The following is a 72,089-nucleotide window of genomic DNA, read 5'->3' on the forward strand; positions in this document are numbered from 1 at the left end:
AGTGCAAAGCCAGAAGTAATCCCTGAGCACCAACAGTGTGGGCTCCCCAAAAGAGACTCTATGAGGAGCCAAAAAGCTCTCTCAACACTATGTGCATTCATTGTGTGCAGGAAGTTTGGATTCAATTCCAGGGCACTGCAACCTCCTCCCAAGCACAAACAAAACATGTTTGTGGGCAAAAAAACAAACAAACAAACAAACAAAAAAACATTATTCTATGACCTGTGAAGTACGTGAGAGACTAAGGCCTCTATAAATTGTGAGGAACGAAACTCGGACCCCATGTGAAGAGATTTGCCTCCAGAAAAGAAAGGACTTAGTCTCAGCAATAACTAGAGGAAAGATAATAAAGGAGAAAAAGCAGGCAGTTAAGTTTGGCAAAAATTGGAGGTATTTCTGATCTGGTGATTTTTATTTTGCCAGTGAAACAGAAGACCACCTGTGAGGTGGGAATCAGAAAGCAAATATTTGAAAAAAATGAGGGTGATTAAATACAAACACAGAAAATCCAACAATGAGTTCTCTTAGAATGTTGATAGGGTTGTGAGGTGGTATTTCAAGCCCTCCCTGAGATTGAAGATTATATTAATTAGGATTGAATTCAGAGGCCAAGAAAGAAATGATAATAATAATACAGTAAAAAATAATAGTGGCTTAAATCAGTCAAAGCATATTTTTCTTTCACATGAAGGAATTATGGAAGTCTAGGGCTGGTTTATGATGTCATCATAGATCAAAACCACTACTTTTTTTTTGTGGTTCCATGGATCAAACTGAGGTCTTTGTATGTACAAGACAAGTGCTTAACCATTTAGCCACCGAGCTGCATTCCTTGTCCCCAAACTACTACTTTAGTACCTTGACTCAAGATTTTTTTCTAAAGGTCACCTCATAGTTCAAGATGGCCATGGGAGTTGTACCAAAAATCAGAAAAGGGGGAGGCTCATCTGAATGAATCAGTTCTCTTTAAGTCTTTCTGTAATAGCATTCTCCCTCATTTTTTGGAATTTGAGAAATGTGGCCTTTTATTCTGAGGTACACTCTACTCGGTTCTCCAGAGGGATCCATAAGCTCTAATCATAATCATTATAATAAACATAATAAAATTAAGTTACTCTTTTCTCAATATTACAGTGACATTCAATGCTTTATTTATGTGACCCAGAACATTTTCATCATACCCTAACCTCTAAAGTCATGAAATTATGCTTCTCATCCCTTCTAACCCAAACTCTGGCAGCCTCTCTAGACTATTTTCTGTCTCTGAATTTATCTATTCTGGATATGTCACATAAATGGAACCCTATAGCAATATGTCCTTGGGTCGATGCATTCTTTACTTTGTGTGGGGCTGAGTTTGGGGACCCTATTGGCACTCAGGGCTTATTCTTGAATCTCTGCTCAGCAGTCCTTTCTGGCAGTGCTAAGGGAACTGTGTGGTACCTAGGACTGAACCATGGTTGACTGCCTGCAAGGCAAGTGCCCTAATCCCTGATCTATCTTTATGGTCCCTGAGTTCTTTTACTTTAAATAAACTTTTGAGGTTGATCCATGTTGAAATGATTTCATATTTTTGTTTTGTTTTTGTTTGGGTGATGCCAGGGATCAAACTTAGGGCCTAAGTCACATCCCTGACTCACATGTCAAAAATTTTATCTTTATTTTAGTTTTAAAACTCATTTTTAGTTTTTCCTCCACTCCTAATAGCATGGGACCTACACCCGGAGCCTTAAAACAATGAGGCAACAGAAATGATGTACTATAGTTTTGCTGCAGACATCTTTTACACAAATATTTTGACTTAGAATTAATTGGGCATTGGGCCCGGAGAGATAGCACAGCGGTGCTTACCTTGCAAGCAGCCGATCCAGAACCTAAGGTGGTTGGTTCGAATCCCGGTGTCCCATATGGTCCCCCATGCCTACCAGGAGCTATTTCTGAGCAGGCAGACAGGAGTAACCCCTGAGCACCGCCCGGTGTAACCCAAAAACAAACAAACAAAAAGAATTAATTGGGCACAAGATAATTTTGTCATAAAAGAATAAAAGAGGAAGAGTAAAATGGTTGGCTTCACTTCTCTATGGACAAAAAGAAAGAAAGAAAGAAAGACAAACAAAGAAAGACAAAAAGAAAGAGAAAGAAAGAAAGAAATAAAGAAAAAAGAAAGAAAGAAAGAAAGAAAGAAAGAAAGAAAGAAGAAAGAAAGAATAAGGAAAGAAAGAAAAAGACAAGAAAGAAAGAAAGAAAGAAAGAAAGAAAAAACGAAAGAAAGAAAGAAGAAAGAAAGAAAGGAAGAGAAAGAAGAAAGAAATAAAGAAAGAAAAAAAAGAAAGAAAAGAAAGAAAGAAAGAAGAAGAAAGAAAGAAAGAAGAAAGAAAGAAAGAAAGAAAGAAAAAACGAAAGAAAGAAAGAAGAAAGAAAGAAAGGAAGAGAAAGAAAAGGAAAAAAGAAAGAGAAAAAGAAAGAAAAAAGAAAGAGAAGAAAGAAGAAAGAGAAAAAAGAAAGAACAAAAGAAGGAAGGAAAGATGAAAGAAAGAAAGAATGAAAGAAAGAAAGAAAGAAAAGAAAGAAAGAAAGAAAGAAAGAAAGAAAAAGAAAGAAAAGAAAGAAAGAAAGAAAGAAAGAAGAAAAAAGAAAGAAAGAAAGAAAGAAAGGAAGGAAGCAAGTAAGGAAGAAAGAAAGAAAGAAAGAAAAAGAAAAAGAAAGAAAGAAAGAAAGAAAGGAAGGAAGCAAGTAAGGAAGAAAGAAAGAAAGAAAAAAAGAGAAAGAAAGAGAAAGAAAGAAGAAAGAAAGAAAGAAAGAAAGAAAGAAAGAAAGAAAGAAGGAAAGAAGGAAGGAAGGAAGGAAGGAAGGAAGAAAAGAAGAGAGAAAAAAAGAAAAAAAGAGAGAGAAAGAAAAAAGAGAAAAAAGGAAGAAAGAAAGAAGAAAGAACTCTTTGCAAGTGCAATATTGTCATTTTCTAATATAGCAGTATGTGATATGGTTTCACACTTTGATTTCACACTTACAGTAGTTGAATCTCAAAAAATTATTTTTTTCGTTTTGGGTCATACCCGGCAGCGCTCATTTTAAACCCGTTTTAAACATGAGAAAACAGAGAGATGATGTGACTTCCCTCAGGTAACTCAGAGGGGAATCCAGGCTCTTAAATGTGCTTCTTTTCTATACCCTACATGACTGCCATGAAGGGTTTTATCCTTTGCCATATCAGTCAAATGATCAGGTACTTTTTCTCCATAAGGAGTACAGCACTCTGGTCTTTGATCCCTAGACTTTCTTTGAGTACATTCCACACCAAGTTTATGTGACTAGCTCTGGCCTAATAGTCCCTCTGATTTTATTTTATTTTATTTTTTTGCCAAGTAAACAGAACCCTCACATCCTTCCATCACTTGCTCTCAGTGATTCCATCTCTTACTTAAAGTGTGTCTCAGTCTTCAAGACTCCACCTGTGCCTGACAATTCCCAGTTTGTCAATTTGAGATGGTTCAGCTAATCTGTGGAATGAACTTGAGCAACTCCCTGCATAACTTCTCAAGCACAACTTCATCAGGCTAGGTGATGGAAAGTTTATTTAAACTTGACAAGAAATTAGATTACAGTCATTGTGTGTCAGTCTGTGGTGATGTTAATGATTATTCTGGCTTGGAGTCTCATTGGTTGGGACAAACTTTGGGTTAAAATCATTAGGGAGAGGTGTGTTTATTTTGACTTAGACTGATGAAACTCTGGTTCTAAGCAAGGGACTGGGCCAGAATGTAAGGCTAGTTATTGGTTAAGTCGTTGTTTCAACACTTTCACAGAAAACCTGAATGAGAGATGGCTTCATCTTCACATCATAAGAGGTATAGGTTTGGAGTCAATAGGGGTTTCAAGACTTCCATGCTCCTTGAGCCCCAGGTCCCTTGCCTCATCCCATTATTTATCTATCAATAATTAAAACTAAAGCTGTAAGATGGATTTCCTATGAGGGCAGAAACTCAGAGTTTTCATTAGAGGAGGGGAATAGGAAGTCATTTTCTTTAAAACACAGTATCTGGAAAGAAAATCTGGACACTGTTTAAGATTGTGATGAGATGTTCTGGGATGTTTCATGGTTTCAGTAACACTGAAGTGAAGAGTAGAACCAGTAATCAAAGTTCCAATGTTCAAAACAGCAGCTGTTTCCATTCAGCCTTAGGTGAGAGAATTACAGTCCTTCCAAAAGCCTGTGGCCTCAAGAAATAGGTCAAGAGGGCCAGAGAGATAGTACAGTGGGTACTTGTACCTTATACTTATATCGTGGGTACTAGTACCATGCTTTACACACAGCTGACCTGGGTTCAATCTCCATCAGTCCATATGGTCCCCTGAGTACATCAGGAGTAATTCTTAAATATAGAGTCAGGAACACCTCTGAGGACCATCAGTATGGTTCAAAATTAAAAAAAAAAAGCCAATAAATCTTCTCTTAAATTTTGACCTAAAACAAATGATATTATAGATATGAAATGAGGTATACAAAGAAGACTGGTTTCAAAGGCACTTGATAGAACAATAGTAATATATCTTGATACAAGGATGACTTCAGATTTATTTACTTTTTAGCACTAGTCCACAAGTATGGCCATCGGTGAGTTTTCAAGTGACAATATCTTTTTTTTTTTTTTTTGGTTTTTGGGTCACACCTGGCAATGCTCAGGGGTTACTCCTGACTCTATTGCTCAGAAATCGCCCCTGGCAGGCACTGGGGACCATATGGGATGCCGGGATTAGAACCACCATCCTTCTGCATGGAAGGCAAATGCCTTACCTCCATGCTATCTTGCCGGTCCCTCAAGTGACAATATCTTGACTGGGGGCACTTGCATGACATCTGAACCAGAAAATATTACACATATCCATCATAGTTTTATACTTAGGTAATTAGTCTGAAGCAAAGGACAATGGTTCCCCGCATGACTTGTGTTCAGAAATGCCACACAAACTATTATCCTGGTTGTTTGTCTTTAGTGTGGCGTGAAGTCACAGAACTATGAAAGGAGTAGAATCAGTAAAGAATTATGCAAGCCTTTGGTCAAAGTCAATAAAAATTGGTTACAAATTGCTTTGTTAACAGTGCAGGGGAGGAAGTTTGGGCATCTTAGAGGCAGGGTCCATGATACCTGCCTGGTCAATCTGACAAGTAGCACATCCTCAATAAGCTTTCAGTACTGACCCCACAATGTCAGTTTGGGTATATAACAAGTCAAGGCATTTTGTTCTGGTAGTTGTTCTTACCAATTGGTGCAGTATTGTTTGACTTGTTTGGATTTTTTGTTGCTGTTGCAACTGGCGGTGGTTTTTGGGTCACACGCAGAAATACCAGGATTTATTCTTGGTTCTGCACTGGATTACACCAGGTAGAGTTTGAAGGACGAGACAGGGTCCCAAGGATTAAACCTTGGTTGGCCATGTGCAACCTAGTAGATCAACCTAGTGGATTATCCACTAGTTTATTATTTTTAGCTCCTTGTGCAGTACTTTTTTGTTTGTAATTTAATCCAAGCTTTGGTTCTACTTTTGGGTGTTACTACAGAATTTTCACACCCAAATATGATTCCTATTTCTACCATTAGCTCATGAGCAAATTTCATACTTCTCTAAGTTTCAGTTTCCTCATCTTCAAAGGGATATGATCATCATACTTCTTTACAGGGTTGTGTGTGAGGATTATAAAAGATAATGCTTGAAAGCATTTGGCCCAGTTCTAGCTTGGAGTCAGCTTGCATTAAATAGAAGTAATTATAACTATTGTTAAAAATATATTTCTGATCAGTAGTTCCCTTTCTTCTTTTGGGTTTCCTTATTTTTGCTGAGGTTGCCCCTGGCTAGGTCTACAGGCATTGACCAGTTAGCTCTACACTTTATTACTATTCTCTCTTTCCAAGTTTGGGAATCACCCATTCTTCTTAGGTGGATACATATGATAATAATTATTGCCTCAGCAAATGACTCAGGTATTTTTGGTAATGAAGAAAGCAGGACCAGGGGGTGTTGACAGCTTGTTTAATGTAATAAATAAGGAAGGGTGAAGGTATTTATTGAGTAACCATAAGGTTGTCCCAGAATCAGGAAATAGATGAGTCTGGTAAAGGATTAGAGATATCAGAAATATTTTGTTAACTGCAGAACATTGTTGATTACTTATGTTCTCTAGACTTTTACATTCACCTCTCATTGACTAGGTGAATGTCTCCAATACCTAGGATAGAAAATATATTATGTTAAAAATTGTTATTTCAGGGGCTGAAGTGATAACACAGCAGTAGAGCATTTGCCTTGCATGCGACTGACCTAGGACAGACCTCGGTTCGGTCCCTGGTATACCATATGCCCCCCCAAAACCAGGGGCAATTACTGAGCACATAGCCAGGAGCACATAACCCCTGAGTATCACTAGGTGTGGCCCAAAAGATAAAAAATATTAAAAATTATTTCGTTGTCTATAATATTACAAGTGATAATGTAAACACACAGAATGGATTCAAGTTAACAAAGATGTGTCTAATTGGGCCAGAGGTGTGGTGCAAGTGGTAAGGTGTCTGCCTTGCATGCGCTAGCCTAGGATGGATGGTGGTTCGATCTCCCAGCATCTCTTATGGTCCCCTAACGATTTCTGAGCTCATAACCTGAGCATCACTGGGTGTGGCCCAAAAATTAAAAAAAAAGATGTATCTAATTTTAAAGATTGATTTCACTATCTCCTCTACATTAACCAAAAGCCAAAATGTACTGATTACAACTTAAAAACTCAAATATATCCCATTGACCCCATCCTCACTTTTGGGAAATTAATTTGTGTCTACTCTATTGATACCATCCACATATCTCAAATTAAGTTCATTTCCCCCTTAAAAGGTCTCTTTCCTAATTCCCCATTTCTGTTGGTTGATGTGGCCACTTTCCACACAGTGATAGCACATAGCATTTGATAAAGTTCTGCTATTAGTTGTATTACAAATAGTAATACAACTTTTAGTTGAGCTTTTAGTTTTGACCTAGCTTAAGATACTACTCCAGATTCTGCTTCCAGATGTCCCTCTTTTCACCCTGCCCTACAGAACTCTACCATATTGGTCTTAGTATCACTTCAACTCTTCTGCTTAAATTTCACCATGGCTTTCTATCCACACTTCTCTGAACAGCTACTGAAGCACTCAGGAATTTATTTGCCTCAGTGTCTGTCCAAGTGCAATGTATGAATTGAATCTCAAGCTCTGGGGCTTCACCATTTGTCAGCAATGTAACTTCAGCTAATTGTGTGCCTTTCCTCATTTCAAAATGTAAACTCTCTTCTCAGACAGTTTCTCTGATCTCTACTTCCTAAAATGACTTCAGAGAGTAAAGGAGCTTATATAACCTTATAAGTGCATATATCTCTGCTATTCTCTCATCTTGAATGACTGATTTCTGGTCTTACTTTGTCCTCAGCTGAGATTGAGATGGCTCTGCCATGTTCTCTAAATATTGATGGGAACCATCTTGTTTTTCTTGCAGCTTCCCTTAATTTGACCCCAAACTTCTACTGGTCTGCTGGGTCTATTAGTACCTGTGTCTTGTTGGTTATAAAGCAACTTTTGGTTCTATTAAATTTTGTTCACAGATTGAGAAGCTATGGCACTCTTTCAGATCCTCCTGTTCCATGTTGCTTTGGAACTGTGTTTCCTGGGGAATGAGGGTGTTAAAATTTTCTTAAAGTTTGCTCTAAGAATTGAGAATAAAACCTTATGTTTTTAGACTTGCCCAAATTCATCTGGATGTTTCCATCAACTTTATTATTCCCTTTATCCTCAGTTTAATCTTCAGGTTGACATGGGAGGATGGGAAGGTATTATGTGACCAGAGTGTTTTCCATTTTCTTTCCAGCCAGAAAGCCCTTCTCAGGTTCTCTCTCTCTCTCTCTCTCTCTCTCTCTCTCTCTCTCTCTCTCTCTCTCTCTCTCTCTCTCTCTCTCTCTCTCTCTCTCTCTCTCTCTCTCTCTCCCCCTCTCTCTCTCCCCCCCTCTCTCTTCCTTCTCTCCCCCCCTCTCTCTTGCCCCTCTCTCACTCTCTCACCACACCCGGCAGCGCTCAGGAGTTACCCCTGATTCTGCACTCAGAAATCACTCCTGGCAGGCTCAAAGGACCATATGGAATACTGGGGATCAAACCCGAGTTGGCAGTGTGTAAGGCAAACGCTCGACCACTGTGCTCTGGGCCCCTTTTCTTTGCTATGTGCTCCAGCCTTTTAGTTTAAATTTAAAGGCTAAAATTAATTCAGAGAGCCAAGTAGGAATCATCAAGAGAAAAAATATGTTGGGAAGCATTCCCAAGTATTATCTCCATCTTTACCAAGAAACTCTTTACTGGGCCGAAGAGATAGCATGGAGGTTTACCTTTCGTGCAGAAGGTTATCGGTTCGAATCCCGGCGTTCCATATGATCCTCCGTGCCTGCCAGGAGCAATTTCTGAGCACGGAGCCAGAAAAAAACCCTGAGCACTGCTGGGTGTGACCCAAAAACCACACACACACACACACACACACACACACACACACACACACACACACACACAAAGAAACTCTTTACTGTTGCATCTGTTTCTTTCTCATCTGTTCAATCCTACTATGTCAAGAATCGTCTGTTTAACCGAGAAAATTTCCTTAAACTCTTTCTTTGATTTTTTTAAGGTATTTCAAATCTTTAAACATTACTCTTCAAGGACCAAGAGGTGATAAGATGATAAGGCACTTGCCTTACATGTGGTTGAACCGTTCAAATCCCTGGTACTATATATGGCCCCCTGAACACCACCAAGGGTTACTGCTGAGTGTACAGCCAAAAAATTATCTCTGAATATTATCAGATATGATTCCCAAACCAAATAATTATACAAATAAATGTTACTATTCAAACCAATTTTCTCCCAATTTTATATTTGTTTAGGTTATTAAATTTCTTGGGGAGATGACATTCCCATTATATGACCAAACAAGTGCAACTGTTCATTAAATATGGGACTGACTGAGTAAAACTCTGGTGATAAACTACTCAAGAGAAGCCTTAGAGTATTTCTTCCTCCCTTTGGGTCACATCCTGGGCTAGTATTTATTGGGCTCTAACCACATACCTCCTACTGTATTAAATATCCTACTTATACTGTCATATAAAATCAATGTCTCTTCAACAAATAGTACTAGAAAATGAAAAAAAAAAACACATGCCAGGAAAAAAAGAAAGAAGAAAAAGAGAGCAAAGAAAGAGAAAAAGAGAGAAAGAGAAAAAGGAAAGAACAAAAGGAAATGCGCTAGCCAAGGAAGGACCGCAGTTCAATCCCCTGGCTGTAAGGCCCCTGGCTTCCCTGCCTTGCCTGATTAATCCCAGTGTCCAAAACAACTTTGTCTTGTCGGGGTCATGCCTTTGGCCCTGAAAGGTAGGGTGACTGTCTTGCATGTGTCTGATCTGGATTCAATCCCCAGAATTCTATAAGATTCCCTGAGCCCCATTAGGAGCAATTCCCGAACAAAGAGCCAGGAATAACACTTGAGCATTCCAGGTGTGGTCCCAAAATTTTTTTTAATGGTCTAAAGACCTTAATGTCAAACTTGTTTCTATAAATTAGATAAAGAAAACATAGAACTCTCTAAATTCTTGATCTCAGAGGAGTCTACATTGGTATGACCCCACTGTTTTTATTGTTTGTGTTTGTTTTTGTTGTGTTTTGTTGTTTTGGGGCCACACCCAGCTGCGCTCAGGGCTTACTCCTGGTTCTGTGCTCAGAAATTGCCCCTGGCAGGCTCGGGGGACCATATGGGATGCCGGGTCAGCTGTGTGCAAGGCAAACGCCCTCTCACGGTGCTATAGCTCTGGCCCTATATGACCCCATTGTTAAATAAAACAAAAAAATGATAGAAATAAACAAATGGAATACTTCAAAATAAAAAAAAAAATGGGGGGGCCACACCTGGCAAATCTCAGGGGGTTACTCCTGACTCTGGCTCAGACATTGCTCCTGGCAGGCTTGGGGGAACCATCTAAGATTATGAGATGCCGGGTTGGCCTCATGTAAGGCAAACGCCCTACCCGATGTGCTATTGCTCCCGCCCCTTACCAAGGTTTTTGGTTTTGGTTTGGTTTTGGTTTTGAACCACATCCAGCAGCACTCAAAGGTTACTCCTGCCTCTGGGTTCAGAAATCACTTCTGGCAGGTTCCAGAGATCATATGGGATGCCGGGGATCAAATCTGCATTGGCTGCCTGCAAGGCAAACCTTCTGCCCACTGTGCTATCGCTCCAGCCCCCTAAAAATCCTGTAGTGGCTAGAGAGATAGTATAATGGATAGGGCACTTGTGTTGCACATGCTCGACGTGGGTTGAATCCCATGCATCCTATATGATCCCAAAGCCTTGAGGGCAGTCGAGAGTAAAACCTGAGCACAGCAGGTGTGGCACCAAAACAGAAAAGCAAGCAAAATGATAGGCAGAAGGTATGAACAGACATTTTATTTCAAAATAGCATAAAGATAGCCTAAAACATGTGAAAAAAATGTTATCACCGATTTTCTGGGAAATACAAATCAAAGTGGCCTCATACCTGCAAGAATGCTTTGTATCAAAATGTCTGGAAACAAAAAGTGCTGGCAGGGATGTGGCTAATAATAATAATAATAACAACTATTTTATTATATAAAATAATACATTAACAATGATGAACAATTAATATTATTTAAAATAATGATATAGGGGCCGGGAAGGTGGCACTAGAGGTAAGGTGTCTGCTTTGCAAGTGCTAGCTAGGACGGACCACGGTTCGATCCCCCGGTGTCCCATACGGTCCCCCCAAGCCAGGAGCGACTTCTGAGTGCATAGCCAGGAGTAACCCCTGAGCGTCAAATGGGTGTGGCCCAAAATCCAAAAAATAAATAAATAAAATAAAATAATGATATGAATTGATGATATTATTAAAATTAATATAATGTGTAATTATAACAGTATGAAATTATACTATAAAATTACAATATGGTTGATAATTAAAATAAATAATATTAATAATATAGTTATAATATAATATATAATAACTTATTGCTGTTGATATTCACTGCTGGCGGGACTGATACTTGGTTAAGCCTCTTTGGAAAACAATTTGAAAACTTCTGCATAAATTAAGAATAAAATTTCCACTGTGATAGCATAGTGGTAGGGCGTTTGCCTTGCATGCAGCCAACCTGGGCAGGACCTGGTTCGATTCCTGGCATCACATATGGGCCCCCAGCCGGCAGGGGTGATTTCTGAGTGCAGAGCCAGAAGTAACCCCTGAGCACTGCTGGGAGTGGTCCAAAAATAAAAAGTTTTGGGGGCTGGAGAGATAGCATAGAGGTAAGGCATTTGCCTTGCATGCAGAGGACGGTGGTTCGAATCCTGGCATCCCCTATGGTCCCCCAAGCCTGCCAGGAGTGATTTCTGAGCATAGAGCCAAGAGTAACCCCTGAGCTGCTGCAGGGTGTGACCCAAAAACCAAAAAAAAAAAAAAAGTTTTGAATAAGAATTTCTTTCACAACCACAAGAGTTAACTTCAAGAATCAAGTGACTGATGGTTTTGTACATGACTCTTCTTAGCCAGTATCTGTATAACTTCTTAGTTGATGATTTTCTTCATTAATGAGTGATCACTTCCTCTTGCTTACATCAATAAAAATAACTTTATGTCCCCAAAGTTACTAAAATGATAAAATTAATATGGTAGTATTCACAACATTTTCTTTTTATAAGATGAAAAGATGTTTGGGGCCACACCCTGTGGCTCACAGTAGTTACTACTGACTCTATTCAAAAATTACTCCTGGCAGACCTTGGGAATCTTATGGGATGCCAGAGATCGAACCCAACTCTGGTGCAAGGCAAACACCCTACCCGCCATGCTATTGTTCCAGCTGTCTCACTATGAACTCTGTGTGTGTGTGTTGATGTTTATTTATGCAGAAGATTCCAAACATATCAGGGGTTATGCCTGGCTCTGTGCTCAAATTATTCCTGGCAGGCTCAGGGGACCTTATTGAATGCCAGTCATCGAACCCAGGTCAGCTGCATGCAAGGCAAATGCCCTATCTGCAGTGCTATTGCTCTGGCCCTACAATAAAAATTTTTACTTTTATTTATTTATTGTTTGTTGGGGCCACACCTGGTGACGCTCAGGGGTTACTCCTGCTATGCACTCAGAAATTGCTCCTGGCTTGGGGGACCATATGGGATACCAGGGATTGAACCCAGGTTCATCCTGGGCAGCTGCGTGCAAGGCAAATGCCATACCACTGTGCTATCACTCCAGCCCCTACAATGAACACTTTTAAATGAACTGTTGGCTAACATACTGCTGGATAAAGAGCCCTTGAGTTTCTGTATCTCTGGCTAAATCAACACAGATGTAGTTCAGCTCAAATAAAAAAGATGAAAGATTAATTTTATTTAATTTGAAAAACTCAAAGGAAATTGGGGTAGTAGATAAATGCAGGTTCAAGTCATCATGATTAGGTTGATCTCTTTCTTTCTTTCTTTCTTTCTTTCTTTCTTTCTTTCTTTCTTTCTTTCTTTCTTTCTTTCTTTCTTTCTTTCTTTCTTTCTTTCTTTCTTTCTTTCTTTCTTTCTTTCTTCTTTCTTTCTTTCTTTCTTTCTTTCTTTCTTTCTTTCTTTCTTTCTTTCTTTGTTTGTTTGTTTCTTTGTTTGTTTCTGTCTGTCTGTCTTTCTTGGTTTCTTTCTTTCTTTCTTTCTTTCTTTCTTTCTTTCGTGGTTTTTGGGTCACACCCGGCAGTGCTCAGGGGTTATTCCTGGCTCCAGGCTGAGAAATTGCTCTTGGCAGGCACGGGGGACCATATGGAATGCCAGGATTCAAACCGATGACCTCCTGCATGAAAGGCAAACGCCTTACCTCCATGCTATCTCTCTGGCCCCAGGTTGATCTCTTTCTTTCTCTCTCTTTGCCCCTCTTTCTTTTGGGTTTTTGGGCCACATATGACTGTGTTCAGGGCTTACTCCTGGCTCTGTACTCAGAGATCTCTTCTGACAGTACACAGAATGCCTGGATTCAATCTAGTCAGAGAATGTGCAAGGCAAGAGTCTTAACTCCTGTGCTATCTTTTAAAAAAGATACAGGTCCAGAAAGGTAGTACAGTAGGTAATAGCTGTGTTCTAAAATCTCTAGTTGTTTCTCTCTGAGACCAAGGACACAGATTCGCATGTCAGAAGCTTGTGTTTTGGGAGTTGTGTCACGAATTATTTTTATTCTGCTACTTCTCCAAAGCCAGTGGCACAGTACTTATTATATTGAAAGGATTTTTAAAAAAATATCTGACTCCAATTATTTAACATACTCACAATGGGAGATCTTTATTCAGTTCAAGTGTTCATAGACTGACAGTTACCAGAAATACAAAGGCAAATAAAGTACCTTAAGGAGCTTCAGTCTGGAGTGAGAAGACAGACTGGAAAATAGATAATAACACACTATGGTAAGTGCCATATAAATAGATATTTAAAGGTGCTATGTCAATATAGAAAAGCAACTCCTCCCATACTGACAGGTAGTGGGGATTAAAACCAGGCAAGTTTTCCAAAGATAAGCTTTGAAAGTCAAATTGGAGTTGTACAAACAAGGTTGAGATGGCGTGAGAGTGATGCAAGAAGAGCAGTATTAAAGAGAATTCAACTGGGAGATCACAAAGTAAAGGAATGGAAGCATGAAACAGTATTGTTTACTTGGGGACTAGGCATAGTTCCATATAACTGGGGTATCGAGTAAGAGTAGGCATGGTAGGAAAAGGCTTGTGAAATAAGAAATGTCAGATTCTGGTTTTATAAAAGAGCTTCAAATCAAAAATTAAAGTGTTTATTAAAATATTAGCACATAGAGGCCAGCGCTATAGCACAGCAGGTAATGTCCCTGATCTGGGTTCAATCCCCAGCATCCCATATGGTCCCTGAACCTGCCAGGAGTAATGCCTGAGCACCTCCGGGTGTGTCCCAAAAACCTAAAATATATATTGGCATATAATTTGGTTTATTGATTAAAAACTGTTAAGACACTTAAGTGTTGAGTGGATTAATGAATAAATGAATGCATCTGGTCAATAGAAAAATTCACTTTACATTATTTTTCTTTTTACCAAATCTCAGAAACTGGTATTGAGAAATAGGAATGAATCACAAAATTTTATGGTCTGAATTAAAAAGGGAAAAACACTCTGGGAAGATGAGAGATGACACTAATCTTTTGGCTTTATTCTTTCCTCTCTCTCTCTCTCTCTCTTTCTCTCTCTCTCTCTCTCTCTCTCTCGCCATGTGAGCAATTTTCAGGGCTTACTCCTTGCTCTGAGTTCAGGACTCACTCCTAGTGGGCTTAGGGACACCAGGGACCAAACCCCAGAAATCTGTATGCAAAGCAAGTTCCCTACCCACTGTACTATGGCTCCAGACCCTCTTTTTTCTTTTTGTAGTGCTAGAAACTGAATCCAGAACATATGTAAGGCATATTCTCTACTACTGAGCCATATTCTTTTTGTTTTGTTTTGGTTTGGTTTGGTTTTGGTTTTTTGGGTCACACCTGGCAGCACTCAGGGGTTACTCCTGGCTCTTTGCTCAGAAATTGCTCCTGGCAGGCTCGGGGGACCATATGGGATGCTGAGATTCGAACCACCATCATTCTGCATGCAAGGCAAATGCACTACCTTCATGCTATCTCTCTGGCCCCAGAGCCATATTCTTGCCCCCAATAATTTAATATTTTAATGTATTTTATCAAACCTTTTTTGTTTGTTTGTTTGGTTTTTTTTGGGCCACACCCGGCAGTGCTCAGGGGTTTCTCCTGGCTGTCTGCTCAGAAATAGCTCCTGGCAGGCACGGGGGACCATATGGGACACCGGGATTCGAACCAACCAAAACCTTTAAGTGAATAGTAACAGTCATTTTTAAATTAACAATTAACCAGGTGAAACCAAACTATACACTGAACATTTTCTCACCAATTTAAAATGATACCTTAGTCTTCTTTGTTCTGTTTTGTTTTTATTGTCTTTTTTGTCCAAACCTAGTGATGCTCAGGAATGACTCCTGGCTCTGCATTTGGGAATTACTCCTGGTACTTAGAGGATCACAAGTTATGCTAGGGATCAATCACGAGTCAACTGCACACAAAGCAAGTACCTTACCCACTGTACTGTCTCTCTAGCCCCTAAATGCTACCTTGTTGTTTTTAAAATGTGTTTTTAAGCAGTGCTGGCAGGGATGTGGAAAGGAACTCTTTTTCACTGCTGGTGGGAATGCCATCTAGTACAACCTTTATGGAAAGCGATATGGAGATTCCTTCACAAACTGGAAATTGAGCTTCCATACGATCCAGCTATACCACTCCTAGAAATATACCTGAGGAACACAAAAATACAATACAAAAATCCCTTCCTTACTCCTATATTCATTGCAGCACTATTTACAATAGCCAGACTCTGGAAACAACCAAGATGCCCTTCAACAGATGAGTGGCTAAAGAAACTGTGGTACATATACACAATGGAATACTATGAAGCCGTCAGGAGAGATGAAGTCATGAAATTTTCCTATACATGAATGTACATGGAATCTATTATGCTGAGTGAAGTAAGTCAGAGGGAGAGAGAAAGATGCAGAATGGTTTCACTCATCTATGGGCTTTAAGAAAACTGAAAGACATTTTTTTTTTTTGGTTTTTGGGCCACACCCGTTTGACGCTCAGGGGTTACTCCTGGCTATGTGCTCAGAAATCGCCCCTGGCTTGGGGGGACCATATGGGACGCCGGGGGATCGAACCGTGGTTCGTTCCTTGGTAGCGCTTACAAGGCAGACACCTTATCTCCAGCGCCACCTTCCCGGCCCTGAAAGACATTTTTAACAGCATCTCAGAGACAAGAGACATGAGGGCTGGTAGGTACAGCTCATGACATGAAGCTCATCACATAGAGTGATGAGTGCAGTTGGAGAGATGACTACACTGAAAACTATCATAACAATGTGAATGAATGAGGGAAGTAGAAAACCTGTCTCGAGTACAGGTGTGGGGAGCTGGAGAGGAGGGACACCTGGGAAATTAGTGGTGGGAATGTTGAACTTGTGAAGGGGGGTGTTCTTTACATGACTGTAATCATACAACTATAATCATGTTTGTAATCACAGTGTTTAAATAAAGATAATTATAAAAATAAAAATAAAATAAAATAAAATGTTTGTTTTTAGGCCAAACCTGGTGGTGCTCAGGACTTACTCCTGGCTCTGCAGTCAGAAATCTCCCTTGAGTGTGTGAAGAACCATATGGGATGTCAAAGATCAAACTCAAATCAGTCGCATGCAAGCACCCTACCTACTATAGTGTCTCTCTAGCCCAGAGACAGATTCACTTTTTTTTTTTTTTTGGTCCACTTGTAAGTGCATACGGATTTCTGGTTTTTTGGTTGTTGGTTTTTTTTTTTTGGGGGGGGGTGTCACACCCAGCAGTGCTCAGGGGATACTCCTGGTTCTATGCTCAGAAATCGCTCCTGGCAAGCTCGGGGACCATATGGGATGCCGGGATTCGAACCACTGTCCTTCTGCATGCAAGGCAAATGCCCTACCTCTATGCTATCTCTCCGGCCCCGAATTTCTGGTTCTTAACTCAAGAATCAATTCTGCTCGGCTCAGAAGACAATATGAAATGCAGATTTCATTCTGGCCTCTAAGGTTATTCTTTTTATTTAATTTATTTCTTGGTTGGTTAGTTTTGTTTTGGGGCCACACACAGTGGTGCTCAGGGGTTACTCCTGACTCTGTACTGAGGTGTCATTCTCTGGTGATGCACAAGGGACCATATGGGATGCTGGGAATCCAACCTGGGTTGGCTGCATGTAAAACAAATGCCCTTCCTATTGTACTATTGCTCCAGCCCTGTCACCTTATTCTTACCAGACAATCTGTTCCTGAATTCTTTGCTCTTTTGAGTCATTATCTATTTTGGTACCAAAATAAAACAATTTTTTTTTATTTTTGGGCCACACCCGGTAATGCTCAGGGGTTACTTCTGGCTATGTGCTCAGAAGTTGCTCCTGGCTTGGGGGACCATATGGGACACCGGGGGATCGAACCGCGGTTCGTCCAAGGCTAGCGCAGGCAAGGCAGGCACCTTACCTTTAGCGCCACCACCTGGCCCCCAAAATAAAACAATTTTTAAATTGCTATGCTTTGTGTTTTTTTTTTTGTTTTTTGTTTTTTGTTTTGTTTTGGGGCCACACCCGTTTGACACTCAGGGGTTACTCCTGGCTATGCGCTCAGAAATCGCTCCTGGCTTGGGGGACCATATGGGACGCCGGGGGATTGAACCTTGATCCATCCTATGCTAGCGCTTGCAAGGCAGACACCTTACCTCTAGCGCCACCTTCCCGGCCCAAATTGCTATGCTTTATACTATTTTTTAATTTTCTGTTTTGGTGATAATCTTTAATCTAATACTACAACTAACTATCCATATCTTAACCCAAATTAATCATCTATACATTAGTGTGATATTTATCATGTGTCAGGCACTGGAAATAAAAATATGCTACCAGGTTCAATTTTCCCAATATAAATTTAGGGTATTAAAGTCTAGACTCAGCCTTTTTAATTGTGGTTTCTTTTTCTTTTGAGGTAAGGTGGTATTTTTTCCACCAAATATTTTGTTGCTGATGTAACCATAAAAGGAAATATCAGCTTTGATAACTTTTTCTGAAATAATTAACTGAAATATGAGTCAGAGAGTAGTCTGACTTCATAAAAGCCTAAAAATATGGACAAAAAAAAAACAAGGAAAGAAAGAAAAAAATTTGTCAAATATTTCCAAAATTACTTTTTATTTTTTTGTCTTTTGGAATACATCCAGTGGTGTTCAGGAGTTACTTCTGGCTCTGCACTCAGGAATCACTCCTGGTGGGTTAAGGGAACAAACAATTTGGGATTCTCAGGATTAAACCTGAGTTGGTCATGTGCCAGGAAAGCACCCTACCCATTTTACTATCACTCTGGCGCCTTTAAAATTATTCTTATTACCCAGCCTTATTCTGTCAATTAGGTGGCAAATGATTTCACATAAATAACTAGGGCTAGGTCTTCCCTCTACTTCTATTAAACTTATTTTGAGGTTGATACACCAAGTCATGCCCAGTGAAGCATCATAATATTCTAGGACAATCCTATGTATAAACGTGCTCATGACCACATTCAATTGTGAGTTCCTCCTTCCTGTCATTAGCCTTTTGGCAAAGTTAATTCATTTCTGAAGGATATGAAGTAATCATGATGCACTGTTGAGCAAAAGGGAATGAAGAGCAACTGGAAATTACAACCAGGGAGAAGTTACAGATCTATTCGGTAAAGTCCATAGAAAATACCAGTAAGTTTATCACTTGTACATATGTTAAGTCAGTTGAATCAAAAAAGAAAAACTCTTGGAACTGAAGAGATATTATAGTGGGTAGATCACTTATCTTGCACCCAGCCAACCCAGATTATGTCCCCGGTACCTCATATGGACCCCTGAGCTCACCAGGAGTGATTCCTGACTGCAAAGCAAAATTAAGCCCAGCACCATTAAGTGTGGCAAGCAAGCAAGCAAGCAAGAAAAGAAGAAGGAAGGAAGGAAGAAGGAAGGAAGGAACGAAGGAACGAAGGAGAGAAAGAGAAAGAAAGAAAAAACAGAAGGAAGAAAAAGAACAACAAAATAAAATAACTCTTTCATAGAGAAATTAAAAAACAATATCATGCATGAATATAGAAATAATTGAAGAAATGTTGACATCTGCATTTGAATGGGGGAAGCAGAATTGGCTTGAATCTCTAGTCAACAAGTATTTTTATTTTGTTTTGTTTTGGGGCCACACCTGACTATGCTCAGGGGTTACTCCTGGCTCTGCACTCAGAAATCGCTCCTGGCAGGTTTGTGGGGACCATATGGGATGCCAGGGATCGAACCCCGGTCTGTCTTGGGTTGGCTGTGTGCAAGGCAAATGCCCTACCACTATGCTATCCAGTTTTCTAGGTGTGGATTGCCTTATATATGTCTACTAGGCTGCTTTCTTCCATTTCTCCTTTAAGAGCTAGTATATTCTTACTGGATTTCAGGCTGGTTGACCTATCAAAGGGGTGAAAGGGCAGTGTTGAGGTGTCCCACTATTATTGTGTTGCTATTGATATATTTTTTTAGATTTGTTTTGAAGCTTCTTTTTTTGTTGTTGTTTTTGGTTTTTGGTTTTTGGGCCACACCCGTTTGGCGCTCAGGAGTTACTCCTGGCTATGTGCTCAGAAATTGCCCCTGGCTTGGGGGGACCATATGGGACGCCGGGGGATCGAACCGCGGTCCTTCCTTGGCTAGCGCTTGCAAGGCAGACACCTTACCTCCAGCGCCACCTACCCGGCCCCTTTTTTTAGATTTGTTAACAATTTTATTACATATTTTTCTGGTCCCTCATTGGGCACATATATGTTTAGGAGTGTGAATTCTTCCTGTTGTATATATCTCTTGATAAGTACAAAATGTCCATCTTTATCCCTTATGACTTTCCTAAGTCTAAAATTTGTGTCGTCTGATATTAATATGGCCATTCCAGCTTTTTTACAGGCATTTTTTTGATGATTTTCCTCCAACCTTTGATTTTGAGTCTATGTTAGTTCTGATTATTAAGGTGTGTTTTTTGTAGGCAGCAGAATGTTAGATTTGGCTTTTTGATCCATTTTGCCACTCTGTGCATTTAGTCTATTGACATTGAAAGAGATAATTGTCATGGGATTTAGTGTCATCTTTATGTAGGACTTTGGTTATGTGTCTCTTGGTATGTCCTATCTTAAAGTAGACTTTCAATTTTTCTTTTAAGGCTGCTTTTTAGTTTGTAAAATATCTGAGCTGCTATTTATTCATGAAAGTATGTATACTTCCTTCAAACCTGAATGTGAGTCTGACTGAGTGCAGTATTCTAGGCAAAACATTCATTTCATTGAGATTGTTTTTGTTTGTTTGGTTTGGTTTTTGGGTCACACCCAGCAGGACTCAGGAGATTCTCTCAGCTCTGTATTCAGAAATTGCTCCTGTAAGGGCCAGAGAGATAGCACAGCATTTTACTTGCATGCAGGCATTTTGCTTGCATGTGGCCCACCCAGGACAAACCCAGTTTAATTCTCGGCATCGCATATGATCCCCTGAAGTTGCAAGGAGCAATTTCTGAGCAGTCAGGAGTGACTCCTGAGCATTGCTGGATGTGGCTCAAAAACCAACCAATTAATAAATTAATTGCTTTTAAAAATTAATAGCAAAAAGAAATCACTCCTGGTAAGCACAGGGGACCATATTGGATGCTAGAACTCAAACCACCTTCTGTCCTGGATTGGCTGCATGCAAGGCAAACACCCTGCCACTGTGCTATCTCTACAGCCCCCTCATTGAGTTTTGTAATTATATCTTACCACTGCCTTCTGGCCTTGAGGGTTTCTTGTGACAGATCTGCTGTAAATATTAAGAATGACCCTTTGAATGTAATTTCCCTTTTTGATTTTGCTGCTTTCAGTATTCTATCCTTATCTGTGAAAGTCGTCATTGTAACTAGGATTTGTCTTGGGGTGCTTTTCTTTGGGTCTCCTTTAGCTGGTACTCTTTAAACATACAGGATTTGGTTGCATGCACTCTTTAGCTCTGAAAGTTTCTTTGCAATGATGTCCTTGACTGGTGAATCTTTCTGGGATTTTATTCCTGGGTTTCTGGGACTCCAATGATTCTTATGTTGTTTCTATTAAATTTATCAAAGACTTCTATTTTTAGGGCAGGGCAGTGATGTAAGTGGTAGGGCATTTGCCTTGCATGCGCTGACCTAGGAGGAACAGCAGTTTGATCTCCCGTTGTCCCATGGTCCCCCAAGCCAGGAAGGATTTCTGAGCGCATAGCCAAGAGTAACCCCTGAGCATCACCGAGTGTGGCCCAAACCAAAACAAACCAAACCAAAACAAAACAAAACAAAAGAGGACTTCTATTTTCACCTGTTCACATTTTTGGAGGATTTTTCCATTTTCTGATGTTTTGTGTCTAGGCTCTTTTCCTATCTCTTCTGTTGAAAGGAGTTGTTATGCATCTTATCTTTCAGCTCACTGATTTGATCCTCAGGTGCTGTTACTCTGTTGGAGAGGCTTTCCTATGAGGTTTTTATTTTGTTCCAGTTTTTCAGACTTGTTATTTCAGTTTGGATTTTTTTATTCCTATTTTCATATCCTCTTGATTCTTATTTGTAGTTCATTCAGCTCAACCCATGCTTTCTTTGAGTTCTATGAACATCCTCCATATTTCTTTTCTAAATTTCTTATCTGAAAGGCCAAATAAGTGGGACTTTTTGAGTTATCAGTTACCATTTTCATTCTCTATGCATCGTGTTGGCCTGTGTTGTTTCCCCATTGTTATGCTTGTAGTGCGGTGTTTTCTTCATGTTGTGCTAGGGTTCATTGGGTAGGAGATGTGCACGACCATGAAGTAAAGCAGAAGTCTGCACTCCTCTGGCCATAGAAAATTAGTTGGGAAAGTTGTGGAGAGGTCCACAAAGCTCAATTAGTGAAAAAATATACAGGAGTCTCAGCTATTCCCTTCAGTAACACCATTACATTGTAGCAAGTAATTAAAGCAAATTATTTTGTGCCTGCTTAAAGGAATAGGCTGGGTGCCTGTGGGGGTAGCTAACTTGAGACATTGGTGGAGGGAAGTCACACTGATGGTGGGACTGTTGTTAGAATATTGAATGTCTGAAATTACTGTATTATGAACAACTTCGTAAATCACAGTATTTAAATAAAGCTTCAAAGAAAAGATTTAATTTAGTTTTAATGTTACACTAGACATTTTTGAATGTTCTAATTATTAAAAATTAACTTTTGTAATTTGTACTTTTATTCACCAGGTTCTTAAAAAAAAATCACAGGCTTCTCTGTCACAGGGAGAGAAAGTAATTGATCACATTTGGGTTGCTGCATAAAAATGATTTCCAAAAAGTGTAATGTGAGTTGGGCTCCACAATATACATAAGTTGCTTTCAGTTAAATTTGGAATCATAAAATATATATGAAATAAACAGAACTGATCTGAATTGAAAGAGAAGACCAAGGCAATACCTAGGCACTAAAACACATTTAGTATAAGTATAACTTCTTAATATCAGTAAGGATTAAAGATATAGAAAGATGAAAAATGGGCATTCATAGTAAAACCCATAAAACAATCAAGAAGACAATAGTTCTGGGCCTTTGGAGAACAAAGAAAAAGTAAAAGTAATAGTTTCTGTCTGGAGTCGGGTGGTGTTGACCATACCCAATGGTATTCAGAAGTGACTCCTAGCAGTGCCAACAGTCAAACCAGGGTTGGTGGGATGCAAGTCAAGAGCCCTAATTTTGGTACTATCTCTCTGGCTCTTAGTTCTTTTTCCTTTTTATAGTTGCCAAATGTTATTCTGTTCTTTTGATTTGGAAAATATCTGAAACTTAAAATACTTAAATTTAAATCTGATTGGCTTCAATATAAAAATAACATAATTGGGACATTTTATATTTTCATTCAAAAGGCAATTTGTGTTGATAAATATACTGTGTGATTCTTGTTTTTAACCTTCTATCCTCATTAATACTATACACTACATTTGATACCCTAACAGAATAGATATTTAAAAAAGAAATTCTCTTTTCTTAACTAGTTTTTCTGCTTTAAAGAATATGAATGCTAAATTTTGAAAAGGCCTAATTTTGATTATTTTTCATTACTATTATAGAGCACATGATAAGATTTTTTTCATTACTACTATAGAGCACATGATAAGAATTTTATGCAGAAGTGGCATGGAAAATCAAGAATTATTATACAAATTCAGTTCTCCATCTGGCCCACATATCTAACAGCTGCAGATTACTGTTATGAAACTGGGGTCCAGCACCAATTCATACCAAAGGTAGAGAGTAGATATTGCTGACAAAACTTCTAATGGCTCTAATGAGTAAAGATTAAGACATTAGTAATTCTTTAACTGAGTATGATGCACGTAGAGAGTTAGAGGTGGAGGGCATGTTAATCTGGTAATCACTTACAGAAAATGTGGTTAATTTCTCTGGAGAGAACAAACCCAATTACTCATAATGTGCCATACAGGGCAGTGCTTAATAGGCATCACTGCTACTAATTTAGATCTGGCACATATTTACATTCTCTTGATCTCCCCTACAACCACTATGTCCCCCACTCCTCAAGTAGTGAAATCACAATGGTTAATGACATTAGGTAGGATAAACCATGATGGAAGATGTATTTAGCAATTAGATACCACCCTATAGTTGAGCACATTCATTTCAGCACTGTTCTATTTTATCTGATCTTGAAAGTCAGAGGTAAGCTGTTGTAAACTTGGAAATAGGAAACAAGCAGCATGTTTCCCTGTTGATCATATTCTTGTTTTCCTAAAAAGAATTCTTGCAAAGACTCAGGGAAGATGAAGTGAGGCAACAATTGTGTAAACCTTGCGAAATCCATATAGAATTTAATCACTTATAGAATCTCGTTATTACCAAAGTTTCAAGAATTGAATAGTAGAAAAACATACCAAAGTGTATAGAGTAACACCAGAATTGTCTTTTCTTTTCTTTTCTTTTTTTTTCTTTCATTTTTGGGCTACACTTAGCAGCTATCAGGATTACTCCTAACTCTACACTCAGAAATAATTCCTGGCAGGCTTGGGGGACCATATGGGATGCTGAGGAATCAAACCCAGTTGGCAGTGTGCAAGGCAAACACCCTTCCTTCTATGCTATTGCTCTGCTATTACACTCTTTTTTTTTTTTGGGGGGGGGCACACCCAGCGGTGCTCAGGGGTTACTCCTGGCTGTCTGCTCAGAAATAGCTCCTGACAGGCACTGGGGACCATATGGGACACCGGGATTCGAACCAACCACCTTTGGTCCTGGATCAGCTGCTTGCAAGGCAAACACCGGTGTGCTATCTCTCCGGGCCCTACACTCTCTTTTACAATGTGAATTTTGAAAGGTATACACAAATTAATGACAATATAGGTTTTGAAGACTTCTCAGTAAAAATGAGTATGTTAGATTGCTCATTGCCCTCAGAAGTCATACTAGGAAAGATAGTTCACTCAAAGGGTACAGTTGAGGTTAGTTTAATGAAGATGTCAGGGAATCGAACCCAAGTTGGCATGTACAAGGCAAACTCCCTACTGGCTGTGCTATCGTGCCATCCCCAAGAGGTATTTAAGAGAGGACTACATGAGAGAAGTTACAGCCTTTGAAAGAAGAATGATGCTGTTTTCAACTTGCAGAGTTGAAATAACTGGGGAATACCTTGCCTCACCCCTTCTGCCCATCTATCCTACTCTGTTGCATCTAACAAGTCAAACTCACCAGAAACTGAAGACTATTAATATAATTTTTCTTTTCTATAGGGTCCAAAAGATCAGACTCTGGGAGCATAGAGCGTAGTAAAAAGTGAAAAGTAAAATTAGAGCAAAATATTATTTATTATTATTTTGCAGTGTAAAGAATTGGACCCATACACATGCAAGACATGTGCACTACTGCTGAGCTATATTCCTGGCCCTGAAGCAAGGTATTATACCACATATAAAATGAGTTTTAACAGCATTTGATTGACCAACATAAATCCAAATAAACATAAAACCAGTGATGACCACCCCCCTTAGAACAAAAGCATATTTTTCATTAAAGTCCCACAAATGTGTCCTGTTAAAGATATCCTAGAGTTCTCTGCTGCACCACACTGCACAATGTTTTAATTAAACCGCAACTAGGTTGAAGTTTCAGACATAATTAGGTCAAAACCATGTCTCTTCAACTGCAGTCATTTTTTTTTTAAACCAAGGTTCTATTTGAAACATTTCCCAACATACCATCTCAAATAATAAAGCATAGATGTGGGAATTTTGTTTGTTTTGAAGTCACACCCAACTCTGGTTCAGGGCTTACTCCTGGCTCTGAGGTCAGGGATCATTTTGGCGGAGTCATGGTACAATATGTGGTACCAGAAACCAAATCTAGGTGGCCATTTGCAAGGCACTTGGCCCTACCTACTTATCTTCAATATCTTTAGTGGAATTGTTTCACATGACTTGAGCTAAAGGCCACTATAAATCAATACATGAATAAATTTGGATTAGATATGAGGAAGAAATCCAATAAAATATTTATGAAATCCAAATGTTCCTAATTCCTACTCTTGAACTGTATGATCATTTTCTTTAAATAGGCCTAGTTGTTAGTTGGATTTTTTGGGAGGGTGGAAAACCATCTTTCTGTCAATACGTTTTAACAACCCTTTTCTTTTTGCACTAGATCATGGCAATGAAGGAAACAAAAAGAAAGGAAAGGAAAGGAATGTAAAGAGTAGTAGGTAGGAAGTTCAAATCTTATTTGTGCAAACTTTATTGTATACTTTAGTGGACAAAGAAACAGATATCAAAAGTCCAGCACTTATTGTTCAGCACTTAAGGAAGAAATGTCTAATGACACTGTATGTGGGTTAAAGTAAGTGCCAAAGGAAAAGCAGTTCCCACCACCCCCAAGGAGCAGGATCTTTTGCTCTTCGGGAAGGAGAACACTAGTATGGTTGTGCAACATTAATGGCCACGGTACATGTGTTGTGTCAATATGATACTCAGAGATCAGTCCCGTAGTCAAGTTGATAACAGTCACTCCAGGAACTGAGGAGGAATGAATCCAGACTCCTCCAACCAGTAAAAGCTTCCCATTTAGCACATGACCAGTGTGGGAGTACCTTGGAGTAATAGGAGGCTGTGTGACTACTGATTCCCAGAGGAACCCAGAAGAGACTGGTTTCAGAAAGAATACAGAGCTCAGTGGTTCCTCTGAAGCACCCAGCCCTCCAGCTATAAGGGTTCCCCCTTGCCAACTGCAGGCACTGTGGGAATGCCGACCTTTAGGGGCTTCCCCTTCCACCGGGATCTTCACCCAAGTCATTGTCCTGATGTGCAGGAAATGCCATTCACTTAAAACAGGTGCCATCACACTTCGACCCCCATATACAAATAAATATTTCTGATTCTGGTATGACACTTCTGTTGCTGAGTGTCGCCAACAAGACAGGGTGGAATCTTCTTCTGGACCAGCCTTTGATATGGTGACATTTAGGTCCAAGCAGCTATTATCCTCACTCTTACCAAAACAAAGGTGGAGACTATGCAGGGCCGGGGTTACTGGGGACAGTCTCCCTCCCAGAACCAGAACGTGATTGTCTGAAAGTCTTGTCATAGTGTGATAAAGGCGTCCATCCCACTGAGTGCTAGCTCTGCTACTGCCTATGTGGCTGCCTTTCCACTCCAAGGAACAGTCTCTTGACAGCAAGTGAAACTTGCTCACTCGGCAGTGCCGCCCCTCCTGCTCTCCGAATCCTCCAGTGCTGAGGATAAGGCCCTGGCTCAAAAGCACTGAGGCATGGCCGAATCTCTTAAGGTCTGGGCCCTGGCCATCACTGGTGACGAAACTGGCAGGGAAGATCCCTGAAGGGGAAGCAGGGTCTACCGGTGTAAAAGCCTCAGAGGGTGGAAACACTATAACCGGGGAGAGTGCGTCTCCCTGAGAAGCAGCCAGAATGAAATAGTGGGAGCACTTCAGATGCCACTCCTCGAACTCGTCGAAAGGTTCGAGATTTTCTATGCGGCAACGTTCTTGGGTGGGAAGGATGCGGTGGTAGAACTCGTTCATGTCCATAACCGTGCAGGCTGTCCAGCCCGCTTGCAGGAAGCGGCGCTGCTGGGCCTCGACGTCGGGAAAGCGGTCCAGGCCGTGAAGGGGGGAATTCAGCTGGCGAAAGTGTTGCTGCATGACTTGGCCAAAGGCGTCCTGCGGCCTCATCTGCTCGTAGACCACGAAAAGGGCATCGGGGAAACGCTGAGCGGCCCAGGTGATGAGCGCCTTGGAGCTGCCGGGTTCCAGGTAGGTTAATACGGCTTCGGCCAGGAGCAGAGTGGGCGCAGCAGCGTCCAGGGCCGCTTCGGCCAAGGCTTGATCCAGTCGCTCGAGCTGCTGCAGGTCCAGGCCCAGGAGGCGGTAGTCGGAGCTCTGGAAGCACAGGGCCGACGGGGGCTCCCGACTGACGGGAGGCCCGGTGAGCGCGCACAGCTCCGGCACCTCCCGAATCCGGGCCGCTTTCCGCCTCGCCACCTCGGGAAAATCCACCTCCCAGACAGCAGCGCCGGCGAGCTCGAGACTTCCGGTGGCTTTGAGGCGAAAATACAGCGAGTCCGAGCCGGCCCCGAGTGACAGAATCTGGACTCGCGGCGCGCCGGGAAGCGCGCGCATGCGCTCTAGGAAGGCGTCCACGCAGTGCTGCACGGCGCGTGCGCGTGCGTAGTAGCCGCGGTGGATGAGCGGCGCGCGCCGCCCGGCGCCTGGCACCAGCAATTGAGCGAAGGCGTCTTGCACGTACCCGCGCGCGGCCAGGGAGCGCTTGCTGAGGGCGCTGCTGTCGTTGGTGCTCTGCACTGCCCCCGCCCCACGCCTGTGGCTTCGCGCGCCCATGGTTATAGGAGCGACGGAGCGGCGAGTTTCCGTCAGGGCGGCGAGATGCTTGGCGACGCTCTTCCGGAGAGCGCTTCCGCCCATCGATTGCGTCACTTCCGGAAGAACGCTCAGCCAATCAGCATAGAGAAAGACGCGGTCTTTTCACCGGAAGACGGCCTGTCTGTGCCCAGACTTACTTCCGGTGGCCCTCAGGACTGGTTCGCGGAACCTCTAGCTCGGCCCCTTTTCCTTAGCCTTCCTCCTAAAGGGAGATCTGTATCCTAGGTAGAGTTTAGCCCATGCTGACAAAACAGATTTTATTTTCTTTTTGGAAAAAACACATTTTTAAAGAGGTGAGTGAGGGGAATTGGTCACCCGACCTGGACGGCAGGATCTAGACACTGAAGTGAGGAAAGATAAAGACCCATCTTTGATGAATGAAACCCGAGAGAAAGGGGTTGTTCTTTTTGTCGCTGACTCTTCCTACTTATTGAATGGTCTTTATTATGATGAAGGATGATGTTTAGATGTGAAAACACGTTCATGAGAAAAGGAAAAAAATTTGGCCAGAGTTTTCTAGGGGAAGCACCACCTGCTTCCAGTGCTATTTAGGTTTTTTTGTTTGTTTGCTTTGGGGCCACACCCGGCAGCGCTTAGAGGTTACTCCTGGCAGGCTCGGGGGACCATATGGGATGCAGGGGATCGAACTTGGGCCCGTCCCGGGTCGGCTGTGTGTAAGACAAACGCTCTATCACTGTGCTATCGCTCTGGCCCCAGCTATTTCGATTCCAAGGTTTTTCATTGAGATGTGGTGGTTGTGCGGCCTGAGATGCAAGCCAGGGAGCTCTGATTATCGGGGTGCGGTATGGCAAGGTAGTTAAGAGCAGGAGCTTTGGACTCGAGACACCCCAGCTGAGTCAGGATGGAGATTTGGTGAGTGATCAGCGCCCGCTTGATGGGACGTTTTAGAGCTCGTGCTAGGGAAGGTGATTTCTAGAGCGCTGTAAACGTGTAATCCACATTTCAGTGAATCAAAGGGGTAAGGAAATGGAAGCATCGAAATTAACACTCAAGGAACTCAGCTCAGAAGGAAAGGAAAGATGGGGCAGTAGCTAAAGAGGAATGTGGGAGGAAAGAAATCTTTTTCCTGGGGTGGGGGGTACACCCGGTGGCGCTCAGGGGTTACTCCTGGCTGTCTGCTCAGAAATAGCTCCTGGCAGGCAAGGGGGACCATATGGGACACCGGGATTCGAACCAACCACCTTTGGTCCTGGATCGGCTGCTTGCAAGGCAAACGCCGCTGTGCTATCTCTCCGGGCCCCAGCCCCATGCTTCGTAATGTAATTAAGTTTCTACTTTTCCAGAGACATTTGATAGCAGACATTTCTTATGCAGGTATCACTGGTACAAAGAAATGATCAGGGACTATGTGATTATTCAAAACTTTTAGCCTGTGAGTTACATGTAATTACTGAGCTGAAACTTTTGATTGTGGACTTAGGTTAGCTGTTCCAAGGTCAATTACAAAGATTCCCCCCTTTGTAGTAGAGTAGGAGATGATTATGAAAGGAGTAAGAAAAACATGAAACAAATCGCAATGAGAAATGAGAAAACCATTTATAGGCTTGGTTTGATCATAACTTGCTTTGTTTATCTGGAAACACTAATTTTAGGTCAGGTAACATCTGTGTCTCTTCCCTGAAGTTCAGCTGTACAAGCACTCATTAGCAGTACTTGATAAGATCAGTTTACAGTGAGATTGAAGAGAGATTCTCTGGAGTTGTGTTTTCTGGTTATAGAGTATGTTGCTTAAGGCCTTTCCCCAAGTACTTTGTGAAAGGAATCTCAGAGCATGTTGTTGTTTTTCCATCCTTCCAAATATCCCAAACATGTTCTTTTTTGTTTGTTTTGTTTTGGGTCACACCCCGGCAGTGCTCAGGGGTTACTCCTGACAGGTTAGTGGCACCATATGGGATGCCAGGATTCGAACCAAGTCAGTCCTGTGTTGGCAGTGTGCAAGACAAACACCTTACCATTGTGCTATTACTCCAGCCCCAAACATGATTGTTTTTGATCAGTTAGGCCTTTGTATTTTACATACTGAATCAAGATTGATCTTTGAGCAAAATGGGAGTTAGCAGTTGAAAATCTGCGTATAACTTGACTCCCCCAAAACATTATTCAAAGCCAGCTGTTGACAGCTGATAACAAAAACAGTTGATTAATACATAATTTGTATTTCTGTACTTTATAGATTATCTTAAAGTAAGTTATAGAAAAGAAAATGCTACTAAGAAAACGAGGATGTGGAGGAGGAAATTAGAGCTATGGTATGGGGGTTGAGCCCTTGCCTTGCATGCAACTGAACCAAGCTTGCTGGGAGTGATTCTCAGAGCACAGAGACAAGAGTAAGCCCTGAGCAGTATTGGGTGTGGCTCAAAAACCAACAATAAGGGGGCCAGAGAGATAGCATGGAGGTAAGGTGTTTGTCTTGCATGCAGAAGGATCCCGGCATCCCATATGGTCCCCTGAGCCTGCCAGGAGCGATTTCTGAGCATAGAGCCAGGAGTAACCCCTGAGCGCTGCCGGGTGTGACTCAAAAGCCAAAAAAAAACCCAAAAAACCCAAAAACAAAAAAAACAATAAGGACTGGAGCGGTGGTGTGAGATGTTAAACCAAAACAAAATAAAACAACAATAAAAGTAAACAAGGAGCTGGAGCAATAGTAATGTGGGTAGGCCACTTGCATTGCATGTAGCCAACTCAGGTTTGGCCCTCAGCACCCTTTATAGTCCCCCAATCTTTACCAGGAGTGCTCCCTACGAGCAGAACCAGGAGTAAGTCATGAGTACTTTTGTGTGGTCCAAAACAAAATTATAGTGAAGATAAAATACAGTAAATATAGTATTTGTTATTAATATACTATGTTGATACTGTTGAGTTCACATTATGTGTTTACAATAAGATCTGTTTAAGTTGATGTGCACAATTGAAATCTGTGCTGTTCAAGGATTGTATCTCTTTAATTATGGATCAAAAGTCATGATGATCAATGAATATCTGAAAGGTGAAAGGTTATGAATTTTAAAAGATGTTCATGACATTTACAAGATTAAAGGCAATGCTTTTGGCTGAGATATATATGTATGTAGGGCATATACATAAGTCTGTCCAATTCAGTTTTCTTTTTTTCTTTTTTTTTTTTTTTTTGGTTTTTGGGCCAGACCCGGCAGTGCTCAGGGGTTACTCCTAGCTGTCTGCTCAGAAATAGCTCCTGGCAGGCATGGGGGACCATATGGGACACCGGGATTCGAACCAACCACCTTTGGTCCTGGATCGGCTGCTTGCAAGGCAAATGCCGCTGTGCTATCTCTCCGGGCCCCCAATTCAGTTTTAATAGTGTCATTGTATTTGAGTTTAAAAGATGACAGAGGCGGTCATAATGGCACAATGAGGAGGGTGCTTGCTTTGTGTACAACTGACACGGGCTTTGATTCCTAGCACCATATAGTCCCCTAAACCAGCCAGGAGTGGTCCCTGAGTGCAGAGCCAGGAATAAGTCCTGGATACAGTCAGGTGTGACCATCCCCAACACCCTTCTCCCTCCAAATAATAAATACATATATATTTTAAAATGGCTGTGGGTAGTAGGTAGGAGAAAATGATTTTGTTCTTTTTGGGGGGCCACACCCAGCAGTGCTCAGGGATTACTTTTGGCTCACTCCTGGCAGGGCTATCGAGGTACTAGGGGTCAAACCTGGTTTGACCACGCGCAAGGTCCTACCTGCTGTACTATCACTCCAGCCCCAACATAGTGAAAACATTAACCAAAAAAAAAAAAACTGACAAAAGTTTAAACTTGTTAGTGCATCTGTCCAATATAATGGCTTCCTCAGTCACTATAAAGTGCAAGAGTTCTCCAACTAAGTAAAAAATATAATATAATATAAAATATAAATTTTTTTCAAAAGAACTTTGACCACAGAAGATGCAGTTTCTGTTTACAAGGAAGATCCTCAATCTAGTGAGAAAGCATATAGAGTAGACTATAACTAAAATAATCATATGGACATAACTAAGACATTTATATCCAGGAGATGGAGGTAATCAAACTCTAAGTGGGCCATCAGGCAATTCAAAACGTTACAGAGTTACATAAACAGGTTCTTCTGGATAGTATTTCGGTTTTGGTTTGTTCAAGTTTTTTTGTTTTTGTTTTTATTTTGTTTTGGTTTGTTTAAGTTCTTGGGCTGGTGGTGCTCAGGACTTCTGACTCAGGGGTCCCAGAGGTAGAACTTGGTGTTGTCCCAAGGCAAGTTTTTTACCTTCAGTACTATTTATCTGCTCCCCTGGGTTGTAATTTGGACAGGATGGACAAATAAAAAGTGGGCATTAAAAGTTGATTTAAACACTGAGGTCTACAGAGTTACTCATAATGCAGTTATTTCTAGCATTAAATGTTCCAACATGGACCGGAATGGTGGTGCTAGTGGTAAGGCATCTGCCTTCTGCACACTAGCTTAGGATGAACCACAGTTTGATCCCCCGGCGTCCCATATGGTTCCCCAACCCAGGAGCGATTTCTGAGCACATTAACCCCTGAGCGTCACCAGGTGTGGCCCAAAAACCAAAAAAAAAAGAAAAAAAATGTTCCAACACCAATCCTACCTACTGTACAATATTTCCTCCACTATAGTCTCCAGTTTCGCACCCTCCCCCAAATGCCCATTGGCAGGTAAAAAATTATTTACATAATATTGCTTGTTACAACTAAATGGTAATGAAATTATAGAAAAAAATATTAAAAGAAAAGTTGTAGGGGCCAAAGAGATAGCACAGTGGTAGGGCATTTGCCTTGCACATAGCTGATTTAGGAGGTCGGTGGTTCGAAACCTGGCATCTCATATGGTCCCCCGTGCCTCGAAATCTGGCATCTCATATGGTCCCCCGTGCCTGCCAAGAGTGCAAAGCTAGGAGTAATCCCTGAGCGCTGCCAGGTGTGACCCAAAAACAGAGAGAGAGAGGGGGGGGGGGGGGAGAGAGAGAGAGAGAGAGAGAGAGAGAGAGAGAGAGAGAGAGAGAGAGAGAGAGAGAGAGAGAGAGAGAGAGAGAGAGAGAGAGAGAGAGAGAGAGAGTGAGAGAGAGAGAGAGAGAGAGAGAGAGAGAGAGAGAGAGAGAGAGAGAGAGAGAGAGAGAGGAGAGAGAGAAGAGAGATAGGAGAGAGAGAGAGAGGAGAGAATAGAAAAATGTGAAAATTGTCATATTTCAGTGGGATCATTAAGTCATTGAAACTGGTTTTGCTAGTTGAGCATTCTGTTGTTATTTTTGACGAGCTTAGGTGGTTTCTATGATAATTTCACATCTAATTTGATGCATTCCTACTGGAATGTCAATATTGAAAAATAATGGATGTGTTGCACTGCCGCTTATGCAGTCTTGCCCTCAAGTATTTCGAGGATCTGTGGAGCTGGACCGAAGAGCTGATATGGTGGCAGCTGTGGGTTATGGGTAAGGCTGCTGGAGTTTCAGGAGGTATGAAGGCATAAGGGAACTGGGAGGGGGGGTGGGAGGGGGGAGGTGCCTGCTCTGACTCCAGAAAGATCTTAGAGATCTCAGTCCCCAAACCTGGAGTTTTGGGTGGTTAGGTCTTTTCAGTGGAAAAGCAGTGAAGTTGAGCCATTGGTGTGGCTGTGTTGTGGGGTGGGGTGTTTATGCAGCTGCCAAGACTTCAGCAGGGCAGGGAACATTCCCCACCTCTCTCAGTGTGTGTGTGTGTGTGTGTGTGTGTGTGTCCCCTTACTAATATTTCTTTTTCTTTTCTATTTTAGTAGTAATTTTATTTGAGGTAATCTACTGAAAAATTCTAATTTCTGAAAAACTCTTCCCCTTTTAATTTTATTTTTTGCCATATATCTCATAGGCCAAAATGCCTCTGTTCTCCCTTTATATATCTCAAGCAATTAAAAAAATAACTTAAAAATACTCAAATGGGTACTATAAAAATTCTTGTTACAGAGATTTATAGTTAAGTATAATAATTATATATATTTATATAGAAAATGCTAATAGGTAAGGAATATATTCTTCAAAATATTGGATTTTATAAAGCCAGAGTGATAGTACAAAGGTACAAGGTACAAGGTACAAGGTAGGGCCTTGTACACACCGACCCAGATTTGATCCTTGGCACCCCAATAATACCCTGAACCTACCAGAAGTGATCCCTGAACTCACAATTAGGAGTCTATCCTGAGCACTACCGGATGTGGCCCCAAAACAAAACAATAGGTTTTAATCTATCTTTTATCAGCTTGAAGCCTTTTTCTGGTTTTGGTTCAAATTGTTAGCTCACTTAAGTTAACTTTGGAGGGACTTTTCTTTTTTGAGGAATAAATTAGCAAAAATAAATAATAAATTTCATTATCAGTATCTGAAAATGTTCTCATTTGTTTAAATAGGTAAAGTAGAGCCTAAAGCTACAGATAATCTTACCAGAATGTGTGGACTTGGGAAAATCTGAAGGAAATTTAAGACCACAAGACTTCTGTCTGAAATATATCATATTTTTCATTCAAAAAGTGAGTTTCTGAAGAGATTTTATTCTGACATAATCATGATGGAAGCAGAGGAACAACAGCCATTGAGCACATTTTACACAGAATTACCTAAAGTGGTGAGAATTTATCACATAATTCTTCAATAGTTGCTGATTATACTGACTTGTGTTTTTTCCTTCACAAAAATAAATATGATAGGTAAAATTAATAAATGTTCAAAGTTATATAGTTAAACCTGATAGGAATTTATTTCCCAACTATAGACATCACTTAGCTGTGAATATAGTAGATACTTGTTAAGTTTTGTTGTTGTTTTTTTCTGAGCCACACCTGGTGGTGCTCAGGGATGCTGAGGATCGATTTGTGATGCCAAGGATAGAACTCGAGTCTGTCCTAGGTTGGCTGTGTACAAGGCAAACATCTTACTGCTGTGCTATCACTCTGGCCCCACTTGATAAGTTCTTATTGTTTTTTCTTGTTTTAGGAACTTCATGCCCACTTGAATGGATCCATTAGTTCTAAGACTATGAAGAAATTAATAGCCAAGAAGCCAGGTCTTAAAATTAACGATCATATGACTGTGATTGACAAGAGAAAGAAAAGAACTTTAGATGAGTGAGTTTGGGAGAGATTGTGAGTTTTTTTTCACCTCTTGTCACTATTTTGAGATTGTAAGTAGTATAATAAGAATTCAGATTCTGGGGCTGGGTAGGTGGCGCTGGAGGTAAGGTGTCTGCCTTGCAAGCGCTAGCCAAGGAAGGACCGCGGTCCGATCCCCCGGCGTCCCATATGGTCCCCCCAAGCCAGGGGCGATTTCTGAGCACATAGCCAGGAGTAACCCCTGAGCATCAAACGGGTGTGGCCCAAAACCCAAAAAAAAAAAAAAAAAAAAAGAATTCAGATTCTAATAAAGGTATGGGGTATTCTTTAGGTATAGAGACTGTAACTTGAAATAGAGCATTTTTCCAGCTATTAACAGTATTTTTAGACATTTGTGTTGTTTATACATTTATATGATATTGGAATATTCTTCGTGGGGTTAAGGTGGGGGTTTCTCTTGCCTATTCTTACCCAACCAGGCTGGCCAATGGTTCAGCACAAGGGCCTTGACTGAGGATGTGGTACAGCGTAGGTGTTATCCTGTGAGGAGTTACCTGGATCACTCCAGCTGTGCTAGGGTTTCTAAGGTTGCATCTTAGAATGATCCTTGGGGGACCATGTGATCCTGGGGATCAAAGGGGACTCAGCCACGTGCAACATGCTTTAACCCAGTATCATCCTCTTTCTAGCCTTTCAATAGAATTATTTTTAGATTACTCAAAAATAAAAGCATACATTTTTCTCTATTGATTGCTGCTACCAACAAATAGGTAGAGTAGGGGAACTATTATTTCCCAGATAAAAATATCTGGGATCAGAGATTTGGTTCAATCACATCTCCTAAAAACATCACTGGGGTTTACTCCTGAGCACAGAACCAGAAATAGGTCCTGGGTATCATCAGTTGTGGCCTAACCCCTTGTCCCCCAAATGTAATCTTTCTAATATAGTCATAATAGTTTTTAGTCATTTGATTGTTTTTCAAGAGCTATGAAAATTTGAATAATTTTTGTAACTTTTTCCTCAATTAAATTAATGTGATTATTTTAAGTATATAATTACTATTACTCTAGATCTATTCAACTTAATGAGTTTTTCTTGAAATTTTATGAATAGACTATATTAACACTTTTGATTTTTTTGTTGTAGATGTTTCCAGATGTTTCAGATTATTCATCAGGTTACTACTAGCCCTGAAGATATTCTGTTGGTGAGCAATGAATGGATTTTCAGAATGGTTGAAAAGTATTAATGTATGCCCTTACGTTATTGCAGATGATCTGTTGCTTTTATCAAAAATTTGATGAGGTGGGCTGGAATGATGGTACATTGGGTAGAGAGTTTGCCTTGTACATGGTCCACCTGGGTTCAATCCCTGGCATTTCATATGGTTCTCCAAGCAATATGAAGAGTAATTCCTAAGTGCACCTCCAGGAGTAATCCTGTACTTTGCTGGGTTTGGGCTCCCGCTTCTCCTCAAAAAAAAAAGAATGAGAACTCAGTGTCTTTATTTGCTTTATATGCATGAGACTCAAGTATGACCCCTCCCCAGACATTGCATTATGTCCTGATCTCCCTGACAGGCACAAAGTATGAAGTAGTCCCTGAGCATCACTAGGCATGACCCTATACTTCCCAATATTTCCCCCAAATAAGTATCTTATGAAAAGGGTTTTCTTTCTTGGGGGGTAAATGGGGGAGAGGTGGTAAGGGGGTCAACACCAGGTGAAATTCAAGGACCACATCTGGTTTTGTGATCAGGGGCTACAACTACGTATTCAGGGGACCAAATAATGTGTGGTACCAGGATTTGAATTAGGGTTGCCACTGCAGTTAAAGTCTAAATGTAGCCGAAATTGGTATTGTAGAGATTTGAAGAGAATATGTCTTATATTAACAGGAACTTTTCATTGATCATCTGCTATCTGATTTTTGTATTTATTTGCATATTTTGTTCAGACTTTTTTTTTTTTTTGGTTTTTCAGGCCATACCCGTTTGATGCTCAGGGGTTACTCCTAGCTAAGCACTCAGAAATTGCCCCTGGCCTGGGGGACCATATGGGACGTCGGGGGATCGAACTGCGGTCCTTCCTTGGCTAGTGCTTGCAAGGCAGACACCTTACCTCTAGCACTACCTCGCCGGCCCCCTCAGACTTGTTTTTATAGTAGATTATTGATTTTATTTCAGAGCTAGGCAAGCATCTTAACCTTTATCTATCCTTAATGTTTTCTTTTTTATAGCAGCTCTACAAAAGTAAAGTACGATGTTTGCCTATCAGCTCTTATCAAAAGGCCAAATTCACTGTAAAAAGTATATGAGAAAGGGGCCAGAGAGATAGCGTGGAGGTAAGGCATTTGCCTTTCATGCAGAAGGATGGTGGTTCAAATCCCGGCATCCCATATGGTCCCCTGTGCCTGCCAGGGGCGATTTCTGAGCACAGAGCCAGGAGTAACCCCTGAGCGCTGCCGGGTGTGACCCAAAAACCAAAAACCAAAATATATATATCCTTTATGACTGAAACCCAACTATAATCATGTTTATAATCATGGTGCTTAAATAAAGATATTTTTAAAAAAAGTAAGAAGAAGAAAATCTGATCAAGCTTTTCACATATATATTGTCAGATGAAATGTTTAACCAGGCTGGAGAAATACAGAGGGTAGGGCACTATGTATGTGGCTAACCTGGGTTCAATTCCATATGGTCCCTGAACCTGCCACACTCCTAATTACCTGAGTGTAGAGCTAGGAACAAGCCGTGAGCACTGCTGGTGTGACCCCAAAACAAAACAAAACAAAAAGCTTAACCACAGACAGATATGTCTTTGAAAAGGCATTAGTAGGGCCCGGAGAGATAGCACAGCAGCGTTTGCCTTGCAAGCAGCCGATCCAGGACCAAAGGTGGTTGGTTCGAATCCCGGTGTCCCATATGGTCCCCTGTGCCTGCCAGGAACTATTTCTGAGCAAATAGCCAGGAGTAACCCCTGAGCAATGCCGGGTGTGGCCCAAAAACAAACAAACAAAAAAAAAACAAAAAAGAAAAGGCATTAGTAGTATTGCTTGGGAGATTTTTAGCTGCCTAGAACAAAACTGGTGAAATTTTAGATTCTGAGTGTTTAGTACTCCCAATGTATTATACTCCTTAAGTATTATAAAGCCATATTTATCAATTCATTCAAATTTGGGGAAAAGTTTTATTAAAATGAAATTAAGATTTTGTAATTGACAGTGCTACTGGAAAATATATGATACCAAGGATATGCCTTAGAAATTAATAACATTTACATATAGTTAATTAACAACTTGTGGGAATAAGCAAGAGATTGTTTATAGATATATAGGTCTGAGTGAATAGGCACCACTTAACAGTCACATGACCTTCATATAATCTCACTAAGATTGGAATCTGAGTGAGATAACAATATTAGCTCGTATATTTGCCAGATAAACTATTTAGAATACTTTCTGAGGTGTAGGCATTTTTATTCCCTTTACACAGATGAGTTAAAGACAAACAAACTCTTGGGGCTGGAGACATAGCATGGAGGTAAGGCGTTTGCCTTTAATGCAGAAGGTCATCGGTTCGAATCCCGGCGTCCCATATGGTCCCCCGTGCCTGCCAGGAGCAATTTCTGAGCATGGAGCCAGGAGTAACCCCTGAGCACTGCCGGGTGTGACCCAAAAAGCCACAAAAACAAACAAACAAACAAACAAACTCTTGCGGCTGGAGAGATAGCATAGTGGTAGGGCATTTGCCTTGCATGCAGCCAATCCAGGACAGATGATGGTTCGAATCTTGGTATCCCATATGGCCCCCCGTACCTGGCAGGAGCAATTTCTGAGCAAAAACAAATCCAAAAAAAAAAAAAAAAAAACAAGAGAGAGAGAGAGAGAGAGAGAGAGAGAACACCCAAAAACAAACTCTTGAGGTATAAAGAGATTAGGTATCACTTGTTCAGTTCATTCATAAAGTGTAAGTGGCAGAATGGACTGTTTCTATTTGGTTCCAGAACCCACATCCTTTGTTATTTGAGATTGACATCTGAGGGTCCAGGGTTCAAGTCCCTGTTCGGGTGCCATTTGCAAAGGCCTAAGACTGCCTGGGCCTGTGTGGCAAGGCCAGCAGGGACCAGGGAGCGTGGCTGCTGGGTGAGGGAGCTCGTGTCCACCCAGGGATGCCAACATGTAGCGACCACCCACCAAGGATTGAGAGAGAGAGAAGTAGTAACCATGTATACTTTTTATTCCTCCTGGAGTCTGAGGCCTGCTACTGCTGCCCAAGGGTTTCTGGGAGAGAAAGTGAGAGATGGATAGAAATTCACTGGCTAGAGGTGGCTGGGGAAGCCTTAGTTCAAAAAGAAAGAGAAAGGAATAGATACAAAGGAGGCAGCATCTCTTCTATGCTTTATCTCTGGCCCCCCGCAGACCAGCAGGCACTGCTGTGGTCGCTATCTTGGGCCTCCCTACAATTGTCCAAATTTTTCCTTTTATACCCAGCATGTAAAGGGGTGTGTCCAGGGGTAAAGTCAACGTCCAACTGTCACAGTGGGATTTTCCAAGGGTGTGTCCAAGTCCAACTGCAATACATCAACATTAGTTTTACCATATCTTCAAGAAACAGAGGTGCTGGAACAATAGATGGTTAGGTGTTTACCTTGCATGTAACCATGAGTTTAAATTTAAACCATGACTTTAAATTTCTAGCATCTTATATGGTCCCCTGAATATATCACCAGAAGTAATACTTGAGTTCAGAGCCAGGAATAACACCTGTACATCACTGGGTGTGGCCCAAAAACAAAACAAACAAAAAAGAAGCAGCTTTTGAATAGATGGAAATGTTAACTGATTGTTACTGTATCTTCAGATTATAACTGAAGAAAGAACTTGAGTAGATGTTCTAAGTCCAGAGCATAGGAGCGAAAAACTTAAATGCTCTTTTCAGAACCATGTCCTTGGACATGGGATAGGGATCAGTTCACTGTGACTAGATAAATTTTGTTTCCATTGCTCTTTTTTCATTCTTGCCATTATCATCTGTTTTTTTTTTTTTTTGTTGTTTTTTTTTTCACTTCATCTCCAGGAGAAGAGTGGTGGGTAGATATGACCACTTTAGTCTTTAAGAAGGATTTTCATTTAACACCCTCATATCATTCATTGTCAATGCACAGATTAACAAAATGTTAGTCTCATATGCTTTTATTTATTTATTTTGGGTTTTGGGTTTTTGAGCCACACCTGGTGGCGCACAGGGGTTATTCCTGGCTCTGCACTCAAAAATTGCTCTTGGCTGGCTTGGGGGACAATTTAGGATGACCAGGATCAAACCCTGGGGTCTAATGCCTGACCCACTGTGCTATTGCTCTGGTCCCTCACATGCTTTTAGAGTTGTTTGCTTTGAATTTATTTAGTTCTGTAACAGTGGCAAGATCCATATTCCTCAACCCACAGAGATAAGGCCTACCCTATGGTGGTGGTGGTAGTGGTGGTGGTGGTGGTGGTGGTGGTGGTGGTGGTGGTGGTGGTGGTGGTGGTGGTGGTGGTACTAACAGTCTAGGGACATATTGGGAGTAGTAGTGCCATGAGGCCCAGTAGACATGGTGATGCCCAGAGGCTGCAAGATAATACATTGGCTTTGGATTGCATTATCCTGAGCTGTCTAGGTGCTTGAGACTGGTTCTCTAAACCCTCAGTGAATCCAAGCCACCCATTACATTTATATAAATTATTTTTTGGCATTTGTCTAAAATAAAAAGAAGAGTCTGAGCCTTGGCGTACAATAATTTCACCAACATTGTGCCTCCCTTCTATGCATTGTCCGGCCAGCCCTCTTCCGCCTTTGCTAAGACACTGCATTTACAAGCTCATGTCACAAAGGCCTAATAGATTAAGGTTAGTATACCAACTAGGAAGACTAAGATAGGTTGTCACATCATCCCTGAACTGGTTCTTTTTCTTCTTAATTTGATTAGAAATGATAAAGGAAAACATGTCTTCAGCTTTATATTATCATTTACTCTGCCACAGTAAATTTGAGATGGTTGAAATTCCTACTGTATTGCAATTAGTTTTACTTAAAATTTTTCACCCATTTTCTTTCCCAAAAATAATTTTTTCTAAGTACTTTTGGGAGTAGTGTCTTCTTTTTCTTCTTAATTTGATTAGAAATGATAAAGGAAAACATGTCTTCAGCTTTATATTATCATTTACTCTGCCACTTAGTAAATTTGAGATGGTTGAAATTCCTACTGTATTGCAATTAGTTTTACTTAAAATTTTTCACCCATTTTCTTTCCCAAAAATAATTTTTTCTAAGTACTTTTGGGAGTAGTGTCTGAAGAATACCTTGAAAAATACTTATTCTTAATTAATTTAACCCATAACTTTAAATGGTACATCACGAATGCCTGATCATTTAATTTATTATATCCAATGTCCCTCTGCAACACCATAATATATTTTCATAATATATTTTCATAATATATTGCTTTCAATCTGCTGTTTGATCACAAATACTTAAGATGGATAAAAGGAGGGAAAGGTAGCAAAAGGTGTGGATGATTACAGATTTGAATATGAGTGGGATTGAGAGGAGTAATGGAAGCTACTATTCTTTCCTGGCTCTCAGGAGCAGTGTGATAGCAGTTTATTTAACCTTGTTGAAGACTTCCAGTTTGCCCTGAAAACCAAATTTAATGAATGAAATAAAGCTTCAGCACTTGGCACATTCATTGTACCCTTACACTAACATATGCTTGTGTACACTGCTTTTATTATCAGGTTACAAAAGATGTCATTAAAGAATTTGCAGATGATGGTGTCAAGTACCTGGAACTTAGGAGCACACCCAGAAGAGAAAATGCTACAGGTAGAATTTAATCAGCTTCTCAAAAAATATATTGAATGTTTTTCATATGTTTTTACAATTTATCATTTGCAAGTAGAAAAGATGAAGTTTTTTCTACTACATCACCATCAAATCAGAGGCCAGTCTGGTGTTGGAGCTATAGCACAGTGGGTAGGGTATTTGTGCCTTGCATGCAGCCAACCTGGGTTCCATTCCTGCCATCCCATATGGTCCCCCGAGCCTGCCAGGAATAATTCCTAGGTGTTGCTGGGTGAAGCCTAAAAAGAAAAATCTGTTGTAACTTAATGGTGTGGATTATTAGTGAGGGAGTTATTTTTAAGTTAGTAAGTCAGGTCAAGGAGCGGAAGAGATAGTATAGAAGGTAGAGTACCTGCCATACAAGTTCAGTCCCTTGGGGCCTGAGAGATAGCACAGCGGTAGGGTGTTTGCCTTGCATGCAGCCCACTTGGGATGGACGCGGGTTCGATTCCCATAGTCCCATATGGTCCCCTGAGCCTGCCAGGAGTAATTTCTGCATGCAGAGCCAAAAACAAAAACAAAATAATAACAACAAACAATAATCAAATTCAGTTCCTGGAATCCCACATGGCTCCCCAAGCCTGCCAGGAGTGATCCTGAGAGCCAGAAGTATGTCTTGAGCACCACCATGTATGACAAAAAAATATTTGTTGTTGTTCTTACTCCAAGAAAATCACTAGGCTGGGGCCGGAGAGATAGCATGGAGGTTAAGGCGTTTGCCTTGCAGAAAGAAGGATGGTGGTTTGAATCCCGGTATCCCATACGGTTCCCCAAGCTTGCCAGGAGCGATTTCTGAGCGTAGAGTCAGGAGTAGCCCCTGAGCGCTGCCAGGTGTGACCCAAAAACGAAAAAAGAAAAAAAGAAAATCACTAGGCTATTTACAGGTGCACTGTCTTAAAAAAGCTAAACTTTAAAAGCATCAAGGGCACTTGTGACAGTTTCACTGAGTACAGAATTGTATTTTATGATGATCATTTTAATGCTGGTGATGCTGGTAGAGGTCTCTGGGTGACTTATATGAAGTCAGAGGAGAGAGGTAGCAGCCCTGAGAAGGGAAAATGCTAGGAGATCTAGGACCAGTACAGTCTGTGGTGAGCCCCCTATATTGCACTCAAGTCCTATTAGCCCCATGAGGCGGCCATTAAGTCACACCTGACATCCACTTGCATGGGAGTTGATCCCTGCCACCTGATTTCTCATGGAACCATGGACTCGGGCTGAATCGAGGAATTGCTTTTTGCAGGAAAGGAAAGTCAGTCCTAGTCCTTGCCTAGGCTTTTCAGGTCTGTTGCCTTCCCTTACAGAAAAGAATTTTAGGAGAAAATGAGCAGTGACGTAAAAACAGGTTTTATTCAGAGGTACTGTGCGCATCTCCTTTGTTCCGAATTGATTTATATAAGGCTTCCCCCAAACTGTCTCACATGGGCTTTCTAAATAGATAAGAGCCCATTGCTAGGGTGATTACCAAGAGGAAGGGTTGGGATCAGTTGATGATCTTGTTTCTTGACATTCCTTCCCTGGTTTTCGTTCTCCTAGAAGTGATCCAGTCTTCCCTAGATTTGTTCTGATTCCAGTTAAAGATCTTATCAGGCCTCGATCTCTAGTCAAAAAGTACATAAGTATTTTACAATAGTTTTATAATAGGTATAATAGTTTTTGGTTTTGTTTTTGTTATTTTGGGGCCACATCCAACTCAGAAGTTACTTCTGGATCTATCTATACTTGAAATTACTTCTGACAGGCTCGGGGGAAAGATTTTTTTTCTAAATCAGCAGAAAAATATTTTGCTAACAGAGATTTGTTTTGTTTATTTTTTAAAAGAATAGGCCTTATAATAGGACTTAATCTGGTTTTTTTTTCAAGGAGCATCTAAAGTTGTATAGAATGTGTGAGTAACTTAGTCTCTTAAATCTAAGAATTATTATTTTTTTTAATGGTATACGGCCATTTTTTTTAACCTGGCAGTGCTCAGGGGTTACACTCATGGTAGGCTCAGGGACCATATCTGATGCCAGGTACTGAACCCTGGTTAGCTGTGTGCAAGGCAAACACCCTACCCAGTGTAACATAAATGCTCTATCTACTATGCTATTGTTCAGGCACCCTAAGTTGTTTTTTTTTTTTTTTTTTTTTTTTTTTGGTTTTTGGGTCACACACGGCAGCACTCAGGAGCTACTCCTGGCTCTATGCTCAGAAATCGCTCCTGGCAGGCTTGGGGGACCATATGGGATGCCGGAATTCTAACCACCGTCCTTCTGCATGCAAGGCAAATGTTTGCCTTACCTCCATGCTATCTCTCCTGCACCCCCAAGAATAATTTTTAGGAGGACTTTATATTTTATATATCTTCAAGTTATTTATCATTAAATGTTATTAAAATATAACTAGCTTTTACTAAAATATATCCATAAGGGCCATTTCAATTTCACTAAAATATATTCGTTTTATTTCTCTTTCACAACACTTCTGTTACTATATAAAGTAGAAATGCTTTTTCCTTTTCTTTTTCTTTTTTAGAAATGCTTTTTTCAGAGTCGGAGTGATAGCACAGCAGTAGGGCATTTGCCTTGCATGCTGCTGATCCAGGATGGACCCAGGTTCGATCCCTGGAATCCCATATGGTCCCCTGAGCCTGCCAGGAGTGATTTCTGATCGCAGAGCCAGGAATAACCCCTGAGTGTTGCGGGTGTGGTCCCCAAAAAAACCAAACCAAACCAAATCAAAATAGAAATGCTTTTTTCATATAGGGATAGCAGTGTTGAAAGGAACAATTAATGATCTTTCTGTATTTGTTTTGTGTGTGTGCTTTCTAGGAATGACTGAAAAGACTTATGTGGAATCTGTACTTGAAGGCATAAAACAATCCAAAGAAGAAAACTTGGACATAGATGTTAGGTAAGACGATTTGGATCTTAGAAGCCATCATTGAACAAACTAGAATGTGGGCCAGAGAGATTTCCAATGGGTAAGGCACTTGCCTTGTGAGAAGCTGACTTGGGTTTGATTCCCAGCATCCCATATGGTCCCCAGAGCACCACCTGTGATTTCTGAGTGCAGAGCTGGAAGACTCCTGAGCACTGCTGTTTGTGACACCCCACCCAAGAAAACCCATACCCAAATCCAACCTAGAATATGAAGTTTTACTGTTTTGGGGGGATGAGAGGTATGTGAGCACCCAGAAGTAATCAGAAGCTCAGTGCTCAGGAGTCACTCCTGGTAGTCCCTTGGGAACCATGCATTGCTAGAGATCAATGCCAGATCTCATGCATGTGAAATATGTGCTCCAGCAAGTTGAGCTAGCTCTCTACCTGGTGTAATGGAATTTGACTTATCAACCAGTAACTGATTTTTGGCCAATTAACATTTCAGAGGAAAATTATTACACATCTGATCTCTATTTCTCAGATAGATCAAGTCTGGGGCTGGAGCAGTTGTATAGCAGATAGGGCCTTTGCCTTGCACACAGCTGACCTGGATTTGATCTCCAGCATCCCATATGGTGCCTTGAACACTGCCATAAATGATTCTTGAACACAGAGCCAAGAGTAACTGAGGGCTTACCTCAGTTCAATCCCTGTATCCCATATGGTCCCCTAAATCTTCTAGGACTGATTCTTAATTGTAGAGTAGAGCCTAGTGTAACCCCTGAGTGTTGCCCAATGCAGCCCTTCTCCTCAAAAAAGTGAAAGAGGCCAGTGTTATCACACAGTGGATAGGGCATTTGCCTTGCACATAGCTGGTCGAGGTTTGATCCCCAGAATTCCATATGGTCCCCCATGCACCGTGTACTCATGTACTCAAGAGTGATTCCTGAGTACAGAGCCAGGAGTAACCCCTAAGCATTTCTGGGTGTGGCCCCAAAACAAAACTTCTCAGATACTTCTCAGCATTCCATATTGCTTGTCAAATTCTAATTTATGCACTTGTATTAGCAATTAGATACATGGTAGTATTAAAATATTATCAATGTCTGTGTGTATTTGTTTGGGGCCACACTCAGTGATGCTCTTGGATTACTGAGCATAGTGTTTGGGTTATTCCCAGTGGTATTCAGAAATTGTTGTGATACTGTGGGCAAAGCATGCACTCCAGCTATTGAGCTATCTCTTGGCCCCTAGAATATTACCAATTTTGTAACCCCTCATGATGATGTAAACTTCAAATTGAATTTAGGGTCTCAGATTGTGCTCCAGATATACAATCAATTAATTTTTGACAAAGGGGCAAGAAATGCAAAATGGAGGAAGGAAAGCCTCTTCAACAAGTGGTGTTGGCACAACTGGTCAGCCACTTACAAAACAGCAAGCTCTGACCTCCATCTAACACCATGCACAAAAGTCAAATTCAAATGGATTAAAGACCTTGATATCAGACCCAAAACCATAATATATATAGATAGAACAACACTAGGTAAAAGACTTCATGACATTGAGACTAAAGGCATCTTAAAGGAGGAAACAGCACTCTCCAAACAAGTGGAAACCAAGATAAACAGGTGTCACTATATTAAGCTGTGGAGCTTCTGCACCTAAAAGGAAATAATGCCTAAAATACAAAACCCACCGAAAGAATGGAAGAAACTATCAATAACCATCAGACAAGGGGCTAATATTGAAAATATACAAGGTACTGACAGAACTTAACAAGAAAAGAACATCTAACCCTACCAAAAAATGGGGAGAAGAAATGAACAGACTTTGTCTAAGAAGAAATACAAATGACCAAAAGACACTTGAAAAAATGCTTCACATCATCAATAATCAGGGAGATGCAAATCAAAACAACAATTGGTATCAGCTCATGCCACAAAGACTGGCACACATTACAAAGAACAAGAACAATATGTGCTGGTGGGGATGTGGGGAGAAAAGGAATTCTTATTCACTGCTGGTGGGAATGCCATGTAGACCAAGCTTTATGGAAAACAATATGGAGATTCCTCAAAAAACTGGAAATTGAGCTCCCATATGATCCAGCTATACCACTCCTAGGGATATACGGGGACACAAAAACACAATTCAAAAATACCTCACACCTATATTCATGAAATTTTCCAATACATGGATGTACATGGAATCTATTTTGCTGAGTGAAATGTCAGAGGGAGAGAGATAGACAGAATAGTCTCACTCTATGGGTTTGAAGAAAAATAAAAGACATTGTAATAATGCCCAGAGACAATAGAAATGAGGGCTGAAAGGAGTGGCTTACAATATGAAGCTCACCACAAAGTGATGAGTGTAGTTAGAGAAATAACTACACTAACAACTATGGTGACAGTGTCAATGAGTGAGATAAGCAGAATGCCTGTCTTGAATACAGGCAGGAGTGGGGGAGGAGGGAGATTGGGGGTATTGGTGATGGGAATGTGGCACTGGTGAAGGGGGGATGTTCTTTATATGACTGAAATCCAACTACAATCATGTCTGTAATCAAGGTGCTTAAATAAAGATATTATTAAAATCTCAATTTCAGTGTCTAGTAGCTTATGACCCCGAGCAGTGCAGGTTTCCCTGAAAGCCCTCAAGAGTGCTGGGCCCAAGCAGCAACATCTTACTGGACCTAGCATTGATCTGCCTGGCCTAGTTAACTGAATATTGCTGAGATAGGCCCAGGCTTCCTGAGTACTAGCAAGAGGTTCTTGAAAACAAAGAATTGATCTGATTCAACTCAAACTAGATATTATTACCAATTAATATAAAATATGAGATAATAAAACATGTTAACACTGTAAGAATTCAGTCAGCAAAATTCTTTTTTTTTGTCCCCCCATTCACAATACAGACCAGGCAAAGGGCTAAGGTTTGAGGTGTATATGGGGAGCATTTACTGTACCTCCTCTTTCTATACAGTCAGTGTAAAGAACACAGCCTGTGGTAAGCATTGGGAGGCCTTTTCTTTTCTTTTCTTTCTTTTTTTTTTTTTATTTGTTTTCACCAGTGCAACATTCCCATCACCAATATCCCAAGTGTCCTTCCCCACCTCACACTGGCCTGTATTCTAGACAGGCTTTCTACAGTCAGCAAAATTCTGATATGTGAAATTTAGTTAGACAAATAATCAGATTATCAAAAAATAAATTGCAAGAAAATAAATTGTAGAAGGTGAGGAGTAAAGGAAGTAGCTATAGATTAAGAGAAATACATTGACCAAAACAATGTGTGAATCTTATATGGATCCTGAATCAGACAAGCCAGAAAACATGCATGAACAAAAACATGGACAATTTGACATTTGAACAATGATTAGATATGTGATGCTGGGCCCGGAGAGATAGCACAGCGGTGTTTGCCTTGCAAGCAGCAGATCCAGAACCAAAGGTGGTTGGTTCAAATCCCGATGTCCCATATGGTCCCCCGTACCTGCCAGGAGCTATTTCTGAGCAGACAGCCAGGAGTAACCCCTGAGCATCGCCGGGTGTGACCCAAAAACCAAAAAAAAAAGATATGTGATGCTTATAATTTTGGTTTCTTCTGATCTGGCACAGTAAGAGGGATCTTTTAGGATAATTCCTAACATGTTATCATTTCTGAGAAGATTATTATTTTATGTCATATTAATTTTCATTTGTTTTTCTTTTATCAAAGGTATTTGATAGCAATTGATAGGAGAGGTGGCCCTTCAGTAGCCAAGGAGGCTATTAAACTTGCACAGGAGTTTTTTCTTTCTGCAGAGGACATAGTTCTTGGTGTTGACCTCAGTGGTGCCCCTGCTGTAAGTTATTTTTCTAAATAAATTTTATTTCTAAAAGGTAGAATCAGCTTATGGAATGAAGATTAGCTTGGAATATTCACACTCCAGAGAGATTCTATAGAGCCTCTTGTAAATCAATTTCTGTTCTGTCCTCAATGATGAGAATGTAACATCTACTCTCATCCAGGGTTTTGCACAAAAAAAATTAATTCTCCTTTAAAGAAATAAAGATTTGCATGTCTATTATTTTCTTTATTCCTTCAAAGATTGTACATAAGTAGTACCATTCTACATTAATAGCAGAAAAATTCATATACAATGAATCTCTAACAGTTATGGCTAGGATTTAGGTCTGGAGTGATAGGGAGTTTACCTTGCACGCAGCCAACTGGTTTCAAATGATGGCATCCCATATGGTCCCCAGAGCCAGGAATAATTTCTAAGTGCAGAACCAAGAGTAATCCCTGAGTGCCACCAGGTGTGGCTCCAAACAAGAACAAGACAAAAACAAAAAAAAAAGAACTCATAATGTATCTTGTAAGAAAGGCTGGCCTTGGGGCTAGAGAAATAGTACAGCAGGTAGGGCATTTGCCTTGCATATAACTGACCCAGGTTTGATATCCTGCATCCCATATGGTCTCCCATACTCACTAGGATTGATTTCTAAGTGCAGAGCCAGGAGTAACCCCTGAGGACTGCTAGGTGTAGCCTCCCCAAAAGAAAGGCTGGCTTTGGACAAAATAGCACAATGGTAAGGCACTTATCTCCACCTAGGTTTGATCCCCTGCACTATATATGGTACCCTGAGAGCCATTAGGAGTGATCCCTGAGTACTGACAAGCTAGGAGAAAGCTCTGAGTACAGCTGTGTGTGACCCAAACACACACAAAATTTTTTTAATTAAATTTTTCATGAATTCTCAATTTAACTTTTATTTTCAAGGCAGGACAAGCAAAAGACTTCTTGGAACCTCTTTTAGAAGCCAAAAAAGCAGGCTTAAAGTTGGCGTTACATCTTTCAGAGGTAAAAACAAAGAAGTACTATATGATTGAGAGTGTAAATGACAACGGAAAATAACAGGATCATTTGTAAGTGACTAAAAATCAATCCAGTCTGGAAAAAATTCTTATTTTGGAGGAGGGAAGGATATAACGCCTGGCAGCGCTCAAGATTATTTCTGGCTCTGTGCTCAGGAGTTGCTCCTGGCACGCTCAGGAGAACATATGGGATGCCAGGAAACAAACCAAAGTCTGTCCAGCATTGGCTACGCGCAAGGCAAACATCCTACCGCTATGTTATTGCTCCAGCCCTGCAAAAATTTTTTGAAGGAAGAGTATTTTTTTTTTTTTTTTTTGGTTTTTGGGTCACACCCGGCTGTGCTCAGGAGTTACTCCTGGCTGTCTGCTCAGAAATAGCTCCTGGCAGGCACGGGGGACCATATGGGACACCGGGATTCGAACCAACTACCTTTGGTCCTGGATGGGCTGCTTGCAAGGCAAACACCACTGTGCTATCTCTCCGGGCCCGAAGGAAGAGTATTTTAAACAACAAACAATATGCACATGGTCGACCCACGTTCGATTCCTGGTACCCCAGATAGTCCCCCATATAGCACTGCAGGGTGTGGCTGAGAAAAAAAAAAGATAGGAGGGAGGGAGAAATGGAGGAAGGAGGTGAGGAAAGAGAAAGGAAAGGAATGAAAGGAGAAAATGGAAGGAAGGTGGGGCCAGAGCATTAGCACAGTGATAGGGCATTTGACTTGCACTCGGCAGACCCAGGACAGACCTGGTTCAATCCTCGGCGTCCCATATGGTTCCCATATGGTTCACTCCCTAGCCAGGAGTGATTTCTAAGCGCATAGCCAGAGTAACCCCTGAGTGTCACAGACTGTGGCCCAAAAAGAAAAAAAAGGAAGGAAGGAGGGAAGGGAAAAAAGGAAGAAAGGGAAAGGAAGGAGGGAGGGGAAAGGAGGAAGGAAGGAAGTAATGCCTATGTGATATGGAATCTCATATGGTCCCTAAATCCTTGCAGAAGTGATCCCTTAGTGCAGAGTAAAGAGTAATCTCTGAATACAGGTGTAGCCCACAAACAAAGAAAATTGAAGTCATAAAAGCATGACTTGGGGCCGGCGAGGTGGCGCTAGACGTAAGTTGTCTGCCTTGCGAGCGCTAGCCAAGGAAGGACCGTGGTTTGATCCCCCGACATCCCATATGGTCCCCCCAAGCCAGGGGCAGTTTCTGAGCACTTAGCCAGGAGTAACCCCTGAGCATCAAATGGGTGTGGCCCAAAAAACAAAAACAAAAAACAAAACAAAAAAAGCATAACTTGCTTTAGTCCCATATGCCTGTTTTTATGTTCTGTAGTTCCTGAGAGTGACTGCTGAATTATGATATAGCCACATTAGCTAAACAAAAGGCCAGGGAGAAAGCCAAAGAACTGTTTAGCATGCAGAGGGTGCTGGGTTTGCACCATGAGTGCCCTTCAGATCACTGCTAGTGTAGTACAGCTTAGCCCTATCATTGATGGGGAGACCCAAATAGTAAAAACAAGATAACTAAACATGTTGCTAGAAAAACTATGAATTTCATCAATCTTATTGTCAAGCTGCATTAAGACAAACATCAATTCCTCTCACTTGTTGGAATGACTTCTGAGCATATCACATTTGCTAGCAAGAAAGGAATTATTTTATAAGATTAATCAGGGAGATCAGTTGATTGAGCCCTCACTTTCTTGGTAGCATGAGTACAAAGAGATGATGCACAGACACTGGCTTGAAAAGAGTGACTTTCTTAAATGCACTGAGACAAAGGAACTTCACTACATTTTCCCTCACTTTAGAGATGGCTTTACCTAGTTTCTTACCTTTTGGTTTTTATTTTGCTTTTGGGCCATATCCATCTGTGCTCAGGACTTATTCCTAGTAAGTGGTGCTCAGGAGACCAGGGAATGGAACCCAGGTCTTCCTCATGGAAAATAAGTGCCTTGCTCACTGTACTGTTCTTCAGCTCCAAGTTCTACAACCATTTTAGAAAACAAAACTTGGGCCCAGAGAGATAGCACAGCGGCGTTTGCCTTGCAAGCAGCCGATCCAGGACCAAAGGTGGTTGGTTCAAATCCTGGTGTCCCATATGGTCCCCCGTGCCTGCCAGGAGCTATTTCTGAGCAGACAGCCAGGAGTAACCCCTGAGCACCCCTGCGTGTGGCCCAAAAACCAAAACAAAACAAAACAAAACAAAAAAAAAACAAAAAACCAAAAACCAAACTTACTGTGGTTTAGGTAATAATTACAATTTGCTGAAACTTACGGTTTTGATGTGCAAAGTTACTACACCTTTACCACCAGAGTACCCAAGACCTTCCACCACTATCCTTTCTTCACCTCTAGCCTACCACTTCCTCCCATTCCCCTACTTCCCCATCCTGCCACTGCTGGTTATCAGCTTAAAGGCCAACCTTGAACAACTTTTTGAAAAAACATTTTGTATTTTTTGCTACAAAAGTGACCTATATCAGAAGAAAAATTTAATAGGACAATTTTGTGGGGGCACATTCAGCAACACTCAGTGGATACTCCTGGCTCTGTGCTCAGAAATCACTCTTGATACACTCTGGGGACCATATGGAATGCCAGGGATTGGCCTTGTGTAACACCTATCCACTAAGTTATCACTCTGGCCCCAGGACAATTTTGGGGGACGGTTCTTGGGCCATACCCAGCGGTGCTCAGGGGTTACTCTTGGCTCTGTACTCAGAAATCACATCTGGCAGGCTTGGGACCATATGGGATGCCAAGAATCGAACTGGGGTCTGTCCTGGGTTGGCCACATCCAAGGCAAATGTCCTACCACTGTGCTATATCTCTGGCCCCAGAACAAATATTTTATTTTTTTGTTTTCGTATTTTTTAGGACAAATTTTTTTCTTTTTTATTGTAAGAATTTATTCAAGAGACAAAATTGATTAATATAATGAGGTAAACTAACATAACATAATATAGTGACATAACATAACATAATATAATTGATATAATAATATAACATGCAAGTCAAAGAAAGTTTCTGATTAAAAACACATTTTTTCCATAATGGCTTACATATCTTTCACAGTAGTATTAGGACAACTTTTTTTTTTAAATAAAACATCCCCTTTCTATTTCAGTTCTGCTTCCCAGAATTAACCCTTATAGTTTTGTTATACGATATTTCTTTTCTTTTTTTTGGTTTTGGGGCCACACCTGGTGGTGCTCAGGGGTTACTCCTGGCTATCTGCTCAGAAATAGCTCCTGGCAGGCACCGGGGGCCATATGGGACACCGGGATTCGAACCAACCACCTTAGGTCCTGAATCGGCTGCTTGCAAGGCAAACGCTGCTGTGCTATCTCTCCGGCCCCACGATATTTCTTTTTTCTTTTTTTTTTTTTGGTTTTTTTTTGCCACACCCATTTGACGCTCAGGGGTTACTCCTGGCTATGCACTCAGAAGTCGCTCCTGGCTTGGGGGACCATATGGGACGCCGGGGGATCGAACCGCGGTCCATCCTAGGCTAGCGCAGGCAAGGCAGGCACCTTACCTCCAGCGCCACCGCCCGGCCCCAACGATATTTCTTAATATATATAAACATATACAACACAGAGCACATATACATTGAGGTATGGCGTTTTTATTTTATAAATTCTAGTAGCTTTTGGTTTCGTTTGTTTTTGGAGTCAGATCCAGCAATCTTGGCTCTCTGCATTCAGGGATCCCTTTTAGCAGGATTGAGTGATGATATAGGATGCTGGGATAGAACCCATGTCAGCTGCATAAGGCAAGTACTCTACCAGTTGTACTGTTGCTCTGGCCCTAAAAGTTTTGTTTTTTAACCCCTTCACATCATTCCTCCCCCACACCTTTTCTTTATTGCTTTTGTTGTTGCTGTGACTTGGGTTGTGAGCGTGCACATGAACACCTCCCCCCAAACTATAGTGCTCCCACATTCAGCAATGGTGCTCATCAAGAGTTGTAGTGCGCAGCATTCTGAATCATAGTGCTCACAGAGGCAGCACTCGTTTAACTGGTTTTGGCACACATGCTTACTGAGGGTTTCACAGAAATGTATTGCAGTGTGAAATGACTTGTATGACATGGGATCACAGTCAGCAGTTGATAGGATCACATTTGACACGTGACAGCACTAGGGATTGAACTCTGCATGTAAGGGAAAATTGTAGTCATTCTATCTGTTCTTTGGGCTACTTGATTTTTCTGGGCTTAAATTTCTTCATCTTAATACTTTTTAAGATTTTTGCAAGGTTTAAAGGAGAATTTCTGTGAACAGGCACAAGATTCTTGGTTTTTATTACTGATATTGAGTCTATAATTATTGCTATCATTGTGATGAGTCTAAAAGAATAGGGAATAAATGAGAAGGGGTAAGTAATTAAACTTTCTAGAACATGTTAACTTCCTGGGGGATAAAGTAGCTTGCTATAGAAAAAGAAACCACTGAAGAGATAACACCTCTTTTTCCTTTTTTTGAGATTCCAAACCAAACCAAAGAAACACAAGCACTCCTGAATCTTCTTCCTGACAGAATTGGCCATGGGACATTTCTCAACTCCTCTGAGGAAGGATCTCTGCAACTAGTAGATTTCGTGAGGCATCATCAGATACCACTGGGTAAGATTCAGGGCTTCAGATCCTTCAGACAATCCTGTACCTTTTTCATCCAGTCCCCCAAAACCCAGTGTGTAATCTATAGTTAGAGATATCAAAAGAGATAAATGCCATATAGAAATTAAAACAATGCATGCATGTTTGCATACTGCTTTAATTTTCATTAGATGGTGAGAGTAGTGTCTTTACTTGTCTTGCTTACCTACCTCCTGGAACTTGTTATTAAAGGAATAGGATGATGATCTTGTGTTTTGAATGGCTTAAACCAGATCAGTGTTCTAAAATGTGTAATCTTCACTTAATGATTAAGAATTATAGGACCAGGGGCCCGGCGGTGGCGCTGGAGGTAAGGTGCCTGCCTTGCCTGCGCTAGCCTAGGACGGACCGCGGTTCGATCCCCCGGTGTCCCATATGGTCCCCCAAGAAGCCAGGAGCAACTTCTGAGCGCAGAGCCAGGAGTAACCCCTGAGCGTCACAGGGTGTGGCCCAAAAACCAAAAAAAAAAAAAAAAAAAAGAATTATAGGACCAGAGCAATGGTACAGCAGGTAGGGCACTTGCCTTGTATTATTACCCACTCAGGTTCTTCTGACACTTATCCCTGCTTCTTCACAGTGACTGCTTATACTCCTTTTCTTTCTTTTTTGCTAAAAGGAGCACATGGCTTTTCTGTTGCGGTCAGTTGCTACCAGTAGGTTATGGCTATTTCCTGCACAGCTACACTAATTGCAAGTTTTCACATGTGAAAAAGGTCAATTTTGTAATAAACTACTGATAATTAGTATGGTTTGGAAAGATTTCTCTGGGATGATTTCTTATGTATCTACTTAGTGAATACTATGTATTCAAAGTATTCACTATACTATTCTATATACTATATATCTATATAATATATATAGTATTGACTTATTATATTTTCCTCTTTTAATCTAGAACTCTGTTTGACGTCAAACATAAAATGTCAGACAGTTCCGTCTTACGATCAGCATCATTTTGGATTCTGGTATAGCATTGGGCATCCTTCTGTGATTTGTGTAAGTGTGAAATGTTTATTTTCAGTCCCCAACTTAAGTTAGAGGCTCACTAGGAAACTGACTGCCTTACATGCTGAGTGTCATTCCCAGATATAGGTCTTTGAAGGGATTTGGGGCCAAAGAAGCTGCAAAGGACCAAAATGACAGATTTGGTTCTATGGGAAAAGGTTCTGGACCAGGCTCTGAATTTATTTGGCCTACCTATTCAGACCATACCCCTGAACTCTACCATTATCACCCACTGGAGTATACTAGGATCTCCCAGAGGCCTTATTGTCCACTTTTGGCTTTTTGTTTTGTTTTGTTTTTTTGGGTCACATTCTGCACATCCTGGCTCTGTGCTCAGAAATCGCTCCTGGCAGGCTCAGGGGACCATATTGGATACTGGGATTTGAACCACTGACCCTCTGCATGCAAGGCAAACACCTTACCTCCATGCTATCTCTCCGGCCCCTATTATCCACTTTGGGAACTCTATCCTAAAGGTACTTGCTGAAACTTCAAACAAAAAAGTCTTTTGCCCAGCACTCATCTTTTGGGATTGGACTAAATTTTATCTGAAGTGAATCCTTGGCATGGAAATTTTTTTTTTTTTTGAAACTCAACCAGCGCTTTACGAGTTGGGAACTGACCAGGACAAATAGTTCAGTGTTTGGGTTCAACAGTGCACTGCTGCTCAGTGCTGAGGACTACCCAGTGCTGCTTGGGGTTTTTAGTTTTGGGGATTAAACCCAAGGCCCAATATCTAAGACATGTGAACTCCTGAACCCTATTCTTTTTCCTGGCTCTCTGTTTATATATTAAAGCTCCCTAAATTTTCATATGCAGCCATAATTGAAGAGCTTTTTCTTTTGATGCTAGTTTGAGGGTTACATTTGACAGGGCTACTCTTGGTTTGTCTTGGGGATTGATCCTGGCAGTACTCAGGGAACCATATAGTGTTGGGGATTGAACCCAGAGTACACTTATGCAAAGTATACACTTCAGTCCTCTGAACAATCTTCCCAGCCTTATTTTTCCTTTCAGGATAATTTTAAGTATGGTTTGTTATAGCCATATATGGATGATGTAGGGGCTTCTGCTTAGACTCTTGAAAGAAGTATGGCAAATAGGAAAATAAATTATAAACAAAAAAATTTTAAAAATAACTTCCTTTACCATTTTCAAATGTTTTTGCTTACATTGGCAGACAGATGATAAGGGCGTTTTTGCAACAAGCCTTTCTCAAGAGTACAAACTGGCAGCTGAAACATTTCATTTGACCCAATCTCAATTGTGGGATTTGTCTTATGAGTCCATCAACTACATCTTTGCTTCTGATGGCACCAAGTCTGAGCTGAAGAAGAAGTGGAATTATCTGAAGCCCAAAGTATTACATTTTTAACTGTACAGAGATGAACTACTTGCAAGTATGAACTGCAACCAAGATCTTCCTCCATTTAGTAAACCATTCATTGCTCCCTTTGAAACAGCAAGCATCTTGAGATCCATCAACAGCACCTTATGGCAGGTGCTGAGTAATTATGTCTTAAATTGTCTAAAGAGCTCTGAGGCTTTACATAGCTTACTCTATGCTGCTAACTGGAAGCCATTTAGAATGTTTCTGCTAACCAAACTTCTTTTCTTTTTTTTTGGCCACACCCGTTTGATGCTCAGGGGTTACTCCTGACTAAGCGCTCAGAAATTGCCCCTGGCTTGGGGGGACCATATGGGATGCCAGGGGATCGAACCACTGTCCTTCCTTGGCTAGCACTTGCAAGACAGACAGACACCTTACCTCTAGCGCCACCTCGCTGGCTCCACCAAACTTTCTTTTTTTTTTTGGGGGGGGGGGGGTCACACCTGGCAGTGCTCAAGGGTTACTCCTGGCTGTCTGCTCAGAAATAGCTCCTGGCAGGCACGGGGGACCATATGGGACACCGGGATTTGAACCAACTACCTTTGGTCCTGGATCGGCTGCTTGCAAGGCAATCGTCGCTGTGCTATCTCTCCGGGTCCCACCAAACTTCTTTTGACTGGTGGTTTTGACATACCAGTCCCATCCATATGATTCAGAAAACAATCAAAGTAGTTTTCACCAGAAAATGTTTCAGTATTACTAGCTCAAATAAGGTGAGGAAAAGAAGAAAAAAACAGATCACCACCAAGACTTGAATACCTTCTAATTTGTGACATCTTTATATTTTGTTTATTCAAATTCCCTTTAAGTATTCTCCAAAATGACTGATCTCAGGCTATATTATATTGATCATGTATAGCAGACTATGTTATATATAATCACAGCTGTTTTGAATGTCCAGTAGAAATTATGTATAAGACTATATTACATGTATTACCAAAATTTTTTTGAATGTCCAGTAGTAATGAGGGTTAATATACTTTGGATGTGGCCCAAAAACAAACCTTTGAGACCTGTATGTCACTGGATACCTATATGAATATATAGAAGTAAATTTTTCATGTTAGATTTTGAATTAAACAATGAAGTGAAAACTGATACATCCTTAAAGTCATCTTTTCTCTAACTCCTTGCTTAACGACCAAATTCCATTTGGTCATTATGTGAATTGGTCGTTAAATAAGGAACTGCATATACTGTATACAGTAGTACAGTATATGCATAGTACTTGACAATACAGTATTCTGAATAAGTAAGATAATGAGAAAGATCAAATTGAAAACTTCCACTTGTTTTAATTTGCACAGGTTGTGTAATTTACACATAGTACTGCAATGTATTTCAGAACATATAGTAAAGCAGGTACATTAAAGCACCAAAACCCACAGTACTGTACTGTAGAGTGTAGAAGATGGAAAAAGGATATTTAAAATAAAATAACGGTAAGTGTGAGTGGTCGCTATACAGGTAGGTCATTAAGCAACAAGTATCTGTACTGAATATTCGACAAGGCTTAGCTTCTACATTGATTATAGTATATTGGCTGCAATAAAGAAAACACACTGGGGCTGGAGAGATAGCACAGTGGTAGGGCGTTTGCTTTAGACGCAGGACGACAGTGGTTCAAATCCAGGCATCCCATATGGTCCCCCGAGTGAGCCTACAGGCCCTATAAAGCCTGATAAATCATGTAGTCAGGCCCTGTTACATAGCCTATATGACTACATACCGTATTTTCCAGCGTATAAGACGACTTTTTAACCCATGAAAAACTTCTTAAAAGTCGGGGGTCATCATCTTATATGCCAGTAAATGCTGAAACTTACTCCAGCTTCAGGGATGAGTGATCCACCCCCATCTTACCGCTGCATCCCATCCAGCTGCCAGGCGTCATCACTCAGTTCTCTGCTTGTCCTGATTCATCTTTCAGGGCACAGAGGAGCCGAGTTATCGAGCATTGCATCCCATCCAGCTGCCAGGTGTCATCGCTGGCATGCGGCTTTCAGATGCTCAGTCTTCTGCCTGTCCTGATTCATCTTTCAGGGCACACAAAGGAGCTGAGTTACCGAGCGCCATATCTCATCCAGCTGCTGGGTATGCGGCTTTCCGGTACTCAGTCCTGTTCAGCTTTTATGGGACACAGAGAAGGTGCTGTCTCCCTCTAGCTGTCCTATTAATCACTGCACCCCAGTCAGCTGCTCATGGAGGAGCCCCCTCTCCTTGATCTCAATGTAGATCACAATTTAAAAAATCAGTCACTACAAATGACAAATGTAAGATGATTGTTGGCACTCCAAAGTCTAGCTTTATTAAACATAAACTTTTTTTGTGTGTGTGGTTTTTGGGTCACACCCGGCGGTGCTCAGGGGTTACTCCTGGCTCCACGCTCCGAAATTGCTCCTGGCAGGCACGGGGGACCATATGGGATGCCAATGACTGTCTGCATGAAAGGCAAACGCCTTACCTCCATGCTATCTCTCCGGCCCCTAAACATATACTTTTAACCTTTGAGGGTTATATTCTTTTTTTCTCTTACTTTTTTTAATTTCCATTTGGTGTGCATTAAAAGAGAGGTAGTCTTATATAGCCAATATATCCCAAACCATATATTTTAACAGGAAAAGTAGGTTGTCTTACACGCCGGAAAAATATAGTACATATATATGTATGTGTACATATATACATATATATGTATATATGTGTATATACCTTCAGTGTTTGACTTATGAATGGTCTTATAAATATTCAAAAATTCAAATAAATACATTCAAAAGTTTCCCACAGCTGCAGGAGTTTGAGTTTGTCCTACTCCTCTTGTACATGTTCTTTATCTAGCTGTTGAAACTAATCCTGGTTCCCTTAAAAGTAAGACTCAGGACTCAGGAGACAGTACAGTGATTAGGTTTGATTTCTGAAACTACTTGGTCCCCCAAGCACTGCAGGCATAATTCTGTAGGCCACTGAGGTGATGTAGGTATCCACAGTATCTCATGGCTCCAGCAGTCATCTGGAGTCATCATCTCCTCAACTCTTGCATTGAACCACCAGCCCATTTGACTGGAATCATAGGTGAGAACCCCCACCAAATAAGTAAGACTCACTCACTATGCATAATTGTAATGCATTCTAATCAGCTTTTCTAATTGATAAAGATGCAAATACCAAGGAAGGATTTTCATTTTCTGTTACCACATTCAAATTTTTTCCTCTGCTAGTATATAAAGATTCAAAAACATACTTAAATTAATCCTCAAAGAACAAGAGAAATGCAACTTTATAGACATAGTTTTTATTTATGTGGTATCCCTGAGAAGCAGATTAAGATAAAAACATTAGTTATCTTTACAGAAAGGAATTAGATTCAGGAACAAGACATTCGGTTTGATATCAGAACCAATGCTTTTACCCAAAAAGTATACATAAAAACAGTAATTACTCATTTTTGAAAAATATAGCACACTTCCTAAACCATATCAGATCCTAAGGCATTGTTTTAGATTGGTGTTCCTTGTACTTCCTATCTGTTTAGGCAACGTGATTGAGATATCAACCCTCCCTAATTTTACAATTAGGAAATTGTACTAGGATTCCTTAACACCAGAACCCTAATTAATCTCTTACTTACCATCACAGAATATTCTGTCTTCCTACTCCTTTCCCAGGTTTCACTCTAGTCACAGGACTTTATAAATATCAAATAGCTACTTATCCTAACCTTGGCTGTTTTCTCATCTTTACCATTCCTCTAACCTACCCTTCAAATTATCTTCTTCACAAGATACTAGTTTCTGACTTTATGTCATATATGCTAGTCACCTAAAATTGCTCACTCTTCTCCAGTGCCAGTCAGCCTTTAGCGCTATCACTACGCACAGTAAAGAATCCAAGTTACTGTTGAAGCTGTGAATACAGCCTTCTGGTCTGCTTCTGGTACTCCATGTTTCAACTAAAACGATTCTCTTTGCTTTCCTCACAACCAAATTATACTAATTTTCAAATTTTATGCTGCTCTTAGCTTTTTTTTGGGGGGGGGTTGGGCCACACCCGTTTGACGCTCAGGGGTTACTCCTGGCTGTGCGCTCAGAAATCGTCCCTGGCTTGGGGGGACCATATGGGATGCCGGGGGATCGAACCGCGGTCCGTCCTACGCTAGCGCTTGCAAGGTAGACACCTTACCTCTAGCAGCACCTTCCCGGCCCCTGCTCTTAGCTTTAGTTAATCTTCATTACATAGTCAAGTTTTTTTTTTTACCGTTTCACTTCACAAAACACTTTGTTCCCTAATTTTTCTCATTACTTGTGCACTCGAGGGGGTATAAACTTTCTAAAACTGAATGTTAGTAGAAAATAATTTCTGGTTTCCTTTTAGCAAATCCCAATATACCTTAACTATTTATTTTTCATCTTACTACCCTGATTCCTAGATTTATCTAGAATTGTTGCAACTGTACATGTGCACTTCTGATTTGACTATATCAGTGTTATCTGTTTTGGATAATAAAGATAGTTAACTTGTGCTATATGGTTTAACTTGTGCTGATGCTACTAAGAACATGAAAGCAATTAGTTCAAAACTACTTGACTAAAAAGATCAGAATTGTATTTGAAGAGCTTTTAAAATAGATGTATACAAAGGCTGGAGAGATAGTACAGTAGGTAGGGTTCCTGCCTTGCTTGCAGCCCACCCTGGTTTGATCCTCACCATCCTCTATGATCTCCTGAGCACCAACAGGAGAAATTCCTGAGTACAAAGCCAGGAGTAACCTCTGAGCAACACTGGGTGTGGCCAAAGCAAAAATAGTAAAATAGGGCTAGAGAGATGGCACGGAGGTAAGGCGTTTGCCTTACATGCAGGTCGGTGGTTCGAATCCCAGCATCTCATATGGTCCCCTGAGCCTGCCAGGAGCAATTTCTGAGCATAGAACCAGGAGTAACCCCAGAGTGCTGCAGGGTGTGACCCAAAAACCAAATAAAAAAAAAGTAAAATAGATGTATATAGTTTGGCATGTGCATATGTCTGCATGGGTATTAACATCTCCATAGACAGGATATAATTTGTTCTCTTTGCCATTAGGGTAAAGAATTATTGGCACAATGTAATGTTTTACCAGTCAATTAGAATGTGGCAATAGTATTTATTCATTATAGGTAAATATTAAGTGCCTACTAAATGCATAGCAATATGAGGTGGATAATAATTTGACTTTAGAGGCTTTCCTATCACCTGACTTATTCAGCAGACTTATTTGGGCTTCTGGGTTATAAAGGACAGATAAAACTGAAATAAGGGGCCGGAGATAACATGGAGGTAAGGCGTTTGCCTTGTATGCAGAAGGTCGGTGGTTCAAATCCCAGCATCTCGTACGGTCCCCCGAGCCTGCCAGGAGCAATTTCTGAGCATAGAGCCAGGAGTAATCCCTGAGCGCTGCCAGGTGTGACCCAAAAAAAACAAAAAACAAAAAACAAACAAAAAAAAACTGAGATAAGATGGGACAGAAAAAAGAAAATCAAGGGGCTGGAAAGACAGTACAGGTTAATATATGCTTTGCATATATGGCCAACTCTGATTCAATTTCTGATACAGTATGTTTCCCCACGCACAGCGCCAGGAGTAGCCTGCAACGTCCACCAACCTCCTGCCCCTCAAAAGAATTAAGAAAATTAGAGACTATAAATGTAGTTGTATATTCACAATGTATGAAATCCAATCCATACCTCAAAACTATGTAAACATGGTTTTCCTATAAGATACACCTAGATTCTTGACAAGATGTCTATAGATTAGAAACAAGATAGACATTAAACTCTCCTTTAAAATAAAGGAAGAATTTGCAATGAGGCCAGATAGTCCAGCAGGTAAGGTGCTTGCTTTGCATGCAGGCAATCTAGGTTCGATCCCCAGAATCCCATATGGTACCCCCACGCCTGCCAGGAGTGATCCCTGAGAACAGAGCCAGGAATAAGCCCTGAGTACCCCCTGGTATGGGCTCACCCTACCAAAAAAAAAAAAAGAAAGCTTGCAATGACATGTGTCAATCTGAGCAAAGGCTATTGTGAACAGAATCACTTGTTTCCATTCAATAATGGAAATGCATAATACTGTACCCACTCAATTAGGAAAATCCCATTTCTCTAGACATGAAGATGTCTATGTCTTCTCTGTTAAGGGAAAAATATAGGCATTATCCATTCCAATGTAGAAAAGAAAAGAGACTAAAATCTTCCTTTCATTTTTTTTTTTTTTTGGTTTTTGGGCCACACCTCAGGTGACACTCAGGGGTTATTCCTGGCTATACATTCAGAAATCGCTCCTGGCTTGGGGGACTATACGGGATGCCAAGGAATTGAACCACAGTCCATCCTAGGTTAGCACATGCAAGGCAAACACTTTACCGCTTGTGCCACTGCTCCGGCCCCTGAAATCTTCCTTTCATTCTTAAGAAGACTGTCTTGTAAAACTAAGCCTAGATCAAAAAAAAGAAAAAAAAAAAGTAACAGTGGGATACATCCTAAAGATTTTAGTAATGCTAGTTGGGCATAGCATATGAGATGGATCTTACTATTAGAAGACTTCCAGACATACATTTATTGAAGCACTTTCTTTTAAAAGTTTCAGGGGCTTATTTAGGTGCTGATCGTGAAAGCAGTTTTTCTCGTGTATGAATTTCTCGGTGTTTATTCAGAACAGAGCTTTTACTGAAGCACTTGCCACAATCACGACACCCATAAGGTTTCTCTCCTGTGTGGGTTCTATGATGAGCACGCAAGTCAGAACTCTTACTGAAACTTTTTCCACAGTCAGGACACACATGGGGTCTCTCTCCAGTGTGGATCCTCCGATGTGCACTGAAATGAGAACTGTTATTGAAGCTTTTTCCACATTCTTTACATTGATAGGGCTTTTCTCCTGTGTGGGTTCTCTGGTGAATTATAAGACTGGAGCTTTGATTAAAACGTTTTCCACACTCACCACACTGATAAGGTTTCTCTCCTGTGTGGATTCTCCTGTGAGTGATGAAATTTGAGCTGTCACGGAAACTCTTCCCACAATCAAGACACTTATAAGGTTTCTCTCCCGTATGGATTCTCCGGTGTCTAATGAGGCGTGCACTTCGACTGAAGCTTTTCCCACAATCAGCACATTTATATGAATTTTCCATTTGATGAGATATCTGATTCATAAGGTGGGAGTTTGGAACAAAGTTTTTGCCATATCTCAGACATTTATAAGGTCTCTCTCCTGAGTAGGATCCCTGATGACTAAGAACTTTATCTACAGTCTTCTCTGGGAGTGTTAGTTTTCCTCTTCTTTCTCTTGAAGTTTTTTCCCACTGACTTCCTGATCTGCATTCAGTCTCTCTTCTTTTACCCTGGTTCAGATACCGGGGGATTTTCCTTTCTGACCTTGCAAGTAATGTTCTATGTAGTTGTACTTCTTCAGAAATATCTCTTTTTAGATTCTCTTCATTCTCAAATCCAGCCTCAAAACCTAATACAAGATTAATTTTTTTAAGTTATCCATTTCCAGGTTAGCGTGATAGTTCAATTAGCTAACTGCATACTTTGCACTCAGGGTGCAATTCCCAGCATTGCATCTGAGCAATGAAGTAGAATGAGCTGGAAGAAACTTCCAAGTACTACCAAGTACAGTTCTGAAACAAAACTCTCCATATCCACAATTATATGCTTTAGATTAAAACAAGAATCATATCAAATGCATAAAGCCCCTCCAAATGAATGAAAATAAAAGCTCTAGATCCCAAACTACAATCTATTAAAATTTCAAATACTTGTTTTCTTTTCAAGCCCATGTTCTCCTTTGAACATATATCTTGCTTGTTTGTCTCTTTATATCTCCGCCTAATTACTTTCATTCTGGAGAAGTCTGAGTTTTCTCTTGAACATGTACTTTCTAAAAAATTTTAAATAAAAACTACCTTGCTGGGGCTGGAACAATAGCACAGTGGTAAGGTGTTTGTTTGCCTTGCATGTGGCTGACTGAGACCAATCTAGGTTCAATCCCCAGCATCCCATATGGTCCCCTGAGCCTCCAGGAGATATTTCTGAACACTGAGCCAGGAGTAACTCCTGAGTGTCGCTGGGTGTGGCTCCAAAACAAACACCAACAAAAATGTTTAGTATAGTAGACAAAACTTACAGATTTTTTTTTTGTTTGTTTGTTTAGTTTTTTTGGCCACAAGTGGTGGCACTCGGGTTACTCCTGGCTCTGCACTCAGAAATTACTCTGGCAGGCTAGGGGACCTTATAGGATGCCAGGAATTGAACATGGGTCATCTGGTGTATGGCAAATGCCTTACCTGCTGTGCTATCACTCCAGCCTCAAACTTACCAATTTAAAGTGAGACTATTACTATATTTTGATAGTGATAAGACCTTTTTCTTTAGATTTTTAGTAATTGAATCACCGTGAATAGTTGTTCCTTATTAAATTTCAGTCATAAAGTTTCCAACACCCATTCCTTCACCAGTCTACATTTCCTGATACCAATGCCCCCAGTTCTTTTTTCTTTCTTTTTCTCTCTTTCTCACTTAGTCTCTCTCTCCCTCTATCTTTCCATTACTTTTTTTTACCTTTTAGGTACTGTGGTTTGCAATACTGTTACTTAAGGGGTATCATGCATATCACTTCATATTGTTTCAGAACCCAGTTTTTGTGCAAAGTGCTCATTTCTAACTATTATTGAAAAGACATACTTACTGCTGTATTTTTTTTTGCCTCATTTCAGGATTATCATAGCAGTCTAGTTTATGTTGTTTGCTAGTTATTAAAGAAGTTAGATAGGAATTTTTTTTTTTTTTTTTTGGTTTTTGGGCCACACCCATTTGACGCTCAGGGGTTACTCCTGGCTATGCGCTCAGAAATCGCCCCTGGCTTGGGGGGACCATATGGGACGCCGGGGGATTGAACCGCGGTCCTTCCTTGGCTAGCGCTTGCAAGGCAGACACCTTACCTCCAGCGCCACCTACCCGGCCCCTAGATAGGAATTCTTGAATAGAAATAATTTTATATCTAAAATACATACAGAGTTCCTTTTCTGCCCTAACTGCACTCTCCTGCTATTTGTGTCAAGCTTCCTACCAAATCATGGAACACTTGAAAAAGAGCTGATCTGTAGAACTTCTGGAAAGCAAACTAATATACTAACTACTTAATATGTGCTAAGTGCTTCATCACCATAATTCACTTACATCAAGCCTACCATGTAAGTAGGACTCACTATAAAAGTGAAGTTCAAAGATTGAGTGACTTACTCTAAAGTAATAAACTGGGTGACAGATTCACCTGCTTATATGTTTAACTCTAAAATGAGGATTCTTACCATGAGAAGGCGAGCCATAGTTAAGCTGTGTTTGTTTTTTAAATGTAACAGCTAAAATTCAAAGAGTCAATTCTCTAAAAATTTCAAAAAAGATAAAGATATACAGAAGAAAAAGATTGTTTATTTTCATATATGTGAATAACACAGACTATAACTAGTATCCAATGTGAAACTGGAAGGATAAATATAAATGAGTAAATCAACTTTTTAAATCAACTACATCCTATTATGGGTATATATAACTACAGCTTGAGAACTGTTAGCTTGAAGGCTTGTACCATGGGCAAGGCCATTGCGCATCCAGATTGCAAAATCCAAAATGCAAAATTCATTGCAAATCCAGATTCCATCTCTGGCTCCACATATACTTCCTCCAGCAGGGTTCCACCTGGAGGGTTCCCTAAGAGTAGAGCCAGGAAAGTAAGTCCTAAGCATTGCTAAGTGTGGCCCCAAAACAAAAACAATAACAACAAAAAATTAGCTTTCAGATTTCCTTCCCTTTTTTTCCAGATGCTGAAATGTTTTTAATGATTCATGGACTATGAACATATTACAAATTCACAATAGAAATCTTAGGGATAATGCATTCTGAATATCCTTTTAGTGAATATAAGACAGCAAAAGAGTAATCTGTAAATGAAAACACACATATATACTTGTATTTTAAAAAGTTGACTTCTAAACTATGTTTAGAAAAAAAAAATTTATTTTATTGAAACAAATGTGATCTACAGAGTCCTTCATAGTTGAATTTCAGATATACAATGAGTCAGGGTCCTTGCTTTCAGATTTCCTTCTAACTAAATTCCTGAGAACCCAAGCTTTCATATAATGATGTTAGCTGACTTACAACATTTGTAACCTTGAAGAAAGTCATATGAATACTTTATTTGCCCTAGGAGCCATTTTTGGTAGACAACTAATAGAGAAGAAATAAGGTAGTTACAATAATTTATCTTATTTTTATTTTATTGGGTCACACCTAGCGGCGCTTAGGGGTTACTCCTGGCTCTGGGATCAGAAATCGCTCATGGCAGACGTGGGGGACAATATGGGATGCAGGGAATCAAACTGGGATCCGTCCTGGGTTGGCCGTGTGCAAGGCAAATGCCCTACTGCTATGCTATCATTATGGCCCCACAAGAATTTATTAAAGATATAGAGGTTCTGGTTTTCAAACTTGTGATTTTCTCCTAAATTCCACTGCCTCTCCTTTGTGGGTTTTTTTTGTTTGTTTGTTTGTTTTGTTTTGTTTTTTTTTGGGTCACACCCAACAGCGCTCAGAGGATACTCCTGGCTCTATGCTCAAAAATCACTCCTGGCAGGCTTGGGGGACCAGATGGGATACCGGGATTCGAACCACAGTCCTTCTGCATGCAAGGCAAATGCTCTACCTCCATGCTATCTCTCTGGCCCCCTCTCCTTTGTATGTTTTAAGATGCAAAAAAATATCTTACCTCTGGGGCTCTGGAATAAGACTGGTGCACGGTTCCTAACAGCCTCTGGGGGTGGTAGCTCAGTATCCTCATCATCATCATCATCATCATCATCATCATCATCATCATCATCATCATCATCAGAATCTTCTGTGAACTCTTCTACATCCTCAGCTTGCTTCTCAGTATCTGTGTCACTAGTCTGGAGGAGGTAAGCTTTCTCCTCTTCCTGGCTATCAGGGACAGCAACTCGGGCACTTACCAAAGCATCCATTTCTTCATAGAAGGGACAGGTTTCTGGTGTTTGGCCATTCTTGACTTTCCTATAGTTAGTCTGTAAGCTTTTAAACTTGGTCCGACACTGCTCTGGTGTCCTAAGGAAACCATATTCCCATAACCGCTCAGCGACTGCTCCATACAATTGGCTGTTGCGATGACAATTCTGGAGGGCTTCATAAAACTGTGTCTCACTTAGAATTGCAAGGTAAGTCTTGGTCTCTTCATAGCCCCAGTGTACACCTGCCACCAGAAAAGAAATTTCAGCACCACTCAATAGACAGAACCCCTCAATCCTAACATCTACACTATGATAAATCACCTAAATTTGGGTTCTTAGATGAAAAAGTAAAAATACTTAATGTTTTCAAAATCTATACAAAGTTTAGGATATTTTGTTTAATTTAAATCTTGTACCAATTTCAGAGATGTTTATCATGTTTCATTTAACAATATTAAAGGATGAGAGATACCACAGTAAGTTATACAGCAGGTTACGCACTTACATGTAGCTGATCCAGGTTCTGGTCCCAACACCATTTATATGCCCCAAAAGGAGTGATTTCCCCCCAGGAAATCGAGGTGCGACCCAATATCCCACCCTCCAAATATGAGGATGTACTACCTGATCACTGAAACAAATATGTATATTGGAACAAATATAGAGTTCACTTTTCTATTTTTCTACCCGTTTATCTGGAATTCTGATTGTGGCATTTTAATTTAGTGTAATAAATTTTGTTTCATTGCATTTTAGGGGCCACACCTGGCTATGCTCTGTACTGGCTTTAAATTCAGGGACCACTCCTGTCATACTCCAGAGATCTTAGGTGGTGCCAGGAAATTCAATCATGGTCAGCTGCATTCAAGGCAAGAGCTTTGAAACACCTTGACAGCAGTGTTAATTAATAATAATAATAAGTAGTTATTAGTGGTATGTGCTAGTATCAATGTGTTACCTCTGTACTATCTCTCTGGCCAAGGTGTCTCCTCTTTATTTATTTATTTATTTATTCATTTTTTTGGTTTTTGAGTCACAGCTGGCAGCGCTCAGGGGTTACTCCTGGCTCTATGCTCAGAAATTGCTCCTGGCAGGCTCAGGGGACCATATGGGATGCCGGGATTTGAACCACAGTCCTGCGTGCAAGACAAACACCTTCCTTCCATACTACCTCTCTGGCCCCAAAGTATCTCCTCTTATATTAAAAAATGAAGTCTCGAACTCTCAACAGGAGACTTCAGAATATATCTGGACTGATGAACACATGCATTCTTGGGAGGGAATAATGTACCTGAAAAGAGTATATAGAAGCTTCCTGCCTTTTCCAATGACCTTGTCCTTTGCCTCTCTTCCATATCCTTCTAATTTCTTTGTAAAAAAAAATTATCTGTAATAATTTAGTGATCTAGTGCAGCATTCTTCATCCTTTTTACACCTATGGAATAGAACCTGTCTTGCATAATAGTCCATAGTCAGGTATTCAAGGTGACAGACCAGTGTTTTCCATTTTTCTTTTTGTTTTGTTTTTGGGTCACACCCGATGACACTCAAAGGTTACTCCTGTTTCTGCACTCAGAAGCACTCCAGGCAGGCTCAGGGCACTATATGGGATGCTGGGATTCGAACTACTGTCCGTCCTGGGTCTGCTGTGTGCAAGGCAAATGCCCTACCATGGTGTTATCTCTCCAGCTTCAGTGTTTTTCTTTTCTTTCTTGGGGGAGGGGGACTTGGGCCATACCTGGCAGTACTCAGGGGTTACTCCTGGCAAGTTCGGGGGACCATATGGGATGCCAGGATTCAGACCAGGATCCATCCTGTGTTGGCTGTATGAACAGCAAACGCCTTACTGCTGTGCTATCGTTCCAGCCCTCAGACCAGTGTTTTTCAACCTTTTCCACCTGCAGTCTCACACCAGTCTGTGTACCAGTAGTTCAAGACCACCAATCTAGTGACAATTAGGTTTCCTGAGTTCTGTGTGCAAAGTAAACTTAGGACTGTACTGGGGATTTTTAATATATAACCAGTCATCAGAAACACACAGAATATGGACTTGCAACTGACATCTGAAATTAGGAGGAGGTTTGTGAGTACCTCTGATCAGTCTGATCTGCCAACTAATCAAAAGCACAAAAAACTACTTGGAGCTTGTGACCATGTTTGAAGTGGAAGACAGTCTTGGAAGATTGAGCTCTGACACTGAAATCTGATGCTAGCTGATGAGTTGAATTCTTGGATACCCTGCTAAGGTCAAGAATTGCTTGTTGGGAGGAGTAATTGTACATAGTATAGGGTGCTTGCCTTGCATGTAGCGAACCCATGTTCAATCCCCAGCATCCCATATGATCCCTGAAGCTTCACCAGGAGTAATACCTGAGCACAGAGCCAGGAGTAACCCCTGACCATCATTGGGGTGGCCCAAAAACAAACAAAAAAAATTGCTTGCTGGTGGGGTGGGAGAGAAGGGACAGTAACTAAGGTGCTTGCTTTGCACATAGTCAACCCAGATTTGATCCCTAGCACTCCATATGGTCCCCTAAGCCCCTCTATGAGTGATCCCTAAGCTCAGCCAGGAGAAAGCCCTGACCACTGCCAGGTGTTGCCCCCCACAAATAAAAACCCTCAAAAAATAATTGCTTGTTAGTTTGGGGGGGGGGGGTCTCCACACACAGCCCTCACTGGAAATTGGGTCTGAGAATCCTCCAATACCGATCTTAAATAAAATATAACTGGTCAGAGGAAAAACCCAGTCATTATCAGCCATGAGTCACCCCTAACGTCTTTAAAAATTCTTTCCCATCAGCTCTGCTTCCTTATGAATTATGTTCCTTTAGAATGGGAAAATCTCAAGAACAGGCTCTTTCAGAATTTCATCGCTTCTTCATAGCCCAATTAATAGCAGATACCTAAAAGGTACAAAATAAGGACTTGGTAGTCATGCACCTCATAAGTGAGAAGGACTAGCGGAAGTCAAAAAGGAGGTAAGGCAGCAAACAGCATCTCCATGCCTGAATCGGTGCTAGTGCTGCATGGTTCCCTCATCCTTGGCTTGGACAGTACTTTGCCAAGATGATTACAGTCTCCTGAAAGTACCCAAGGAAGAGGGAAAGGAGAGTTAGTTTCCTCCCACTGAAGAGTCAGGTGAAGATTATAATCCTTCCATTATTCTCACTGCAAATAAAAGAGAAGAGGAAAAAAATGTAAGAAAAAGATAAAAAAAAAAAAAAAAAAAACTCAGCCACTAACATGAACCACATTTTTGATTGTTTTCTTTTGGGGGGGTGGAGGGTGGCTTTTTGGGTCACACCCGGCAGTACTCAAAGGTTTCTCCTGGCTCTGCACTCAGAAATTGTTCCTGGCAAGCTCAGGGGACCATATGGGACGCTGGGAATCTAACAGGTCCAGGTCGGCTGTGTGCAAGGTAAACACTCTATCTGCTGTGCTATCACTCTGGTCCCAGTGATTGTTTTCTTTTTTCTTTTTTTTTTTTTGGTTTTTGGGCCACACCCGGCGGTGCTCAGGGGTTACTCCTGGCTGTCTGCTCAGAAATAGCTCCTGGCAGGCACGGGGGACCATATGGGACACCGGGATTCGAACCAACCACCTTTGGTCCTGGATCGGCTGCTTGCAAGGCAAATGCCGCTGTGCTATCTCTCCGGGCCCAACAGTGATTGTTTTCTTATGACTTATTTACCTACATTTAGTCCAGTAGGAATAAAAGGTAAAGGGGCAAGGGCGCTAGTATAGTGTGTAGGATGTTTGCCTTGCACATGGCCCACCCAGGTTTTGATCTCCAGCTTCCCATGTGGTTTCTTTCTTTCTTTTTTTGGTTTTCGGTTTGGGGCCATAACCAGCGGTGCTCAGGGGTTCTTAGCTCAATAATCACTCTTAGCAGGGCACAGGGAACCATATGGGATGCCAGGGATAGAACTCAGGTTGACTGTGTGCAAGGCAAGTGTCCTACTCACTATATATTGCTCCAGCCCTCCCCCTCATATAGTTTCTGAGTCTGCCAGGAGCACCACCTGGTGTACCACCCCACCAAAGGTGGAGAATACTGAATGAGAAAAAGAAGATTAAAAGGTCAGAATAAAACCAAAGTAACCTAACACAGGTAATTCTTTTTTTTTTTTTTTTTTTTTTGGGGCCACACCCATTTGACGCTCAGGGGTTACTCCTGGCTAAGCGCTCAGAAATCGCCCCTGGCTTGGGGGGACCATATGGGACGCCAGGGGATCGAACCGCAGTCCTTCCTTGGCTAGCGCTTGCAAGGCAGACACCTTACCTCCAGCGCCACCTACCCGGCCCCACACAGGTAATTCTTAAAGGAAGGAAATGATCACTGTTAGCAGAGGAAATGCAGTGGATTTCTTTGTTTTGGGGGCCACACACCAGATGGCGCTCAGGGGTTTCTCTTGACTGTGCTCAGAAATTGCTCAGCAGACCATATGGGATGCAGGGGATCAAACCCGGGTCCATTTCAGGTCATCCTCCTACAAGGCGAATGCCGTAACTCTGTGCTATCACTCTAGACCCGGAAATGTGGTGTTATAATGATGTAGTCCTGATACCAAGCCCTATTTTATAGTTAATGGAAAAAAATCTCTGCCATGGTTAGAGAATTCTCCAAGGTCATT

General features: G+C 40.9%; 3 protein-coding genes and 1 non-coding gene across 5 annotated transcripts in view; 1 reads left to right on the forward strand and 3 right to left on the reverse strand.

Moving 5' to 3' along the window:
• Positions 1-25,460: 25,460 nt before the first annotated feature.
• Positions 25,461-27,597, reverse strand: LCMT2 (leucine carboxyl methyltransferase 2). Its single transcript, XM_049782476.1, has one exon. The coding sequence runs from the start codon at positions 27,595-27,597 to the stop codon at positions 25,531-25,533; it is 2,067 nt and encodes a 688-aa protein (XP_049638433.1). The 3' UTR covers positions 25,461-25,530.
• A 6,445-nt stretch (positions 27,598-34,042) lies between these two features.
• ADAL (adenosine deaminase like) lies at positions 34,043-56,578 on the forward strand. Of its 2 annotated transcripts, XM_049782508.1 has the most exons (10): positions 34,043-34,252; positions 34,621-34,751; positions 35,886-35,946; positions 41,517-41,604; positions 44,436-44,517; positions 48,210-48,336; positions 49,258-49,338; positions 53,836-53,974; positions 54,903-55,003; positions 56,193-56,578. In XM_049782508.1, the coding sequence occupies exons 1-10, from the start codon at positions 34,193-34,195 to the stop codon at positions 56,385-56,387; spliced, it is 1,065 nt and encodes a 354-aa protein (XP_049638465.1). In that variant the 5' UTR covers positions 34,043-34,192; the 3' UTR covers positions 56,388-56,578. The 2 variants fall into 2 exon arrangements, with proteins under 2 accessions (XP_049638465.1, XP_049638466.1); XM_049782509.1 differs by lacking the exon at positions 34,043-34,252 and having other exon boundaries at positions 34,626-34,807.
• Positions 47,382-47,515, reverse strand: LOC126021143 (small nucleolar RNA SNORA51). Its single transcript, XR_007499752.1, has one exon. It is a non-coding gene; the product is annotated as a small nucleolar RNA SNORA51 (small nucleolar RNA).
• Positions 56,579-62,844: 6,266 nt separating the features above from the next.
• The window catches only part of ZSCAN29 (zinc finger and SCAN domain containing 29), a 14,159-nt gene continuing 4,914 nt past the window's right edge, over positions 62,845-72,089 (reverse strand). The window contains exons 4-5 of the mRNA XM_049782474.1: positions 67,200-67,697; positions 62,845-63,890 (exon numbers count right to left, since the gene is read on the reverse strand). Of these exons, the coding sequence (XP_049638431.1) occupies positions 63,022-63,890; positions 67,200-67,697 (1,367 nt within the window). The 3' untranslated portion in view covers positions 62,845-63,021. The remainder of the gene's footprint in view (positions 63,891-67,199; positions 67,698-72,089) is intronic.

Source organism: Suncus etruscus, chromosome 10 (genome assembly GCF_024139225.1).
Source record: "Suncus etruscus isolate mSunEtr1 chromosome 10, mSunEtr1.pri.cur, whole genome shotgun sequence".
Lineage (NCBI taxonomy): Eukaryota > Metazoa > Chordata > Mammalia > Eulipotyphla > Soricidae > Suncus > Suncus etruscus.

Excerpts from the sequence above, each read along its gene's own strand:
- ADAL (XM_049782508.1), top strand. The coding sequence starts at position 34,193 with ATGATGGAAGCAGAGGAACAACAGCCATTGAGCACATTTTACACAGAA. Across the intron at positions 34,253-34,620 it reads ACACAGAATTACCTAAAGTG|GAACTTCATGCCCACTTGAA; the intron begins GTGAGAATTTAT and ends TTCTTGTTTTAG. Across the intron at positions 55,004-56,192 it reads GGCATCCTTCTGTGATTTGT|ACAGATGATAAGGGCGTTTT; the intron begins GTAAGTGTGAAA and ends TTACATTGGCAG.
- LCMT2 (XM_049782476.1), bottom strand. The coding sequence starts at position 27,597 with ATGGGCGCGCGAAGCCACAGGCGTGGGGCGGGGGCAGTGCAGAGCACC.